Source organism: Sorghum bicolor, chromosome 6 (assembly GCF_000003195.3).
Source record: "Sorghum bicolor cultivar BTx623 chromosome 6, Sorghum_bicolor_NCBIv3, whole genome shotgun sequence".
NCBI lineage: Eukaryota > Viridiplantae > Streptophyta > Magnoliopsida > Poales > Poaceae > Sorghum > Sorghum bicolor.
This window is the reverse complement of record NC_012875.2, coordinates 43,377,910-43,448,047: the sequence shown is the minus strand read 5'-3', so window position 1 is coordinate 43,448,047 and position 70,138 is coordinate 43,377,910. Positions and strand designations below refer to the sequence as shown.

The 70,138-nt window shown below is 43.4% G+C and overlaps 5 protein-coding genes, 1 non-coding gene and 2 pseudogenes across 6 annotated transcripts; 7 read left to right on the top strand and 1 right to left on the bottom strand.

The window, feature by feature from the left end:
• Window positions 16,541-17,983, bottom strand: LOC8075288. Its single transcript, XM_002446387.2, has one exon. It carries the CDS (start codon window positions 17,736-17,738, stop codon window positions 16,980-16,982), a length of 759 nt encoding a protein of 252 aa, XP_002446432.2. The 5' UTR covers window positions 17,739-17,983; the 3' UTR covers window positions 16,541-16,979.
• Window positions 24,517-25,871, top strand: LOC110436474 (annotated as a pseudogene).
• Window positions 26,034-27,036, top strand: LOC8075287. The gene is made up of 2 exons (XM_002447756.2): window positions 26,034-26,363; window positions 26,458-27,036. Exons 1-2 carry the CDS (start codon window positions 26,034-26,036, stop codon window positions 27,034-27,036), a joined length of 909 nt encoding a protein of 302 aa, XP_002447801.2.
• On the top strand, window positions 30,314-30,393 carry TRNAL-UAG. The gene has a single exon. It is a non-coding gene; the product is annotated as a tRNA-Leu (tRNA).
• Window positions 36,548-40,530, top strand: LOC8075286 (annotated as a pseudogene).
• LOC110436661 lies at window positions 52,205-54,586 on the top strand. The gene is made up of 3 exons (XM_021464106.1): window positions 52,205-52,533; window positions 53,272-53,549; window positions 53,674-54,586. Exons 1-3 carry the CDS (start codon window positions 52,500-52,502, stop codon window positions 54,208-54,210), a joined length of 849 nt encoding a protein of 282 aa, XP_021319781.1. The 5' UTR covers window positions 52,205-52,499; the 3' UTR covers window positions 54,211-54,586.
• Window positions 56,721-57,320, top strand: LOC110436473. Its single transcript, XM_021463574.1, has one exon. The coding sequence runs from the start codon at window positions 56,721-56,723 to the stop codon at window positions 57,318-57,320; it is 600 nt and encodes a 199-aa protein (XP_021319249.1).
• On the top strand, window positions 61,732-65,361 carry LOC8075285 (putative hydrolase C777.06c). The gene is made up of 9 exons (XM_021463996.1): window positions 61,732-62,111; window positions 62,956-63,088; window positions 63,182-63,309; window positions 63,426-63,573; window positions 63,654-63,759; window positions 64,319-64,386; window positions 64,507-64,542; window positions 64,664-64,773; window positions 64,899-65,361. Exons 1-9 carry the CDS (start codon window positions 61,855-61,857, stop codon window positions 64,954-64,956), a joined length of 1,044 nt encoding a protein of 347 aa, XP_021319671.1. The 5' UTR covers window positions 61,732-61,854; the 3' UTR covers window positions 64,957-65,361.

Genomic DNA, 70,138 nt, shown 5'->3' with positions numbered 1-70,138 from the left:
CCCCGCCCTGCTTGCTATTCTAGAGGGGATGAGGGCAGATCAGCGCCGTGCAGCTGAGGAGCAGGCGAGGCGCGACAGGGATCAGGCTGCCATCAATGCAGCCATGCAGGCCAGGCAGGATGAGCTCCAGCGTCAGCTTCTCACCTTTTAGGAGCAGCAGCTTGCTTTCCAGGCCCAGCAGACAGCGATGATGGCCGCTCTCATGGCCGCCTCCGGGATTCAGCTACCGCAGATACAGCTCCCAGGCACGTCGTCCGTCAGGCCCCCTACTCCTGCGCCCCAGACTCAGAGCCCGTCACAGCAGCCGCTCCAGCTACCAGCTCAGAGTCAGCCGTTTTCGACGCCACAGCACCAGGTCTCTCAGGGTGCTATCTCTTCAGGCTTTGAGCAGGTACCGCAGTTTACCCCTCTCCGCTCAGGCTTCACCCCTCAGTCAGCTTCAGCGTCACAGTTTGTGTGGGACTCGCAGACAGATCCGCACCTCAGCTTCACCTACAGTGCTCTGACTGGTGACCCTACGCCTCCTCCTCTGCAGGCTCCTGCAGTCTTTACGGCGCCAGTTACCACTACAGAGCTTCTGTCGTCGTCTGTAGCGTCGTCCGAGCAGCTTGCACCGTCTACTACCGTACCAGAGACGACAGCTACAGCGACCGAGTCCGTGCCAGCTTCGTCAGCCGGACTTGAGCAGCCAGCACAGCCTGTGACAGCGCCAGAGTAGACCCGGACCGCTTCTCCAGCACCTGCAGCTTCAGAGGGTCACTCCACCTCCTCCGCCTCGACGGCCGACAGTTCACATGATACAGCTCGCTTCGTAGCCGTGCCGAGGGACTCTACTGCTCCGCCTCCTCCACCGTCTTCTTAGGTTTTTGGCGCTTGATGCCAAAGGGGGAGAGAGTGCGTATTAGAGAGTTAGGGAGTTAGGGGGAGCTAGAGAGGGAGTTTATTCTTTTGAGATACTTTCGATGTGTGCTATGTGTGCTACTTCATCATGCATCATGTTTACTTTTATGCATTACACTTGTGTGAGATACTATGGTTATGAGACATGATTTGTGCTTTATGTGATATCTTAATGTAATGTGTTTGGCTCATATTATCTTTGCTTCCGCGTTTCTACTCCGATGTAACTATGAGCCTTATGTTTATATCCTGTCGTATATCACTCACATATTTGGATGCAGGGTATTGGATTTGGTTGATATAAGCATGACTAATTCCTTTGTTCTTATTGTATCATGCTTATTGAAACCAAGTCTCTTTAAAAACCTCAACTCTTTTCATACTCGAGGTTGTCATCAATCACCAAAAAGGGGGAGATTGAAAGAGCATCTAGGCCCCTAGTGGTTTCGGTGATTAATGACATTGTTGATTACTATGACTAACGTGTGTTTTGCAGAGGCAAAGTCATAGGTAAGGTCATGGTAAATAGGTACTCGATGAACAGGGACGTACATGCCTACTTAATAGTGGAAATCATTTTTGGTTTTCAAAGGACGGATGGACATCGTCAAGACTAGACTAGGTCTAAGTGCCATATGGTGAAGAAGGGCACTTAGAGTAGTTCAGAACTTTGTTTTCCTTTGACCGTACTATTAAGAGGGGCTTTGATCTAGTAGCTTGACTTAGGCAAGGCTTTAGGTTTAGGTGTGGTGCACACTTGGTAAACCTAGCACTAGGCAGCTCAGAGATAGTCCTTAGATCGAGAGGAACCAACTTCGTTTTGGAGCGATCGCGTTTCGACGAAGTTTGGGTGCCCAAAGGGGCACCGGACGCTGCACCGGACGCTCTGTGAGTGCGTCCGGTGAGGTCCTTAGCCGTTGGAACAGTGTGGTGCTTAGGGTTAGGCACCGGACGCACCGGGCAGCGTCCGGTCTCATACCCAGGGAGCTTGCAAAGTTCCCCTGAGCACCGGACGCTAGCACCGGACGCGCCGGGTAGCGTCCGGTCTCATACCCAGGGAGCTTGCAAAGTTCCCCTGAGCACCGGACGCGCCGGGTAGCGTCCGGTCCCATGCGCAGGGAGCATGTAAAGTTTTCCCGAGCACCGGACGGTGCACCGGACGCTGAGAGTTAGCGTCCGGTGACCTGTCAGAGAAAAGAGCAGGTAGCCGTTATGAAGCACCGGACGCTCGGTGCAGTGCGTCCGGTGCAACATAATGTGCGTCCGGTGACCCCGTTTTCAGTGGAAAATGGTTGGCCGACCTTTGGACTTCGTGGATAGTGTTTATACTCCTCCACCTCATCCATGAAACCTCTCTTGCCCATTTGAACATCAGAGAAACTTGTTGTGGAGCAAGAGAGTTGCAAGAGCCTAGAGAGGATTGAGTTTTGAATGAATTCTTGAGAGAATCCTCCTCTAGTGAGTTCCAAGAGTCAAGTGTGCATCCACCACTCTCTAGTGCCTTGTTTGGGTCAAGTGAGAGTTCTTTGCTTGTTACTCTTGGTGATCGCCATCACCTAGACGGTTCGGTGGTAATTGGAGGCACGAAGATCACCCGGAGTTCTTGTGGGCGGCTCGTGTCAAGCTTGTGAGCGGTTTTGGGCGATTCAGCGCGACGGAGTGTCGAAGAATCAGCCCGTAGAGAGCACTTGCTCCTTGCGCGGACCAAGGGGGAGCAAGACCCTTGCGCGGGTGCTCCAACGAGGACTAGTGGAGAGTGGCGACTCTCCGATACCTCGGCAAAACATCGCCGAGCACTTTCTTTCACTACTCCTTTACTTTCTAGCATTTACTTTGTGCTTTTACATTCTTAGAATTGCCATGCTAGAATAGGATTGGAACTAGGTTGCAAAACTTTTATCCGGTAGCTCTCTAAGTCACACTAGGCACAAGGGGTTGAATTGGAGCTTATAGGTTGCTTAAATTTTTAGAGAAGCCCAATTCACCCCCCCTCTTGGGCATCTTGATCCTTTCAATTGGTATTGGAGCCTAGTGCTCATTTTTAGGCTTCACCGCCTAGAGAAAGATGTCTAACGGGGATGGACCGCCACCGATGTTCGATGGGGAAGACTTCCCGTATTGGAAAATACGGATGGAGTCATACCTTGAGGCATGCGATGTAAAGTGCCTAAAAGCCGCTACCGAAGGGTTTGCCCCTCCGGAAAGAGCCACCGCTCTTACTCCACAAGAGCAAGAAAACGAGAAGTGGAATGCGAAGGCCAAAAACCACATCTTTAGAGGCCTTTGCAAAGAGGTGTTCAACCGCGTTCGGAGCCACAAAACCGCCAATGAACATTGGAAGGAACTTTGTGCGCTCCACGAGGGAACAAAGAGTGAACGCGAGGAACGCTATCACCTAGTGATGAACAAGCTTAATACATTTGAGATGCTTCCTAAAGAAAATGCTAATGAAATGTATTCTCGCTTGAATGTCATTGTAGAGGAGCTAAATGGACTTGGGCTTACACAAATGAGTACGGCGGATGTAGCAAGGAAGATACTATGTGTGCTTCCCATTGAGAAATATGGGCACATAGTAATCGTGCTTCATCAAGGCGATCTTTCCACCGCTACACCAACCACCATATTGGGGAAGATCAATGCTCATGAGATGTACATGCACATGAACCCTCAAGATGGCTCCTCGTCGGCCAAGAAAGAAAAGAAGGACTTGGCTCTCAAGGCTTCTCACAAGGGCAAGGCCAAGAAGATTGAAGTTGAATCATCAACTTCAAGTGATGATGATGCATCCATTGCCCTCTTGGTGAGAAGAACCACAAAAATGTTGAAGAAGCTCAACAAGAATGGAGTCAACTTTGACTCCAAGAAGAAGAAATTCTTCACAAGTAGCAAGAGGAAGCCCATCTCCGAGATGGATTGCTACAATTGTGGTGAACTTGGGCATCTTGCTCATCAATGTCCAAAGCCCAAGAAGGACAAGTACAAGAAGAAGAACAAAGAGCAAGATGATTCAAGTGATGATGAGAAGAATGACAAGAAGCAATACAAGAAGAAAGGTGGCAAGAAGAAGGAGCACTACAAGAAGAAAAATGGCAAGACTTACATTGTTGGTGATTGGCTCACCGACATTGAGAGCTCAAGTGGTGACTCCTCCGGCAATGAAAGTGATGATGAGAAGGTTGCCGCCATTGCCATCGATGCTCCATCACCATTATCTTCACCACCATCTACATCCTCTACACACCTATGCCTTATGGCTAAGGGTGACCGGAAGGTACAAAGTGAGGATGAAAGCAGTGAAAGTGATAGTGAATATGAATCACCTTCTTATGATGAACTTGTAAAATTGCTAAATAAGTACACTAAAGTCATAAGAAAATCTAGAAGTGAAAATGAAAAGCTTGAACTTGAAAATGAAACACTTCTAGCAAAGCTTAAGTCTAGTGATGAGCTTAGAGATCAAAATGAAATCATGACCACTAAGCTCAAGGAGCTCAAACTCTCTCTCAAAGAGCTCAAAGAAAAACATGATAAAATTGAGAGTGTTCATGATGAGCTTATCACTAGATATAGAGCAATGAAAGAAGAGCTAACAACTCTAAAAGCAAACTATGACAACCTTGAGATTGCTTATGAACTTGCAATTGATGAAACACATGTTGCTACTAACAATGTTGCTAAGCTTGATGTAGCCACATCTTGTGATGACTTACTTGTGGAGAGCACAAGCAAATGTGTTGATTGCAAGGGCAAGAAAGTGGTAGTGGCCGAGAGTTATGAGAACACTATCAAGCTCAAGGATGAGATTGTCATGCTCAAGAAAGAGTTGCAAGAACAAGCCAAGCACAAGAAAATTGTGATTGAGTCACTTGATCAAGACAAGAAGCTTGCATATGAGAACAAGTTACTTAAGGAAGAAAATCAATATCTCAAGCTTGGTTTGATGTATGACAAGCAAGAAGAAGATGAGACATTCATATTGGATGAGTTAGCTAGCAACAATGACCCAATCATCAAGAAGCTAACTCAAGAGAACAACAAGCTCAAGAAAGAGAAGGAACACCTAACCATGGGGTTAGCAAAATTCACAAAAGGGAAGGACCTTCAAAGTGAGCTTTTCATGAACACCGTCATGAAGATGGACAAGAGTGGGATTGGCTATAAGGCTCATCAAACAAAGCTCATCAAGTCTCTAGCCACTCATGATCAAGCAAGCAACCCAAAGCCAAAAAGATGTTTTGAGTGTGGTCAAGAAGGACACTTTGCTCATGAGTGTAAGGCACCACTACCACCACCCTTGCCCAAGCATGCAAGACCATTTGCCTTCAATGCTCATTACATTGTAAGGAAAGACAAGTGTGGCAAGGTCAAGGTTAGCTTCATGGGGCCACCAAACAAGCAAAGGCCAAAGAAGATTTGGGTGCCAAAGCAACTAGTAGAGAAGGTCAAGGGCCCTAAGCAAATGTGGGTCCCTAAATCTCAAGCTTGATCTCTTGTGTGTAGGTGAACTACAAGACCGGTGGATCACATTGGGTAATTGATAGTGGTTGCACTCAACATATGACCGGAGATCCCTGGATGTTCACCTCTCTTGATGAAGATGTTGACAACCAAGAGAAGATCACATTTGGTGACAATTCAAAAGGGAAAGTCAAGGGACTAGGAAAGGTTGCTATTTCAAATGACAACTCCATCACCAATGTGCTCTATGTGCAATCTTTGAGTTTCAACTTGCTCTCGGTTGGACAACTTTGTGATCTTGGATTTGAATGCCTATTCAAGAAGAAGGAAGTAATTGTGACCAAGGAAGATGACAATGAAGTGATTTTCAAAGGCTTCCGGAACAACAACTTATATGTAGTTGATTTCTCATCAAATGAAGTTGATGTCAAGACTTGCTTATTCACCAAGACTTCACTTGGGTGGTTGTGGCATAGAAGGTTAGCACATGTTGGAATGGGCACACTCAAGAAGTTGATGAAGAAAGAATTGATTAGAGGCTTGAAGGATGTGACATTTGAAAAGGACAAGCTTTGTAGTGCATGTCAAGCGGGCAAACAAGTTGCAAACACTCATCCAACCAAAGCCTATCTCTCTACTTCAAGAGTGCTTGAGCTACTTCACATGGATTTGTTTGGACCAACCACATATGCTAGTCTTGGAGGCAACAAATATTGCTTGGTTATAGTTGATGATTTTTCCCAGTACACTTGGACATTCTTCCTGCAAGACAAGGCCGAAGTTGCATCAATATTCAAGAAGTTTGCAAAGAATGCCCAAAATCAATTTGATGTGAAGATCAAGAAAATTAGAAGTGACAATGGCAAAGAGTTTGACAACACCAACATTGAAGAATATTGTGATGAAGTGGGAATCAAGCATGAGTTCTCCTCAACATACACACCACAACAAAATGGGGTTGTAGAAAGAAAGAACCAGACATTGATCACCTTGGCAAGAACAATGCTAGATGAGTATAACACTTCAGAGAAAATGTGGGCCGAGGCAATCAACACGGCATGCTATGCTTCAAACCGGCTCTTTCCTCACAAGTTCCTAGAGAAGACACCATATGAGTTGCTCAATGGGAAGAAGCCCGATGTCTCATTCTTTAGAGTGTTTGGGAGCAAGTGCTACATCTACAAGAAGCGCCAACACTTGGGAAAGTTCCAAAGAAGATGTGACATTGGCTACTTGGTTGTCTATTCATCAAAGTCCAAAGCATATAGGGTCTTTAACCATGCCACAAACATGGTTGAAGAAACATTTGATGTTGAATTTGATGAAACTAATGGCTCTCAAGGAGCAAGTGATAATCTTGATGATGTAGGTGGTGAACCATTGAGGGATGCCATGAAGAACATGCCAGTGGGAGACATCAAGCCCAAAGAAGAAGATGATGATGTGCAAGTCATTAAGCTACCAACCACCTCACATGTACCACAAGATGAAGACAAGGATGTGAGAGATGCTCATGAAGACACCCAAGTCACTCATGAGCAAGCGGTGGCACAAGCACAAGATGTTGATGCTCCCCAACCAACCCCTCAAGTAGCACCAAGAAGAACATCACATCTCCTCCAAGATCACTCTCAAGATCTCATCATCGGGAGTCCATCACGTGGTGTAACTACTCGTTCTAGACATGCTTTATTTATTGAACATCACGCTTTTGTGTCTCTTGAAGATGAACCAAAGACTATAGAGGAAGCTCTTCGTGATGTGGATTGGATCATGGCCATGCAAGAGGAGTTGAATAACTTCACTCGCAACCAAGTATGGACACTTGAAGAGCGACCCAAAGATGCAAGAGTGATTGGAACAAAGTGGGTCTTCCGGAACAAGAAGGATGATCAAGGCAAAGTGGTGCGCAACAAGGCAAGACTTGTGGCAAAAGGCTTTTCACAAGTGGAAGGTCTTGACTTCGGTGAAACCTTTGCACCGGTGGCAAGACTTGAAGCAATCCGTATCCTACTTGCATATGCATCTAGTCATGATATCAAGTTATTTCAAATGGATGTGAAAAGTGCTTTTTTAAATGGTTATATTAATGAGCTTGTCTATGTTGAGCAACCCCCCGGTTTTGAAGACCCTAGGTACCCCAAGCATGTCTACCGGTTGTCCAAGGCTCTCTATGGTCTCAAGCAAGCTCCTAGAGCTTGGTATGAGAGGCTTAGGGACTTCCTCATTGAGAAGGGCTTCAAGATTGGGAAAGTTGACACAACACTCTTCACCAAGAAAATGAATGGGGAAATCTTCATTTGCCAAGTTTATGTTGATGATATTATTTTTGGCTCTACTAATGAAGATTTTTGCAAGGAATTTGGTGATTTGATGTCCAAGGAGTTTGAGATGTCCATGATTGGCGAGCTATCCTTCTTCCTAGGATTTCAAGTCAAGCAAATGAAGGAAGGAGTTTGCATCTCTCAAGAGAAGTATACTCAAGATCTTCTTAAGAGGTTCAAGATGATTGATTGCAAACCAATCAAGACTCCCATGGCATCAAATGGGCATCTCGACTTGGATGAGGGAGGTAACCCTATTGACAAGACTCTCTATCGCTCCATGATAGGAAGTCTACTCTACCTCACCGCATCTAGGCCCGATATAATGTTTAGTGTGTGTATGTGTGCAAGATATCAAGCAATGCCTATGGAATCTCACTTGATTGCGGTCAAGAGAATTCTTAGGAATCTAAAATACACACCTTGCCTAGGCTTGTGGTATCCCAAAGGTGCAAGATTCCAACTTGTAGGCTATTCCGATTCGGATTATGCCGGGTGCCGGATTGATAGAAAAAGCACATCCGGAGGGTGCCATTTCCTAGGTAGATCACTTGTCTCTTGGATGTCAAAGAAACAAAATAGTGTTGCTTTGTCAACGGCCGAGGCGGAATACATAGCCGCCGGTGCTTGTTGTGCACAAATACTCTACATGAAACAAACTTTGCTAGACTATGAAGTAGTACTAGACAAAGTACCTTTGTTGTGTGACAACGAAAGTGCCGTAAAACTTGCAAACAACCCGGTTCAACACACCCGCACAAAACATATTGACATCCGTCACCACTTTCTTAGGGATCATGTTGCTAAAGGTGATATTTCCTTAGAGAATGTGGAAACGGAAAATCAATTGGCGGATATCTTCACAAAACCCCTAGATGAAGCTAGGTTTTGTAGTTTGAGAAATGAACTTAATGTGCTTGACCTATCCAACTTCACTAAAAAATAAAAGTTGTGTGTTGAATCTTGTAATTAAACTTTTGCTTTGCATATCATGCATACTAAAACTAAAAATACAACTGGCATGTAGAGCTTGTCTAACATGGTTAAGATAACCCCCTTGAGTGTGTGAAAAAGCTTAACCTTGGATCAAACTTGACAAGCATTAGTTTACTTTCAAGTATTGCATTACAACTCATTTCATATGCATGCTTGTTAGTTGACCATTTCTTTTCGGTTATTCGTTGAGCATCCGCTGTGTTCGTCCATAGATAGGGGGAGCATTCAAAGCTCATTGTGAGTCAAACCCCTAGCTTTATGGCCATACGATGCTCCTTGTGATTTTCTCGAACTACTTTCATAAAAACTACTAAGCCTATGGCTAAATATTTGTGAAAATTTGAGGGTTTGAGAGAAGTCACTCATACCAGTTCCATTTGGTGTTTATTTGTGTGCTTTTGGAAATGGAACTTGGTTGGATCAAAGTCGGGCGTGGTGCTTAGTTGAAAAAGTGCTCGCCTGGCGTGACCTGAAGCACCGGACGCTAAAGCCAGCGTCCGGTGCCCATCGTCCGGTGCAATGCCGAATTGCAGACCTCTCTGCGCATGAGTCCGGTGGTCACCGGACGCGTCCGGTGCCACATAAAGAGCGTCCGGTGACCCCGCGGAGGGCGCATAAAGCCCGCGCCCAGGGGCTTCGCGCGGCTGTTTCTTTCTCTTCCGCCGCCTTCGCCCAAGTCGCCCGTGCCCTAACCGCAGCCGCCGTCGTCCGTTCGCCGATTTCCCGGCGACCTCGGCCTCTTCGCCGCGCCAGATCCGCAGCAGGGGATCTCCTCTCCCTCCTTCTCTCGCGTGATCCAAGTTTCGCGAGATTTCTAGGTTTTGGGTGAGTCTTTTGATCCATGCCCTTGAGGTGTTTGAGGTTTCGTCTCATTGGATTAGAAAAGGGTTGTTTGACCTCGATCTTCTCCGTTTTCCCGCTGCAGCACCTCAAGGAAAGTTTTCGCGTTCTCCGGTGGCTGTCGATCGAGAGATTACATCCGGAACGCGTCTCGTCAGTGGATCGTAAGCCGTTCGCGCCCATATCTTATCACTTCTTGCGATCCATAGGTTGTCTCATCTCTAGTCGCTATGTTTTCTTATATATATCCTATCTTGTCGATTTCCTGCAGCGCGTTAATCTCCATTGTCAGTCGATTGCTTGTCAGACGCTTGCTTCGCAATGGCTCATACCAAGAACGTCAGTGGTCCGACAGCTGGCTCAGGAGGTTCCCCAGGAGGTGATGGTGGAGGTGATCCTCCCCGTCGCCTGTCAGCGGCAGAGAAAGGGAAAGGCAAGAAGCTGGCCACCAAGAAGCGGAAGGCCAGTGACAGAGATGCAGAGATCGCAGAGGCAGTTGCAGCAGCGGCTGAAGCAGCCGAGAGGGGTGGTCGTTCTGGTTCTCTGAGGATCGGTGATGATCTTACGCCGCGTCAGAGGCGTGCAGTTCTTGAGGCAGAGGCATTCCATGGATCCCCTCCAGGCACTGTGACAGTTGGAGGACAGAGGGTTAGGCTCGTGGTTAGGGATCCAGCTCAGGAGGATCCGGACAATGAGACAGAGACCCAGGCAGAGGGTCCAGCAGAGGGACAGGAGCAGGAGCAGCCACTGCGGAGGTCGACTCGTGCTCGTACTCAGGCCACTCCCCGGACTAGTTCGCAGGGACAGTCCACCTCCACAGCTCGTGCCACTCCGGCTAGAGGCACTCCAGCTTCCCGCCAGAGGCCAGTCAGGATCCACAGGGATCTCACTCTTGTGTCAGCCCGAGAGATCCAGCAGCTGCGGTTTGTTCCGTTCCCTACCTGGTTTCCAGCTACCAGGGATCCCAGAGCCGGTGCCCGCTTCTACACGGTCGTCCAGGAGGACATTCACGAGGCATTGGTTCGCTCTCAGTCTCAGTTCAGGGAGCACAGGGTGATTGACCTAGAGATTCTCGAGAACGTGGTCGGGGCAGATATTCGTCAGTATTTCACTTACCTCCACGGACTCCCAGAGCTGCTAGCGCTCCCTGGTACTTATTGTGAGCAGTGGGTCAGAGAGTTCTATGCGTCGGTGTGGATTTCTCCAGATCACAGCTATATCCACTACGCACTGGCAGGGACCGACTACAGAGTGACAGCACAGTTGGCCAGACAGGTGCTTGGACTGCGAGCCTCTCCCACCAGGATTCACCAGCTGTGCTACGGGAACGTGGATCCACCTCGTCGTCCTCACGGTGGTGAGATCCCACCGGTTGACTTCGTGGCTCCCTGTTTCCGTGCACCTTTTGGGGAGGGCTCCAGCAGGACAGTGGCAGATTTGACACGCCCAGCCAGGATCCTCGACTTTGTGTTGAGGAAGACTCTTCTCCCCAGGACAGGCTACAGAGACGGATTCACTCGTATGCAGCAGTGGCTCATCGCTCACCTTATCTCCCAGACGCAGTTTGATTTGTGGGATCTGATCGTCTCAGAGATAGAGGACACCATCTCAGAGAGCTTCAGGGGACGGCGTCAGTTGCCGTATGCACATTGGATCACTCTGCTTATACTTCGTGCTAGGCCACTGCCCCTGCCAGCTCACTTGCAGAGGGAGTTGACAGAGTCCGACACCGTCTTCCCCCACTACGACCCCCGGCAGATGTTGAGAGCGCACCACGACCTTCGCGGTGCCCCTCCTCCTCGTGCTCCACGTGGACCGGTGCCCCCACCTTCTCCTAGGGGCACCCGCAGTACAGCAGCTGTTGCAGAGACAGAGGAGCAGCAGGACTTAGCTATTGGGGCGTTCGCCGATGCAGAGGCAGAGGGCGAGTTTGACTTCGCCTCAGACAGTTCAGACGACGACTATCAGCCGCCAGTGACTGACCTTCCTCCCAGAGCTCACGACCACGAGGCAGGCGGTTCTTCGAGTGCTTAAGAACCCCGCCCTGCTTGCTATTCTAAAGGGGATGAGGGCAGATCAGCGCCGTGCAGCTGAGGAGCAGGCGAGGCGCGACAGGGACCAGGCTGCCATCAATGCAGCCATGCAGGCCAGGCAGGATGAGCTCCAGCGTCAGCTTCTCACCTTTCAGGAGCAGCAGCTTGCTTTCCAAGCCCAGCAGACAGCGATGATGGCCGCTCTCATGGCCGCCTCCGGGATTCGGCTACCGCAGATACAGCTCCCAGGTACGTCGTCCGTCAGGCCCCCTACTCCTGCGCCCCAGACTCAGAGCCCGTCACAGCAGCCGCTCCAGCTACCAGCTCAGAGTCAGCCGTTTTCGACGCCACAGCACCAGGTCTCTCAGGGTGCTATCTCTTCAGGCTTTAAGCAGGTACCGCAGTTTACCCCTCTCCGCTCAGGCTTCACCCCTCAGTCAGCTTCAGCGTCACAGCTTGTGTGGGACTCGCAGACAGATCCGCACCTCAGCTTCACCTACAGTGCTCTGACTGGTGACCCTACGCCTCCTCCTCTGCAGGCTCCTACAGTCTTTACGGCGCCAGTTACCACTACAGAGCTTCTGTCGTCGTCCGTAGCGTCGTCCGAGCAGCTTGCACCGTCTACTACCGTACCAGAGACGACAGCTACAGCGACCGAGTCCGTGCCAGCTTCGTCAGCCGGACTTGAGCAGCCAGCACAGCCTGTGACAGCGCCAGAGCAGACCCGGACCGCTTCTCCAGCACCTGCAGCTTCAGAGGGTCACTCCACCTCCTCCGCCTCGACGGCCGACAGTTCAGATGATGCAGCTCGTTTCGTGGCCGCGCCGAGGGACTCTACTGCTCCGCCTCCTCCACCGTCTTCTTAGGTTTTTGGCGCTTGATGCCAAAGGGGGAGAGAGTGCGTATGAGAGAGTTAGGGAGTTAGGGGGAGCTAGAGAGGGAGTTTATTCTTTTGAGATACTTTCGGTGTGTGCTATGTGTGCTACTTCATCATGCATCATGTTTACTTTTATGCATTACACTTGTGTGAGATACTATGGTTATGAGACATGATTTGTGCTTTATGTGATATCTTAATGTCATGTGTTTGGCTCATATTATCTTTGCTTCCGCGTTTCTACTCCGATGTAACTATGAGCCTTATGTTTCTATCCTGTCGTATATCACTCACATATTTGGATGCAGGGTATTGTATTTGGTTGATATAAGCATGACTAATTCCTTTGTTCTTATTGTATCATGCTTATTGAAATCAAGTCTCTTTAAAAACCTCAACTCTTTTCATACTCGAGGTTGTCATCAATCACCAAAAAGGGGGAGATTGAAAGAGCATCTAGGCCCCTAGTGGTTTCGGTGATTAATGACATTGTTGATTACTATGACTAACGTGTGTTTTGCAGAGGCAAAGTCATAGGTAAGGTCATGGTAAATAGGTACTCGATGAACAGGGACGTTCATGCCTACTTAATAGTGAAAATCGTTTTTGGTTTTCAAAGGACGGATGGACATCGTCAAGACTAGACTAGGTCTAAGTGCCATATGGTGAAGAAGGGCACTTAGAGTAGTTCAGGACTTTGTTTTCCTTTGACCGTACTATTAAGAGGGGCTTTGATCTAGTAGCTTGACTTAGGCAAGGCTTTAGGTTTAGGTGTGGTGCACACTTGGTAAACCTAGCACTAGGCAGCTCAGAGATAGTCCTTAGATCGAGAGGAACCAACTTCGTTTTGGAGCGATCGCGTTTCGACGAAGTTTGGGTGCCCAAAGGGGCACCGGACGCAGCACCGGACGCTCTGTGAGTGCGTCCGGTGAGGTCCTTAGCCGTTGGAACAGTGTGGTGCTTAGGGTTAGGCACCGGACGCTGGCACCGGACGCACCGGGCAGCGTCCGGTCTCATACCCAGGGAGCTTGCAAAGTTCCCCTGAGCACCGGACGCGCCGGGTAGCGTCTGGTCTCATACCCAGGGAGCTTGCAAAGTTCCCCTGAGCACCGGACGCTAGCACCGGACGCGCCGAGTAGCGTCCGGTCCCATGCGCAGGGAGCATGTAAAGTTTTCCCGAGCACCGGACGGTGCACCGGACGCTGAGAGTTAGCGTCCGGTGACCTGTCAGAGAAAAGAGCAGGTAGTCGTTATGAAGCACCGGACGCTCGGTGCAGTGCGTCCGGTGCAACATAATGTGCGTCCGGTGACCCCGTTTTCAGTGGAAAACGGTTGGCCGACCTTTGGACTTCGTGGATAGTATTTATACTCCTCCACCTCATCCATAAAACCTCTCTTGCCCATTTGAACATCAGAGAAACTTGTTGTGGAGAAAGAGAGTTGCAAGAGCCTAGAGAGGATTGAGTTTTGAGTGAATTCTTGAGAGAATCCTCCTCTAGTGAGTTCCAAGAGTCAAGTGTGCATCCACCACTCTCTAGTGCCTTGTTTGGGTCAAGTGAGAGTTCTTTGCTTGTTACTCTTGGTGATCGCCATCACCTAGACGGTTCGGTGGTAATTGGAGGCACGAAGATCACCCGGAGTTCTTGTGGGTGGCTCGTGTCAAGCTTGTGAGCGGTTTTGGGCGATTCACCGCGACGGAGTGTCGAAGAATCAGCCCGTAGAGAGCACTTGCTCCTTGCGCGGACCAAGGGGGAGCAAGACCCTTGCGCGGGTGCTCGAACGAGGACTAGTGGAGAGTGGCGACTCTCCGATACCTCGGCAAAACATCGCCGAGCACTTTCTTTCACTACTCATTTACTTTCTAGCATTTACTTTGTGCTTTTACATTCTTAGAATTGCCATGCTAGAATAGGATTGGAACTAGGTTGCAAAACTTTTATCCGGTAGCTCTCTAAGTCACACTAGGCACAAGGGGTTGAATTGGAGCTTATAGGTTGCTTAAATTTTTAGAGAAGCCCAATTCACCCCCCCCCCCTCTTGGGCATCTTGATCCTTTCACAAACCAGGCAACCAAACAACTTATTTTGTTAGCCAGGCTTCGACAATACAGGCAACCAAACAACTACCAATTGACTTACTGAGGATAGGCTAAAGCTGTCTAGGCTTAGATTCTAGCCAGGCTAAGAATAAACCAGGAAACCAAACACACTATATACCATTGTAGCTTCACCAAGAATAACCCGGTTTTAATATCGAACCAAAAAAACAATGAGTGAGAATAACTAAGTCTTAATTTAGACCAACTTCATAACAAAGTAAGGCCTTGTTTAGATGTGATTTTTTTTGGATTTTGCTACCGTAGCACTTTCGTTTGTTTGTGGCAAATATTGTCCAATCATGGACTAAATAGGATCAAAAGATTTGTCTTGCGATTTACAGATAAACTGTGTAATTAATTTTTGTTTCATATATATTCATACATGTGCCATAAGATTTGATGTGACGAGAAATCTTGAAAATTTTTTGATTTTTGGAGTGAACTAAACAAGGCCTAAAAAAAGGATATGAAAGAAACTACTGAGGCAAAAAAAAAGGGGGGGGTATAAAGGAGACTACTGAAGGCTGTATAGTTCTAATAGCTTTGTCTTTTATTGTTCTATCGTGGGAACAAATTCAGAGTTTCCTCCCTACAAGCGATAAAATACCCGCCGGTATGCGGTAAATCATGGCATATGCGATTCCATCGATCAGTTTTAGCATGGTTCGTTCTTCATTGTAATGATCCTTTGCATGCTGACTAGTGGTCCAGCAATCAACTAAAGCACTGTACCCACGATCTGAAATTGACAAGGGGAAAGAGGGGCCGAGGAGGCACAAACAGAGGAATAAAGCAAAATATTATCCAATCATAGACTAATTAGGATCAAAAGATTCGTCTCGTGATTTACAGCTAAACTGTGTAATTAGTTTTTATTTTCGTTTATATTTAATATTTCATGCATGTGCCACAAGATTCGATATGATGGGGAATCTTGAAAACTTTTTGGTTTTCAGGGTGAACTAAACAAGGCCTAAAAGGGCACCAAAACCCCACTTTCCCCAACAGAGAGGCACTAAAAGTGGGGCTAAGTGATTCACAGTCCAAACCTAACCAAATTGTCCCAGGAAATCACGATTGATAAAGATATAACAAAGTATTAGGCCTCCTCTATGGCCAAATCCATTGTGGTTCTTTTATAAACACCAACGGCAAAAACAAAGACTGCCCAACAGAACACAAAAGGCCAGCCAAGACTCATGATAAACATTATGTGAAGTATCAGCGATCTTCTGTAATTTTCATGTTTGCACAGAACGCCTAGCAGCAATTGCAAGCACCTTGTTTCAAAAGACCATATAAGTTCTGAACAATGATCATCTAGCTAGCATTCTACATTCTTTTCTAACAGCTCTAATAAACTACATTGTCCTGGCCTTCCAGATACCTAAAGTTCCCAACTTTCATAACTTTTTATTATTGCAGAGGATCTACCGCAGCCACAGACCCAAAGGCACTGAAATATAACACTATAGAACATACAAACTGCAAAAGGTGCAGGCAAAAGGTCATGAAACACTGAAGAAAGATTATGCGTTCTTCTAGTAGTACCAGTAGTACAACTAGCATCTTTCAGTGATGTGTGCTACAGCAAGGTAGTAGTAACATTGCATGTCAAATATGCTGCTGGTACTTATTCCATTTTTTCAACTGAACATGGAAAACAGTTTGTTATCAACACCGAATTTCTTACAAACTGTTACAAACGGGAGCATAGATAAATACTATCGTGAGTTTCAAAAAATAAGGTCTGATCCTACAGCTTTCATGCCTAAAGACAAGAGCTTTAGTAGCAATAGCAACTACCAGTCCTTCCCAGGAAATATATCATGAGCATGAATGAATCAGTACATATATATCTTCCATTTCATATGCCATCACACAAAACCACATACATCTCCAACATAAATCTGAAAGTATTATCAGGCCTACTGGTGATCATATTTCTGCAGCTCACCGAAATAGGAAGATTCAATCGAGAATGAGGACCAGACCTCGAGCAAGAAGCACAGAAAGAATGCATATTTCATCACCATAGGCAAATCAGTAACATTAAAAGAGTATGAAACAAAATTAACAAAATTTTCACTAGGAGCAGAAAGCATTAGTCTCGACTAACATCACGATAGTTGATATGTACCCCTAACAGACAACCTTGACAGAAATTTGTTCTCTCTCTCTTTCCTCCTGGATTACAGAGAGCTCGCACAGCAGACCCAGACACAGGACACCAGTTCTTATTACTGCTGAAGCTTACAGTAATATGACAAGCAGACATCCAAGGACACCAAAATTGCAAGCAGTTCTATGGAAAACTCAACCTTGTTATCTCACCTTCCCGCTTTGCTCACACAGTAGAACCCACTACACTAATACCTAATGCAACGCATCTACGACTCTGAGCACACGGTTGCTGAACAAAAGGCAAGAGCCACGTCACCTTGCCGGATTCAGTCGAGGAACCCGGTTTGCCTGAGCACGGCGTCGCGCACCCGCCGCAGGTCTCGGCCTTTGAGCGTGCGCCCGGCGCCCTCGAGCATGGAGAACGGAGCGGCGGGCCCAGCCCCACCGGCGGACGCGCGGGCGACCATCTCATGCGGGGGCAGCATGGCGGCGTCGCCGCTCCGGAAGTCGTCGTCGTCGTCATCGAATTCGTCCCACCGGCCCATATCTGGCTTCCGGGGCGGACGCACGGGCACCTTCACGGGCGCCGACTGGTGGAACGCCGGGGCGGGCCCGGCGTTCTTGGGCCTCGCGGTCGCCGGGATGGCCCACGCGGAGGAGGTCGGGGACGGGGACTGGGTGGGCGACAGCGCGCCCGCGCTCCCCGACGCCACCGAGGCCGAGGCGGATGCGGCGGCCGCCGCGATGGTCGCCTTGCGCCGGAGCAGCGTCCCCGCGCTGGCGGCGGCCGCGGCGGCGGCCACTCCCCCGCCGTGGCCGCCACGGACCAGGAGCCTCTTGTCCCCCTCGTGCAGCGCCAGCGCGGCCAGGAGGCCGAGGTGCCCCGGCGGCGCTCCACGGCCCGGGCTCCGGGCCGCGTCGGGCTGCGGCGCCGCGGCGTCGAAGAGGAAGTCGTCCTCGTGGAGCTCGTCCCCGGCGACGAACGAGGGCTCGGTCGGGGACGACGATGGCGTCGACGGCGACGAGAACATGCCGATGAACCGCTCGCCCGCCGGCGACCGGCGCGGCGTCCGGTACTCGTCCATGGCGGGCGCGGGCCGCACGCTCCGGCCCGGGGGTCCGAAGCTCAGGTGGCGACGGGCGGGCGCGGGCGCATGCGGATGCGGACCAGATCGGCTGGCCTCGTCGCGTATCGGCTCCGACCTCCGAGCGGTGGGCGGGAGAGGGGAAGGCAGGCGACTTGGTGGGGGATGGCAAGGCGTCGTGGGGACGTGGGGTTTGGTTTTTATGGGCGCCGGCGCGGCGCGGCGCGACCCACCGGGGTGACGGGAGGGGAGGGGGAGGGGAAAGACGCCGCACGGGACGGGACGGGAGGCTTCGCTTTGATCGGGTTTTTACTCGGCGCTGCCTGTGCGCACGTACGGGGAGATTGGCAGCATGCGGTTGAATTGGAATCTGTCAGCAGGTGTTCTCATCTGGGAAGATTGTTTGGATTTGGATCAGGTTTCTGCTTCTGCGCAACGCCAGATTCAAAATCGGGAAGTGGATCTAGAGCGGTCTGAGAAAGGTTTGTTTTCGGTGGGCCCACTAACGAGTTTCATAACTTTTTTACAGTCAGTCAAAATTTGGCCATAAATGTTTTACAAATTACAATCTATCAAAATTTTGTCCATAGACTGTCTTCCGCCTTCGTCTAATGTTAGGCCTTGTTTACTTCTAAAAAAAAATTTAAGTTTCAAAGCAAGATAGAGGAAGTAAAAATTTTGACTATATAGTATGCATATGTTTATATTAATAACTAGTATATTAGTTGTAATACCTAGAAAGCTAGCTACTAGTGCTAGAAAGTAGCAGTTGTGGTAATTCATTGTCAATTGGCCACTTGGCCCGGGAAGGATGCTTGTTTCTTGTGCCTTTCAAATTGTCTCGTTTCTTTTCTTTCCATTGCAACTAAAATATTCATATCAAATTTCGGTAGCGAGAAAAGGATAAAAATAAAATAAGTCGATGAAGTGATGCACTCATAGAGAGTATCCACTGATAAATTCTTTAGAAGTCATACAAACACATCAAGAAATCCATATGAATTAGATATAATTGCTACTCCATCCATCCCAAATTGTAAGTTATTCCAAAAATCTCGAAGAGTCAAACTTTTTTAAGTTTGACCAAATTCATATTATAAAATAATAATTATTATGATATTAACTAAGTATCATTAGATTCTTTATTAATTATATTTTCATAGTATACTCACTTTACGTTACAAATCTTAGTATTTTTCTCTATAATTTTGGTCAAACGTGAAAATGTTTTGACTCTCCAAGATTCTTGGAATGACTTACAATTTGGGATGGAGGGAGTATTAATTTAGATAATCAACTCGTAGAAGAAACACATCAAGTAATTTAATCTTATAATTTATTTGATATTAATATTGCATTTGATACTCTTTAGCTGTTTATAGGTAACACTCTATCTATGCTGGTGTTTAGTAATATTAACATATTGTTTTCATATTTATACTAAGGGCTCCTAAGATTTAATTTCGCTCCAGACCCTGGAAATCTCTCAGGACCGGAACTGTCTAGCATACAATAAGAGTGTCAGACACAAACATAGAACCGTTGCACATATTTCTTCAGCTCGCTGAAATTTAGTCGATGTTGCTACTAATACTGATTTATTATGAAAATAAAATATTGTTCCTTGAAAAGTTTTGCTAAAGTAGTGCTGAAAAACAGGGCAAAATGGTTGATGTTATTAACTCCCTTATAGGACTGACAACAAAATGTGTGGTCATCTTGCTAGTGGTTATGGTTTTTATACTCCCTCCATACCTGTAAAAGAAGTCGTTTAGGACAAGACACGGTCTTTAAAGTCTAACTTTGACTCCTTGTTTTTATAAAAAATATTTATCAAAAAAATAGTATATGTATATTTTTATGAAAGTATTTTTCAAGACAAATATATTCATATAGTTTTCATATTTCCAAACTCAACAACTTAAAAATTATTCATGATTTATATTCTTAATGTTTGACTCAAATCTTATTCAAAACGACTTTCTTTATGGGTATGGAGGGAACACGAGTAAACCAGCTTTTGAAGAAAGGAATATAATTTTTTATATATATTATGAAACGACAAAAAATATACTTCTGTGTTCCACTTTTGACTATTGTTCTGGCAGAGCAGTTGTCTACATTTATAGTTTCTTCAATGCAGTCAGACACACGCAACATCCCTATTCAAGCAATCTTTGCTACACCAGAGTGAAAGCTAAGGCCAGTCTCAGTGGGGTTTCACCAGGATGTCATGCACATTTATTAGAGCGTCATGTCAGCAAAACTGCACTTTTTGCATGAAACGAAGAGGAGAGAGAAGGAAGTAGTTTCACCATGGTGAAACTCCGCTGGCGTTGTTTTCCACGTGGTGAAACAGGATGAAATCCCCACTGAGGACTAAATCGTTTCACCATCTTGCATGTGATCCAATCATTTTGCAGTAATTAAATGCTTTACCCAGCCTAGGAAACATCAAGGTGAAACTCATGCATTGTGGAGGTTGTTTCATTGTTCGTTTCATTGATGCTCTGTCAGCAGATTTGTTTTGAAAACAGGGCATTGAAACGGGCCATTGAGACTGGCCTAAAGCGTCAGTCAAAGCAAGATAGAGGAAGTAAATTAATGCTACGGATTCTAGCATACAATAAGAATGTCGGACATGAGCATAGAATCGTTGCACACATTTCTTCGGCTCGCTGAAATTTGGTTAATTTTTTTAGAGTTCAACGGCAAAATCGCTCCGGCCTTTCGATTATCTCAAAAGACCAAGAGTTATTACAACACAGAGTTTCATCCATACGTCCACCAGAACTGAATCAAAGGACCAAGACTGAAAGTCCAGAAAAAAAACAAAAGACAGCTAGAGACATGACCTAAAACCACCAACCAGACTACTCAATAGAGAAGTTCAGCAAGTTCCACCAGGGTGTCCCCGTCTTCATGCCAACCTCCTCTTCCTCAGACAACTTGTGACACCAAGACCTTTCTTCATCATCTCCTTTCTGGAACTTCTGGTGGTTTAGTTGACATATGGCAGCCAAAGTATCCTGCTTGCCGCCAGCTTGATTTTGTCGATGAAATCTTTCAGCAAAGCTTTCTTGTCGATTGGGCAGATAACCATACAGTTCTGGAGTAACCTAGAAATCCTGAAAAGAAGCATTTCCATGCTTCTCCAGCCAATTCTCTGAAAACATAAATCATTTCTAAGTTTCCAGATCGACCAAATGACAGCTGAAGTAATCATATTAGTCACACAATGTTTCTTATCACTTAGCCAAAATTTACCAATGTCTAACATATTCCCTCCAACCTGGAAACCTAAAACATCAGACACAATATTCCAACAACTCTTAGCTACCTTGGGGAGCCGCCGCCATCGGGATTTGGGGGCTGCCGTCGCTGGGATTCAGGGCCGCTCCCGCGTGCGAGCTTGGGGAGCCGCCGCCGCCGTCGGGGTCCAAGGGGCGCGCGGAGGAGGAGGGGGAGGGGCCACCGGGTGCGAGCTCGGGGGGAGACGCGGCTGCCATCCGCCGCCGCCGGGATCTAGGTGAGCCGCCGCCGGGATCCAGGGGCCCGCTCCCGTGTGCGAGGTTGGGGAGCCGCCGCCGCCATCGGGGTCCAAGGGGCGCGCGGAGGAGGAGGAGGAGGAGGGGCCGAGGAGAAAAGAGCTCGCCGGAGGAGGCAGACCGGTGCAGAGGAGTGGAGGAGGCACGGGGCGTGCGGATGAGAGGTGGAAGAGAATGGCTCTTCTTTTTTTGCGTTGTGTTGTTGGAGAAGTGAATTTTTACATGTCTAACTTTTCTCCTGTGCATGAACCAAACTACGAAATAGGTCTCTGGGTTTGGATATGTATTGTTGGAGATAGCTAAGTGATCGGGTGGACGTAACTTAAGAGCAAGTATTATGGTGGGCTGTAAGCTGGCTAAATGCTGATGTGGAGGAGAGAAGGGAGGAGAGAGAGGAGAAGCAGGCTGTAAGCTTACAGCCAGTTTAGACACAAAAACCAAGAAACTTTGTGAGAGATAAGTGGACCATGTATTAATAGTGAATAGCTAACTATTGTATGAGTGGACTGCAAGAAGGCTGTAAGGAACCTTACAGCTAATAAGTGGACTGTATTATTAAACTTGCTCTAATAGTTCCGCGGATAAAATACTGGAGTACGCAGGATGAGTCATCTTTTGGACCGAACCCCTGTTCACCTGTCCCCGCACCTAGTGGCGTCACGCACCGCTGTTTCGCTGTCGGAGCGGTTCCTGCCTTCCCTGGAGTCCGGGAGCCCGGGACCGACCTGACCTCGGCCTTGTTTAGTTCCGAAAACTGAAAAGTTTTCGGAACTGTAGCATTTTTGTTTGTTTGTGGTAAATATTATCCAATCATAGACTAACTAGAGTCAAAAGATTCGTCTCGTGATTTACAGTCAAACTGTGTGATTAGTTTTTGTTTTCGTCTATATTTAATGCTTCATGCATGTACCGCAAGATTCGATGTGACAGGGAATCTTGAAAACTTTTTGGATTTCGGGGTGAACTAAACAAGGCCTAGCTTCTCGTAGGCCGCGGCCCAACAAAGACACCGGCCGCCGATCGATCATGCCACGGCCGCTGGCGTCGCAATCAGCCGCAGGCCGCAGCGGTGAGCCCGTGAGGACGTGGGAGACGGTCCCCTGCCTCCCTCTCTGCTGCCCACCCGGGTGATGGGCGTTCAGTCCAGCCTCTGACCCTTCTGAGCATGTGCACGTGTAGTGTAGGCCGCGCTCGCGAGGCATGTGAGCGAAGTCTCCCTGGGCAGTGACGTTCGCCTGACAGGGCCCCGTTCCATTTGTCGCGCAGCGCGGTTTACGATTCGATTTTTTAAGGCTTTCAATCAAAAACCAAAAAAATTTTAAAATTTTTTGTCGTATTAAATTTCATAACACATGCATGGAACATTAAATATTAATAAAAACAAAAACTAATTACACAGTTTATTTGTAATTTGTGAGACGAATCTTTTAAGCCTAGTTAGTTTATAGTTAGATAATAGTTGTCAAATAAGTACGAAAGTACTAAAATGTTAAAATCCAAATTTTTTTTGAATCTAAACAAGACCTAATTCTTTTTACAGAAGTTTAGGCCATATCACGTTTAAACCGTATCACAACACACACATGAATTATTAAATATAAACTAAAAAATAAATAATTATATATTATATGACTAGTTTGCGAGATAAATTTTTTAAATTTAATTAGTCTATAGTTTGACAATATATTTCTTATGCTTAGTAAATTTGTCTCGCGCTAAGGATTTTTATAGTTTATTTTATTATTATTATCTAAACATTTTTATGTGACACCCACATATGACACCGTAAACTTTATCCTTTAAATTTAAACATCCCTAAACTCTCTGCAGCAGCCACTGCTCTTGTTTAGGATCACAAATTCACCATCACGCCATCCTCGTGGGCCTCAACACTTGTGAGGGAACAAGATTAGTACTCCTCCATGTTGGAGTGATTTGTTATTATTACTAGGAGGATTCCCCGCGCGTTGCTGCGAGTATAAAGGGGAATATAAATATGGTCTCACTCTAGTCTATTGAGTCATCTATATATAGTTTTAGTAGTTAGTTTCAGAAGAGAAAGAGAGGAGATCATGTGAGAGAATAATTGCTAGTAGTATGCATGCATGGTCATGTGTAGGTATAGTTGCATCTACTACTGAAACCATTTGTGAGTGGTGAGTGGGCACTTAATTGTATGCAGTAGCAGGAGAAAGTGGATGATGATATGGCGCAAGGAGGTGCAAGAGAATTAGCTTAGTGGGGTTTGTCTTTATAGGATATATAGATAGGAATGAGATGCGCATTAGGTCTTGTTTAGATGTTGTCGGATTCACCTCAATCCACATGTGTTGGAGTGGATTGGGGTAGAATTTAGTTCAAGTTCCACTTCAATCCACTCCACACATGTGGATTGATGCGAATCTGACTACATTCGAACAAGGCCTTACCGTGTGTTTGGTTGGAAGGTTGGGACCAACCGGATGGGTTCGACCCGCTTTTGGGGTGTTTGGATGGAGGTTGGGGAAGGGATGGGTTGAACCCCAAAGGAATATTCGCTGATTATGCGGGTTGGACTCGTCCGCCGGATTTCGACGGACGGAGCCGCTCCCATCGGGTTGGCCTTGTTCACGTGTGTCTGTTCACCCCCGAGAACCACCTTATCCCTTCACCCCCAACCTTATCTCTTCAGGCGAGAGGAGCCCGACGCCGCCTTTCATCTCCGACGCCCGCCGAACGCCCGACGCCGCGCCGTCCTCTCCACCGCCCGCGGTGCGCCGGTCTCTGCGGGAGGCCGCGCCGGCCGCGTGCAGGTCGAGCGAGGCAGGTCCGCCCCGCGAAGGCCGCCGCCGGTCTGGCCCGACGGCGCCAGCTCCTCCACCGCCTGACGCTACCGGCTCCTCCACCGCTGGACGCCGCCAGCTCCAACGCACGGACGAGGTGCTCCCAGGTCCGCCACCCCAAGGTGCATCTCCGGCCCTCAGGTCCGCCGCTCCAAGGTCCGGCTCTCCTCCACTTTGCATCTCCCTTCTCTGAATCCCCAGTGATTTCATAACGACTTCATTGATGCGATTGATGAAATGCTGAGAGGTTTCAGGGCGCTGCCCTGAAACCGTTTGCGTACAACCCCTAGATGGTTAGGAGCACCCTTTTATATGGAATTGGATGGGGTCTGCTTCTAAATACTTGCTATTTACCTACCTGATCTATATTGATTGTGCTGCTGTGCTTTTCTGTGCTGCTATATGTAGATGAATAACAAGCTCAAGGCATTTGTTTTTGTTGCTGCTGCACATTGGTTGTTGTGTGCTATGGCAATTGTTGCTCGGTCTAGGAAAAGAAAATGAGTCACAAGAAGGGAAGGGATTACTTATGCACCAATATATGAAAGGGATAGGAAAAGAATGGAATACCTCGATGACAAAATCTGGAGGAATGACACAACTTGTGTAAACATGCTGAGAATGAACAAAGTACATTTCTTCAGGTTTTGTAAGTTGTTTACATATCGTGGTTTACTTGAAGATACCGTTCATATGTGTGTTGAGGAGCAAGTGACAATGTTTCTCCATACTGTGGGGCACAATGTTAGGAATAGAGTAATTGCAACCAATTTTGGTAGATCCGGAGAAACGGTCAGTCGTTATTTTAATAAAGTACTTCATGCTATTGGTGAGCTACGAGATGATTATATTAGGCCCCCTTCATTGGACACTCCATCTAAAATTGAAGGAGACACAAGGTGGTACCCATACTTTAAGGTGTGATTCTCAACCTTATGTCCTATTCTAAAGTTATTTTGTGCCAAACCTAATTGACCTAATCTTGACTTCTTTGAACATCACGTAGGATTGTATAGGAGCACTTGATGGTACACATATAAGAGCCACCATTCCGAAGGAAATGCAACATGCTTTTCGTGGTAGATACAAGCATTGTACTCAAAATGTATTGGCAGCCGTAGATTTTGACCAAAAGTTCACCTATGTGTTGGCCGGATGGGAGGGGACAGCACATGATACACTTGTTTTACGTGATGCTTTAGCACGTGAGGGTGGCCTTCGTGTCCCACAAGGTAATAGATTAACCTATGCCTTGTCCATAAATTTATTCATCAAAACTAATGCTTCATTGAGATGTAACCTTAACTGTGCATCATATGTTAGGTAAATATTACCTAGTTGATGCTGGATATGGAGCCAAACCTGGATTTTTACCCCCTTTTCGGGCTGTACGGTACCACTTGAATGAATGGAGGAGCAATCCGGTGCAAAATGAGAAGGAATTGTTCAACCGTAGGCACTGCTCATTGAGAATCATAGTAGAGCAAGCATTTGGAGCACTAAAAAGGAGATTCAAAGTACTTGATGATGCCTCTCCTTTTTTTCCTTATGCAACTCAAGTTGATATTGTTGTTGCTTGCTGCATCATTCATAATTGGGTGATAGAAGATGGGAGTGATGAATTTAATGTACCAAGTGACAGCGATGAGGACACCCAACACATCACATTTGCTGGGACAGCAAGTGAGAGTGCCATCATGTTAGAATTTAGGCAAGGCTTGGCTGACCAAATGTGGGCAGACCGTCTAAGCCATGGAAACTAGTATTGGTGTGTGTAATTTGTGTTGTATTTTATTTGATTGGACAATGTAATCATTGTATTATTGGCTGAAATTTTATTTGAGGACATATCCCTACACATTGATTCCTACTTTATTGGCATTATTATTTGAGGACATATATTGTATTGTCAATTTTGTAGGGGAATGGATGCAGAGGGTGTTTCAGGGACTGCTGGTCATGCTACTTGGGCTCCCACTTGGTCAGCCTACATGCTTGAATACCTTACAAATTTAGTGGTTAGTGGCACCAAGACTTCATCCACCTTCAAGATGGTTCACTACAATGGGTGTGCAAAGGCTCTCCAACAGAAATTTGGCATTGTGCGCAGTGGTGACCAGATTAAGAACCACCTTAAGACATGGCAAAAGAAGTTTCGTAAAGTATGTGACCTTCGTGGGTTGAGTGCTGCTGGTTGGGATGAAGATACCTACACTATAACTCTTGATGATGAGCACTACAACAATTATATTAAGGTATGTTGTTGCTGAATTATTAGTTCTCACATATATATAATTGCTGAATAATAATTGTTCAATTGTAGTGGCTAAAATTGTAGATATATTGTAGGATCACAAGGGTGATGCTGATTTTCTAAACAAGCCTATTCAACACTTTGTGGAGATGAACACAATATTTGGGAGCACCATGGCTACAGGCAGGTTTGCAAAGGACTCAAGTGTGCCTCTAGGTACACAAGAAGAAAGTACAGATGACTGGGATACCGAGGTGCAGAGGATGGAGGTACAGAGTGATAGGGGTGCAACTCAAGATGACAATGTGGCGACTTCATCAGCTAGCAAGGCCACGAATCCTAAGAAGAAGGACAAGGGAAAGAAGAGGGCTAGGACTGACCAAGATCCATTGGTGGCTGCAATTAAATGGGGAAGTGTCAAGTTAGCCAAGGCGATAAAGGAAGCGGGAAAATCTGACAATGATGTGCCGTCTGATTTGTATGACAACGTGATGGGTATGCCTGGTTTCAATTCCACTCACTTATCCTTCTACCATTCCTACTTGGTCCAAAATCCTCACATAGCAAGAGCTTTCAACTCCTTGCCTTTTGAACATAAACTCAATTGGGTTGCAAAGCACATTGCTGACAACTACCCTGATGCTCCTAACAACTTTCCTGATCCTGATCAGTAAGGTTGTAATCATGGGATGGTTCTTTTGTTAGTACCACATAGAACTTTATATTTGTGGTCTAAGTAAGCTTGTACCTTGCTATATATTCTCACAACCAAACAAGTGAAGAGTTGGAGTCATCCCTAAAACGTGGGTTGGAGCCATTCCAACCCACTAGTCCCGCAACCAAACACACGGTTAGTGTTTTGTAAGGTGTACTACTCCTATAATATTATTACTACGCGATTGGATTGGATCACAACGACGTGTTGCGTAGCATTATTCTTTCGCCCGCAGGCTTTGTCGGGTATGATCCAGGTCACGTCGCGCCGAGTTGCATCACGCGGTGAATCACGCCACTACGCAAGGACGCAAGCAAAGGACAATCCCTGCATTATTGTTATACTATACGACTACGAGAGAGCCGAAAATGCAAGAGGAGCTGCATTGAGGCCTTGTTTAGTTTTCAAAATTCTTACTCACATCAAATCTTTAAACATATATACATGAAACATTAAATATAGATAAAAATAAAAACTAATTACATAATTTATTTATAATTTGCGAAACAGATCTTTTAAGTCTAGTTAGTCCATAATTAAATAATAATTATTAAATATAAACGAAAAGTGCTATAGTAGCTAAAGTTTAAAAAAAATCACGAACTAAACAAGGCCTGAAATACACAGCTCTAGTAGAAACCCCTATGGGAGTCGAATCCAAACTTGCGCCGAGTGGACATAATTAGCAAAGATCGAACCCAATTTCTGGAGAATAAGTTGAAATTTTCATATACTCTGAAGATAACAAATCAAAATTGGCGAAGTAGCCTACTAAGGCCTTGTTTAGTTCACTCCAAAAACAAAAAAATTTTCAAGATTTTCTGTCACATCGATTTTTGGGGCACATGCATGAAACATTAGATATAGACGAAAACAAAAACTAATTGCACAGTTTGCCTGTAAATCATGAGATGAATCTTTTGAGCCTAGTTAGTCCATGATTAGATAATATTTATCAAATAAAAACGAAAATGCTACAGTGCCGAAATTCGAAATCTTTTCGGAACTAAACAAAACCTAATAGTCTAATACATACTCTCTTTATCCAAAAGTCTGAAAACGTAAGGCTCGGATGACCAAAGAGGACTCCCGCTGTCTAAAAGTCTAAAACGTCTAAGCTACCGTTTGGTTCCTTAAGGATTTTAAGAGTCTGAATAAAAACAAATCTGATGTCTTTTTATTGGATTATGTGTATCTTAAAATCCCTTAGAATCTTAGTCCGTTTGGATGAGATTTTAGAATTCCGATATTTTTTTATCTAGATTCTAAGGCCTTGTTTAGTTCGCGAAAATTTTTAGGCTTCGCTACTATAGCACTTTTGGTTTTATTTGACAATTATTATTCAATTATAGACTAACTAGACTCAAAAGATCTGTCTCGTAAATTACAGGTAAACTGTGCAATTAGCTATCTTTTTTATCTATATTTAATACTTTATGCATGTGTCGCAAGATTCGATATAACCGGGAATCTTGAAAATTTTTGGGAACTAAACAAGGCCTAAACATCTGTAACCAAACGTGACCTAAGGCATTGTTTAGTTCACCCCAAAAACTAAAAACTTTTCAAGATTTTCCGTCACGTCGAATCTTGGGGCACATGCATGAAGCATTAGATATATACGAAAACAAAAACTAACTGTACAGTTTGCTTGAAAATCACAAGATGAATCTTTTGAACCTAGTTAGTCCATGATTGGATAATATTTGTCAAATAAAAACAAAATATTACAGTACCGAAATCCGAAATCTTTTGAGAACTAAACAAGGCCTAAGCCTCAAACACAAGAGTCACAAGTGTTGGAAATCGATAAACAACAAGAGACAACAGCTTAGACGATTTAGACTTATGAAAAACTTAAATTTTCTTAGACTTGTGAAGTCGGAGAGGAGTCGTTATAGGTGTGCACTTGGTCAACAAGAAAATTGCTTAATCAGCTAGGTGTTTTTGTCCAAGCACACGCTTTGGATTGAGATTATGCCTCTAATATAACAGAGAAGACAACACTCCAATCATTGTTTGCAGGTAGTTCATGCCAAAAACCCTACCTAATGCGATTTTGGGGTCCATCATGACATCACTTACTAATTAAATCTTCATCATTATCTTGTCGCGGTCGTGGAGGTGGCAAGCACTGAGTTAATGAACCAGCGTCGTCCCAGCTAATGCGGCATGCACGGAGGCAGCCGGTGGGGCTAGGGGGCTCCAACCCTTCCCCTACCGCTGCTAGGCTAGTGGAGGGCTAATGGAGCTCTTAATATTCACCTTCCAATTTTACACATAAATGTATAAAGTAGGATGAACTGAGGTTTTTATTTTTTATGATGTATTTTATAAAATTTCATAGTAGATTGATTTTTAATATAAGAATACTTTAAGCTATCTTTTTTATTACGATAAGTTATAATAGAGCTAAGTTAATATAGTACTTTTGTTCACTCCCTTCTTAATCTTTTTCTGGCTTCGTCGTGCTAGTGCCGCATGCATGTCCCCAGCAACATCAGGGTTCTGTGCCCCTCAACCTCAACCTCCTGCAGCTGCCCATTACCAAAAAAAAAAAAGAAAAAAAAATCGTGCGCTGCGCAAACATGGCCGGTGGTTAATGAGACAAATGCATTGCATGCGATGCATTTGCAGGTGGGTCATTGTCTGGAAATCATGCTCCTAAGCTCCTTCCACCTACCAACGAACACTAACAGATTCTTGTGATTCGATTGACGGCTAATTGTGCCAGTTTAGAAGATCTGGTTTAGACAATCATTGGAAGGAGCGGTTAGAACTGAATTATTGGATCAGATCATGTCTGCGGTTTGTCGAGCAGTGGGGTTCTCCTTGGCTCACCTGAAGTACAGTTATTTTAGGATTAGACCCTGTTTAGTTTCCCACCCAAAATTTTTTCATCCATCCCATCGAATCTTTGGACACATGCATAGAACATTAAATGTAGATAAAAAAATAAACTAATTACACAGTTTAGTTAAGAATCGCGAGACGAATCTTTTAAGCCTAGTTACTCCATGATTAGCCTTAAGTGCTACAGTAACCCACATATGCTAATGACAGATTAATTATGCTTAATAAATTTGTCTTGCAGTTTCCTGACGAGCTATGTAATTTGTTTTTTTATTAGTTTCTAAAAACCCCTCCCGACATCCTTCCGACACATCCGATGGGACACAAAAAAATTTTCGTTCCCAATCTAAACAGGCCCTTAATTTGCCAAATTAAACAAATACGACAGTTTGGCCGAGTGGTCTAAGGCGCCAGATTTAGGCTCTGGTCCGAAAGGGCGTGGGTTCAAATCCCATAGCTGTCAGTATTTCTTTTTCTATATTTGCTTTTTAACCATTTCTTTTTCTATATTTAGATACAATTATGATGTTATCTTGTTTTTTTTTTCATTTTATTTTTTTCTATATTTTCTAGATAATTATGATGCCATCTTATCCTATGTTTTCTAGATATTGTAAGGCCATATTATCTTCGATATCCTTTGGTTGTGCAAATAATCATCTTAACCTCTAGGCCTTGTTTAGTTCCAAGAAGAAATTGCAAAAATTTTTAAATTCCTCGTCATATCGAATCTTGCGACATATACATGGAGCATTAAATAGGGTTCAAATCCCACAGCTGTCAGTATTTTTCTTTTTCTATATTTGCTCTTTTCCCCTTTCTTTTTCTATATTTAGATACAATTATGATGTTATCTTCTTTTTTGCCTTTTCTTTTTTTCTATATTTTCTAGATAATTATGATGCCATCTTATCCTATGTTTTCTAGATATTGTAAGGCCATATTATCTTCGATATCCTTTGGTTGTGCAAATAATCATCTAAACCTGGGCCTTGTTTAGTTCCAAGAAGAAATTGCAAAATTTTTTAAATTCCCCGTCATATCGAATCTTGCGACATATGCATGGAGCATTAAATATAAATAAAAAATAAGTAATTATATAGTTTACCTGTAATTTGCGAGACGAATCGGAATAGAAACCTGCAAGGATTCCTAGCTGAAACGATTGTCTAGTTTTGTGTACCATTGGTCAGCGAAAATAATTCCTGATCTCATTCCACACTAACTGAACAGGCCCTAAAATAGTATTCTTTAGAGGGAACACATTTTGGGCAGAATATTCAATGCAAACCATCTATGAAAACCCCATTAAAACTATACTTAGAGCATCTCCAACAACTTGGTATTTCAACATGCTATCCTACCAAATTTGCTAAAAGCATAAAAATCCTCCTCCAACAACTCCTTATCTCAACTTGCTAAATTTCCCAAGTTGCTATCCAAAGGTTTCTACTGCCGAGATTTGTCAAGTTGCTATCCCAAGTTGCTATCCCGAGCGCAACTTGTTGGAGACACATATTCTTTTACCAAGTGAGCGGGTCCCATCTGTCATCCTCTATTTTTACCAAGTGAGAATAGCAACTTATTGGAGACACATCCTTTTTTCTTTTGCTAAACAAATTAGCAACTTGCTATAACTCAAGATTTGACAAGTGAATTTTGCCAAGTTGTTGGAGATGCTCTTAAGAGTTCTTACTAGGTAGCGGGCCCGTGCGTTGCTACGGGATAGTAAAATTTTTTTACTACAACACATAGATCGCACGATAAAATTATACAAAGCCGCTCGATATTGCCGGGAATGGGATGACCAGGTACACCAGCACTGCTGCTTTGCCGACACCTACAATGCACCAACTCACCACGACCACACCTCGCCACTATACCACCGTTTTAGCTACCTCAAGCCCACGGTGAGCCCCCACACCTACCTTGTTCGCCGGTATTGCACTCGCCATGGCCACCATCGTGGTCTCTCCACCTAAAAGGCCCAAGGCAGTACCCTTTCTCTGTCACGGTACATAGCACGCACACATGTGCACTCGCACTCAAAAAGCACGGCCTTGCCAATCCCACAACGCTCTAGAACACTGATGCCAATGAACCACCCTGAAGGCTCGCCTTGCTCAAAGAAGACCCCTAGGTTTCCTAGTCGCCTGCATGGTGGCGACATTAAAACCAAATACATATGATGTAGTAATGTCACCTACAAATAGATATTCAAACTGACAAGCTACTACATGTGTTCAAGAATTGAGTGATTTGATAGGTAATTGTTAGCGGAACATTTGATAACGCGACTATGACATTTGATAATGCAAATTAAACAACAAAAAATGATTTACCTAAAAAATACTTAGTTTGAAAAGATCTAGATCTAATATTATTACAAGAAAACCCACCTCTTTGCCAAAGAGAGCTTTATTATCATGGATTCAACAATATCATTACAAAACAAAATCAAGAATCTTGACACAAAACTAAAAAAATAATCAGCCTTAACATGACATTGGGAAAACATGCACATTCATGCACAACTTATTTCGCCCCACTCCAAACTTTTTTATTGTTAAGCGTGATTGTCTACAATATCATTTTTTTGACCATGAACACCTATTCATGAAAGTTTTTTAAAAAATAATCTTTTAAGGTTTAATTATGGAATAATGTCCCGAACATATATTTCCATGGAGATTTTTTCGCCTTCACGAATTTATTTCGGTGGTGCAAAGGAAAGGTAGCTCAAGTAGGATAGTATATACCGAGCATTTTTATAATTAAAGTTGGATCAAAATTAAGACAAATGCAGATAAGTTAGCCTAACAGATGCACTGTACGTAATCTATTCCCATTTATGTAGTAATGGTGCAAACTACAGAGGGAGATGCAAACCTGCATCTTTCTTTTGGCTGTAGGAAATGATACCAGCATGGAACCTTTCTAGAAATTAAACTTGCCATAGCTTACCCCAGGCTTGATATTGATGGTGTAAGAAGTTGAGTTGGGCAATCAGCAAATAGATTCCAAGCTCCTTGACCTGCAATGCACTTAAAAGTAGTGACACAAAGGTTAACCAAATTGCTTTGTCAGCACTATACTTCAAATGTAACATAATTTGTTTTTTGCCGGATATATATGGGTAAGGGATTTCCAATCATTGTTTGCTGACCCTATACACACATCCTTTTTATCGGATATCCAGACCTTTGCATGCACAATACCGGATCCCTACCAATTCTCAAAAATAACAGTTATATTCTCACCATTCCTTCGGCCAGTTCCGAGCAAATCTACAGTGTGTTGGACAATCCTGAGATGATACCAGTTGTTTAATAGATAAAATAAATCTCTTTGTTTGCTTTATCACTTCTTCGAGATTCAGTTGTGACACCAGGTTTCCCGTTGGCATATGGCTATGTCAATATTCCATATTTTTAGGATGGCATCCTCTACTCCTCCAATAATCCTATGATTAAGTAATGGCTAACATTACAGAAACTAATAATTCAATAATGCAGCACACTAGCAGCCGGCCGGCCATCTAGTAAACATTGAGCAACAATAGCATGCAATCAGCAGCCGGCCATCTAGTGGTAGCGGTAGCAGGTAGGCATGCATCAGCAGCTTGCAGCCGGCCATCAGTAGTAACAGTAGCACATAGCGACAAGCCACGGAGGCCAAAATTGCTATAGGGAAGGGATCAGAGGCAAAAATAGCAATGGGGATGGTAGTCCAGCAGGCCACGGCAAACCTAGCGGCCAGCGATGGCCAAGACAGTTCTATCGGCGGAGGCCAAGCCATCGATCGATTAGAGCAAGTATTATAGTGGGCTGTAAGCTGACTAAATGTTGAGGTGGAGGAGAGAAGAGAAAAGAGAGAGGAGAAGCGGGCTGTAGCTTTACAGCCAGCTTAGGCACAAGAACCAAGAAATTTTGTGAGAGAGACAAGTGGGCCATATATTAATAGTGAATAGCTCATTATTGTATGAGTGGGCTGTAAGAAGGCTACAAAAAACTTTACAGCCAGCAAGTAGGCTGTATTATTAAACTTGCTCTTAAGGTCACTCACAATGCAGACTCTATCATAGAGTCTGAAGTTATTTATTACCTTGAACAATGTAGACTTAGAGTCTAAATAGACTTGGGGTCTTATTTTTTCTACCTCTTTCTTCAATAAATATGCTGCCACATCAGCAAAATACCATAAATAATATGTAGTTAATTGTCTTGGACTCTGTGATAGAGTCTTGCACTGTGAGTGCCTGAGTACCTACATCGCCGCTACGTCCGCAGCGGCATCGATCGGCTACCCTGGACCGTGTGCGTTGGCGCCATCTAGAGGAAATTCACAATGACGATTACCTCCTCGCATCTAACTGAATCCACTCTCCCTTCCGAAACCAATTACTATACCATAGACAGATAGAAATAAAATTGAATTGTCGATTAATGAATAGTAGGCCAATTAGCAGCACCTGGAATAGGTGGCGGGCGTTCATAATGGGCTGTGATGCTCGATTGGTGGGTGTTCGTAGGTCCATGTCAGCTCCCTCTCCGGTGCTAGGGCTGCCTCAAGGTCAGGTGATGGGCAGGGATGCCTATTCGTCAAGCTGTTCTTGCCGGCGAGGGAGATTGTGGAGACCATTAAGGCTGGTAGAGGATGTCGGACCGCGGGTGCGTTGAAGCTGGGCATTATTGGAAGACGTCCCAAGATAGTGGTGAGATTAATTTTCTTTCCTTTAGATGAGGAGCGATTAATTTTCTTTCCTCAATGAGGGACCGAGATTTTTTGTCGTAGATGAAATTTTATATCAGGAATCCTTTATTTTTCCTTATTTCATTTCACACCCTTCCACATCCCTGATTATATACTATTCTCTATCGTAAATTTGCAACAGGAGTCCTTTCCTTTTTTATTTCAATTTTCACCCTTCCACCTCTTAGAGGTATTGTACTGGAGGGGGAGCCACCCCAAAAAAAAGTCGCACCATGTGGTGGTCTTACTTTTGTTCTTTTTAGCTGTAGGAGAAAAATTCAAAACTATGCACATCAACAGTGCATCTACAATGCACTATCACAAATTTTAAGATTCAAACTCATTTTGTAAAAATTCATATGAAAATAACAAATTTCATTTGCATATGCACTAGAGAAGAAAATTCATATGAAAATAACAAATTTTGTCCTCTAGTGCATATGCAAATGTTTTTTTATTTTAATATGACTTTTTACAAAATGAGTTTGAATCTCAAAAATTGTTCAATGCATATCTACAGATGAACTATTGATATGCATTGCATTTTTTTTTTGAAAACTCCTAAACATGATTTTGCAAACAGTTTTCACGGTTGTACTGAAAATGTAGTTTGCACTTAATATTTTGCCGGTGGCTATGCATGGATTTTTCTTTTTTGTTGGGGGCTATCCATGCATATTGAAAGTAGACCAAGTAGTCTATAATCTTCTGAAAAGAAAAGAATAAGATTCAAATAGCTGAATAGGCCGAGCATAACCACTAACGAGAGCCCAGAGAGGCGTGAGCGAGCTGAAATTGAACGTGTAGTTTTTTTTTCCTTTTTTCAACGTGCAGCCATGCGTCATTGATCCAATTATTATATTCAACTAGAAAACATGTCCATGCAACCTGCATTACAATGAGATGCATAATTTGTTGTACGATCGTATTAATGGTAATGACTAATGAGTTAGCTACTTTTGTTGGATTTAGGTCTTGTGTTAAATTTGGGACGTAAATTTTTAAGGTGTCACTGTAGTACCACCACATTATCAAATTATAGACTAATTAGACTTAAAAGATTTGTCTAGCAAAATAGTTACAATATATGCAATTAGTTATTTTTTATTATATATTTAATATTAACTGAACTCGCATAATTTTAAATTTATATACTCTTAGAGCATCTCTAAAAGATTAATTAGCCAAATTATTTTTGCAAAGGTAAATTTGGCTATTATCAAAGAAAAAACGTCTCCAACAGACTGTAATGTCTCTCTAAATTTAGTAGCTCTCTATCCTATTTTGTTCATTTTCCACTTTTGTTTTGGATAGCCTACCTCCGTCACGCATACAGAGTCTGTTGGAGTACTCTAATAATTTTTTTATCAAATTTATTTTAGAAAGTAGTTAAATCAGTAAATTTAGCCAATTTTTTCGCTAATCTATTAGAGATGCTCTTACAGAGCTAAATCCCACTAGATGTTTTATATGTTCCTACAAGGTGTTCACATCGTTCTCCACTAAGTGTTTCACTAGTTACAAATCCTTTTATGCAAGCTATTCACGTCATTCTCTTATTAATTACAAAAGTATCTATATCATCTCTATGATATAAAATACTTTTAATCTTTATTCTATTATACCATAAAGTCATCTACATATGTTATTTTGTTTTTTATCCGCTTTAATATTAGATATAGATGTAGATTATCTACGATATAATTTATTATGCGCACAATAATAAAAATTAGAGAAAGAGAAGGCTTCTCAAGTGGATGTAACACGGAGGGTGGCCAAGTCTTGTCGAGGTCAATAACAAGTGGCAGGAAAACAAAACTTTCCCGCCGCCGCCCGGCGGCGCCATTAAACAACCCCTGAAAAGGTGAGGACCGTGCCGGAAGAGAACGAGAGCAAAACCAGATTATCCCCTCGTGATCGTGAGGCATGAATCCAGTGTCCCAAGCTCCCAACGAAACAAACAAGGTCCAATCCGTCCAGGGATCGATGGAGCCCGATCCGCTCGAGTCGCCTACCAGGGGCGCGGCGGCGCCGCAGTCCTCATCCTCGTCGCTGATCTTCCTCGGCACGGGCTGCTCCGGCGCGCTGCCCGACACATGGTGCCTCCTCAAGCCGTCGACGCCGCCCTGCGACGTCTGCTCCATGGGCGTCTCCCTCCCTCCGGAGCGGAACCCCAACTACAGGTGCACACTGTACTTCTACGGGCAACGAGTTTCTGCTTGAACTAACATGAGTTAATCCATTTGGCAATGATATTCCTCTTTCTAATTTTATACTTAACCACCGTTTCTAAATGATTTAACACTCTGGAGCGCTTTATTTGATGCTTCATGCTTCACTTTCCTAGAAACCCGATTTTAAATCTAGTTAAAGTCTATTTTCCAACCTCTAATTATGAAAACCGCAATTTGGTATGTTTCCCAGGTACTTTGCTATTTTCTGAAAATAATATAAAAAATCATAAGTAGTTTATTTTAAATCAGATAAATATGAAACTAGTTCCATTTTTCCTTTTAAAGATGTTATCTATTCGTTAGTTACTGAACAAATAAGTTTCAAATAACTCCAAATAGAACACCAATGATAGATAACATTTTTTGAAAAAAAAAACTTTGTATTGGTTTCACTTTTTTCTTATTTCGGATTAAGATAACTTATGAATTTTAAGAGATTAAACCAGTTTTTTTTAGAGAAAATATAAAGCTAGTATTGAAACTAGTTAGAGGACTAAATTTGTCCGGTTTTAACAATTGGAGGGTTTTCGGTACCCAATTTTTGTAGTTCAACATTCAAAATAGAGCTAACGTGGAAGTTAAAGGGTGAAAAACCAAGTCAACCTACCGAGCTTTCTTCTATGGTTAAGTGACACTTGAGCCTGTTGACGTTTATGGAAGTCATGGGCCCTTGGAAAATGTAAATTTTTTATTTGGCTCGTCATTATAAACCGATGTTGGATACCAGATCGGCTTGCTCACCGAGGATTGTCACATCCTGAAAGATGCCCACTATGTGACTAGGAGGAGGAGACTATTCAACATCTACTCACTAATTGTGTGTTCTCACGACAAATATGGTGCGACATCCTTTCGCCTATGGAAATGGAGGAAGCAGTACCACAACAGAATGATCATAGCTTTGCTGATTGGTGGGCCAAGCTCATTCGTAGAGTCAAGAAGGAGTACAAAAAATGGGTTAATTCGCTGATCATTCGGACAACTTGGCTGATATGGAAGCATCGCAATTCTTGTGTATTTGATGGAGCTACTCCATCTGTTAATGAGGTCTTGAGGCAGTTTAGAGATGAGTACCCAATTATGGTGCTTGGCTGGAGCTATGAAGCTCCAAGCACTTCGGTTAGATGGGGTAGGGACCTCTGTTTAGGTGCCAGGTGGTTGGTCGTCAGATGTATCATAGGTGATTATGTTGTAAGTGTCCCAACCTTCTCATGTATGGTTCCGGCATGAGATGGTATTGTACTCGGACCTTTTTTTCCTTTATAATACAATGATACACAGCTCTCCTGCGTATCCGAGAAAAAAAGGGTGAAAAATATACTTTTCCCTTAAAATTTTGCTCCCAGAAGATATATCTTTTTTTCTCACATTAATGTTCTATATATATAGGAGTGTTTATATAACTTTGTGAGAGCACTTTGTTGATTCTATAGTAGGAAAGTAGAGAACCTTGGTACACGTGCATTGGTCATAGAACATCCTACACTCCTAGTGCTTAGTAGTGACAAATGCATATGCCCGTTTGCTTTCAGGCTGAACACCTCCCTCCAAGAGGGTTCTCCGTTGGTTTGTCCACCACAAAGTTCCTTCCGTTGATTCACAGTGAGATTTTTGACAGTGCATTCTTTTCTAAAAACAACTGATGTTCACCCTCTCAATTCTCATGACAGCAGCACTAAGAGGGTTCTCTGCACTGCAGATCATTCTGACTCATGAGCACGCAGATGCTGTCTTAGGCCTTGATGAAGTCTGGGTGGTACAACCAAGGAATGGCAGAAATGACATTGAACAAATTCCTATTTTTCTCACACAATTCACCATGGACAGGTTCACCTTCACCTCGAGCTTTTTCTTAGTGCACTGCACTGAATGACATTTGAATAACTGCACTGCATTAGTCACGAACACAATGTGTCATGTAATACCAACCACCGAATTTACAGTATCTCAAGAAGATTCCCCTACTTGATCGAGCAAAAGCCAGAGGATGGCGATGAAGATGCCCAAGCAGCGAAAATTGACTGGAAGATAATTGAGGATGATGTCGACAAACCGTTTGTAGCATCAGGGCTAGAGTTTATGCCATTGCCGGTAACAACAACCAGCATTGTTATCTTGTTACATGTTTGCCTTCTAGAGTGTTGTTACTTAGCTTGTTATTCTATGTTCAGGTAATGCACGGAGAGGGGTATATTTGCTTAGGCTTTTTATTTGGGAGGAGATCCAAAGTTGCATATTTATCTGATGTTTCGAGATTTCTACCTAAAACTGAGCATGGTAAAAAAAATAATTCTTGGTCCGTTTCTCCAGATAATTAGAATATTTGTTCTTATGGATTATAGATAGGAGAACTTTTAATCAATACAACATGGCGTTTTTCACTGACATGTTAAAGGCATGGTTTATAATGAAAGAGAAGACGGTACTAATTTATTCAGTTGCATCCAAAATTTTTTACACTATTTATGAATGTGGTTGATAATGCAGCAGGTTAATTTTATATGTTGTTGCTAGGTGGGGTATCGAACCCCCAAAAAAAATCTACACACCAGTTCCAGTGATTTCATCTGATCAAATTCAATGGTACCACTTTCAGTATGCTTCCTGGAGACCATAGTCTTAGTATATGTATATGTATATGTATATGTATATGTATATGTATATGTATATGTATATGTATATGTATATGTATATGTATATGTATATGTATATGTATATGTATATGTATATGTATATGTATATGTATATGTATATGTATATGTATATGTATATGTATATGTATATGTATATGTCAGCTATCTAATAGTTTTGACAAGGTTGCAAAACATAATTTCACATGCCAAACATCTAGCTTTTTTTAGTTGGCTTCTCTTGTTTCCTGCATATTTTACTGCTCCATGTCACTGAGTGGAATGTAATGTTGAATTGCTGATGCTGTCTGCCTCTAGTTATTTCAAAGTCTGGTGCTGGACAACTTGACCTTCTTATACTAGAAGCAAACACTTTGCATGGAGTGGTAAGTGTTCCATATTTCGTTTCATTGATGAATACAAAATTTCTGATTATCTGATACAGTTAAAGCCCAAATGCTGTCAAATATGTTGATGGTCTGACATGGGCTTCATATTCTGAACAGGGAGATTCTTTCAGCGCCCATTTAACTCTGAGTGAGGTTAATTTTCATGGACTTCTAATATTTCCCTTGAAGTTCGTTTAATCAGATTCTCTTAACAAACTGTCAAGTATTCCTTGTGGAGGGAAGTAATTTGTTCTCCACCATAAAACCGATGTTCTATTTTGCAGAGTCTTGATGCTATCAAGAGAATCCGTCCTAAAGGAGCTCTGTTGATTGGAATGGGACACTTTTTTGAGCATCAGAGAGAAAACCAGATGTTGGCGGAATGGTCTATCAGGTATGAAATTTACAAAAGTTTAACTGGAAATAATTATTATACTGGTGGTCAAATTATCAATAGTGTGATTGGAAGGGAGTGTATACTTATTTATTTTCTGTAACGGCCTTGTTTGATGTGTAAGCCTGTATGTATGATTCCAGAGAAGGAATACCCGTACAGCTAGCTCATGACGGCTTGCGCATCTTCATTGACTTGTAATACAATCTGTTCCGTATGTCCGTTGCTCATTTCAAACAGGAACAAAGTTCAGACTGGATTGTGCAATATTTCGGTGATTATTTTATTTGTCTGTAATTTTTCTATGGAAAAGGCATTTTTTATTATTACTCAGGAAAATAAAAGTGTTAAATTCACCATGCTGTTAAATGTCTAGTCATCTTCGCTAGTTGTACAAACTCCAATGTTTATTTAAACACTAAACAGGCTGTTAAATGCCAGTGAGTTGATTGTTTAGGAGCACTTAAGCTTTTATGACCAGTAGCAAGGTGACTAATTCCATGTAATGTAAACGGGAGTTTCATTCATCTCTTACTTTGTTGTTTATGTTTGAATACAATATGATTATGAAGTTTTTTAATATAAAAACCCCGCTTTTGGGGACATTTTCTACAAGCCCCCGTGTCGCTCTCCATACAGGGCGACACGGGAGGCGACTCTTCCACCTCTGTCACACACCACTGCTCCCCCCTCCCCGCCGCCGCTGTTCTGCTAGTGGCGACGACAGCCAGCTGTGACATCCAAAATAGCATTCCACAACACCTTTCTCTTCCCTCTTCTCTCTCTTTCTCTCTCCCTCTCCTCTTCCTTTGACCAAGGGCGGCTAGCGTTCATGGCCGGTGGCGCGGCCGAAGTCAGATCTAGACCCCCTTGGACTAGATCTAGCACACCTTGCCCCGGGTATGGTGTGGCGACCAGCGTGCGGCGATCGGCCGCGCACCTACCAGTGTTATCGTGGCTGACTTGGGGTCTATCACGGATTCAGAGGGTGAAAGCCCTAGTTTGGTTTTGAATAATTGATGAAACCCTAGTACTAACCTCTATACTAAGTGTGTAGACTTAATGAGGTTGGTACATGCCAAGTGATGGAGCAAGTGATGATGGTGACGACCATAAGGTGATCAAGTGCTCAACTTGTTAAAGAAGAAAGAGAAAAACAAAACCCTATGGAGTTCAAGGCAAAGGTATTGCTTAGGGTTTTGGTTTTGGTGATCAAGACACCATAGAGGGTGTGATCACATTTAGAATAGATAGCCATACTATAAAGAGGGGAATTCTTTGGCTAAGCGGTTATCAAGTGCCACTAGGTGTCATTGTTCTTGTGCATGCATTTAGAACCTAGTGAGCTAACATAACTCCTTTAAAGAAAATAGTTGTGAAAATGCTAACACACGTGCACATGTTGGTTCACACATTGTGGTGTTGGCACACTTTGAGAAGGAGGTGGAGTTTGAAGGGTAGAGAGAGGATGGGTTCCTCTCTTCCTCCCGCCGAGCTTGCGAGGCGGGATTCAGCGCTTTTTGAGAAAATAAAGTGCATATTTTCTATTGCGCCGGTGGGAAATTTGAGGAAGTCGCTGGTGGCACCGGACGTTGAGCCTGTGCGTCCGGTGTACTGTCAGTGCCTGGCCCTGTTAGGGTTAGGCACCGGACGCCAAGCACCAGACACAGGATAGACTTTGTTGGCGCGTCTGGTGTGACTTGACTACAGCTGGTGTGTTTGACTGACTGCATCGGACGCTCAGTGTGTGTCCGGTGAAGAGAGTTCGGTGCCCTGCGCTTTTTGCGAACCTCCTTGCGTATGAGACTGGTGAGCACCGGACGGTCCAGTGCTCAGCGTCCGGTGATCGAGCATCTCTGCAGACCTCTCTGCGCACGAGACCGGTGTGCACCGAACGCGTCCGGTGCTAACTTGACCGCGTCCAGTGCTCTGCAGGTGACCGTTAGAGATCGACGCGCGAAAGAGGATAGGGCAACACGTGGCTGTTTCTAGAGCACCGGACGCAGGAGTTGAGCGTCCGGTGCCTCCTGTTTGAGCGTCCGGTGGCCCCGGTTTTAGCCTAGTGAAAGAGCCAACGGCTCTATTTGTTTGAGGGGCTTATAAATACGTGTTGGCCGGCTTGGGGCTCACCCTCTTGGCATTCTAGCATACTTGACATCCTTGTGAGCCTAAGCAAACACCTCCCACTCATCTCCTTCATAGATTATTCATCTATGTGAGATTGGGAGTGATTCCAAGTGCATTTGCTTGAGTGATTGCATCTAGTGGCACTTGGGGATCGATTTGGCTGCGGTTTTCTTGTTACTCTTGGTGGTTGCCACCACCTAGACGGCTTGGAGCAGCGGAGGAGGATTGGCACGAGTTGGTGATTGTTCGTGGCCATCTCCCGGTGATTGTGAGAGGTCTTGTACCTTCCCCGGCGGAGAGCCGAAAGATAACTCTAGTGGATTGCTTGTGTCATTGAGTTACCTCACTTGTGGGTAGGTTCTTGCGGTGTCCTAGTGAGGATGAGGTTCGTGCTACACCTCTTAGCCGCTGAACCACCAAGTATTGGTCGACACAACGGGGACGTAGCGTGCCGGCAAGCACGTGAACCTTAGGAGAAAAATCGGTGTCTCAATTGTATTTGATTGGCATTCTCCCCGTGCTTGATTGTCTATATTGATGATTGGTTCATCCCCTACACGGCGGTATAAATATCTCATCCTATCCTTTATTTTCCGCAAAGTAGTGTAATTAGTTTAGTTGCTCACTTTGCCTTGTGTGGTATAGCTCACTAGTGTAGCTTGTAGTGACATAGCTCTTGTGTGCCTAGTGATCATATCAACTAGAATTGTTGAATAGGTGGCTTGCAAACACCCCATTAGAGCTAGAGCAAAAATTTTCACTTTGTTATTTACTAACCTCTTGCTCTAGTAAGTTTGTAGATTTTTAAATAGGCTATTCACCCCCCTCTAGCCATATTAGGACCTTTCAGAGGGCCGCATCGGTGCCCACCTTCCCAGATCCACCTCCTACTAGCGGGCAGGCGCGTAGATCAGGACGCCGAGCGGATGTGTAGTTGTGCTCCTGCTTGCCCTTCTCTGGCAGTGTGGCCCTCGAGCAGCCATGGCTCCCTGCTTGCCTATGGTGGCCCCACCTACTGGTCGGGGTTGTGGGCATGGCCTTCTAGCCGGGCCACGGAGGCGGCAGCCTTGCTGCACCCGTAGTGGTCATCTTGTGAAAGGTCCTAATATGGCTAGAGGGGGGTTTAAAATATCCTATTTAAAAATTCTATAAGGCACTAAAGCAAATGATTAGTATAACAAAAAGTGTAAGCCAATTTGCTTTAGCTTTACAAGAGATGCAAGCCACCTATCCAACAATTCTAGTTGCTATAAACTTTAAGTTCAATCAATAGCTAAGTCACTACTTACACTAGAGAGCTAACTAAAGTTTCTATACAAGAAATTAAGCTACTCTAATTTGCAGGAATGTAAAGGAGTATGAGTGAACTTTTGTACCGACGTGTAGAGGCAAATGAACCAACCAATATAATAAAGACCAATCATCGGGAGAAATCCAATCAATCACAAGAGATGGACACAATGATTTTTCTCCCGAGGTTCATGTGCTTGCTGACATGCTAGCTCCTGTTGTGTCGACCATCACTTAGTGGTTCGGTGGCTAAGAGATGTTGCACGAACCTCATCCTCAATAGGACACCGCAAGAACCTACCCACAAGTGAGGTAACTCAATGACACGAGCAATTTACTAGAGTTACGTTTTGGCTCTCCACTGGGAAAGGTACAAGACCCTTCACAATCACCGGGAGATGACCACGAACAATCACCAACTCATATCAATGCTCCTCCGTTGCTCCAAGCCGTCTAGGTAGCAGCAACCACCAAGAGTAACAAGAAATCCACAGCCACAACGATCCATAAGTGCCACTAGATGCAATCACTCATGCAAATGCACTTGGAATCACTCCTAATCTCACTATGATGATGAATCAATGATGGAGACAAGTGAGAGGTGTTTGCTTAGGCTCACAAGGATGTCAAGTTTGTCAAAAATATCAAGAGAGTGAGCCCCAAGCCAGCCAACACATATTTATAAGCCCCCTCCAAATAGATCCGTTAGGCCTTGGGGGCTGCCTCTATCAGGGGCGTCGGACGCTGCCTAGTGTTTGATGATCCCTTGACAGCCGCTCTGAATCGCTGCCATGTGTCCTCAGTCAAACATGACACGGTGATTTCCAATGATTACTTAAACATTAAAGCGCAAAGTTAATATGCGTCGAACGCATCAGGTGTTACGCACCGGACGCTGCACCTAGACACCGGATGCTACTTAGAGAGGTCTGAAAACGCTCAGGGTGCATCAAACGCGTCCAATGGTAGGTCACTGGACACAGCAAGCGTACAATGCTGAAACCCTAGCTCGTGGCCCTGCTAATGTCACTATGCACCAGATGCTCGAACAGTGTTTGGCCAGCGTCTAACGTGAACTCGTCGGACGCTTTGATGCACTGCTCAGAAGAGCATCCCTCGTCCACAACGTACCGGACGTTGGGCCAACATCTGATGCCTGAGTGTGTCTCAGTCCCATAACTTCGCCTTCTCTTCAACTTGGCCTCCGACACTATAGAAAGTATACATTTGATTCTCAAAAGCGCCAAATCCTGCCTCGCAAGCTCGGAGGAGGGAGAGAAGAACCCAAACCCTCTCCACCTATTCAACCCTTGCTCAAATGTGCTAACCATCAAGTGATCCACCTTGTGCACGTGTGTTAGCATATTTTTGCAAATATTTTTAAGGGTTAAGTTAGCACACTAGGTTCTAAATGCATGTACATGAACAATGTCACCTAGTGACACTCGATAACCACTTAGCCAAAGATTTCCTCTCTTTATAGTACGACTATCTATCCTAAATGTGATCACACCCTCTGTAGTGCCTTGACCACCAAAACTAAAACCCTAAGCAATACCTTTGCTATGATCTCCATAGGGTTTTGTTTTTCTCTTTCTTTTTTTCCAAGTTGAGCACTTGATCATCTTGAGGTCATCACCATGATCATCTCTTGCTCTATCACTTGACATGTACCAACCTTATCTAATTCAAACACTTAGCATAAAGGTTAGTACTTGGATTTTATCAATTATCCAAAACCAAACTAGGGCTTTCATCTTGCCTCAGGGTGGCTCACCGAACGCTAGTGGCCGAGGATGATGGTATCCGGTGACCTTCTTGCGGTGGTGGTGTCGAGGTTGTTGTGGTCATGGTGCCCTTGCTGGCAGTTTCAACCTTCTACCATTGATGTCACTGTTGCGGATGTTATGGGTGCCTGCTCCGGAGGTCGTACAACAACTGGGTGAAAACCTAGTCCGACTTGCTCGGGCAACCGTCGGCGGTGCAGCATGCACCATGTTCCTTCTTGGAGGTGTTGTCAAAGCTACTGTGCTTCTACTAGCGTTGTTGGTGTCTACAGATGTCAAGGTCCTTCATAAAGGCTTTGCTAGAGCACTACTACAAGTCTACAAATGGTTTGTTCGGTGCTTGGTGTTGCCATCGTTGTTCCTCTTCGCAGCAACTATCTGGTCTGTCGGTGAAATATGATCGGCAGTCTACCTAGGGGTATGTCCAAAGTAGTAGATTAGGTGGAGGTGCGCGAGGCAACGAACTAGATGTTGACACAAGATGAACACAAGAGTTTTTATCTAGGTTTGGCCGCTGTGAAGGTGTAATACCTACATTCTGCATCTGGTTTGTATTGTTGTATGATATGAGATCTGATAAGAGGTCTATATGACCTGTCCTCTAAGAGAACTCTACCCCTGCTTATATACTATGAAGGGACAAAGTTACAAGTAAAATATCCTATTTGGTATGATATCTTCTTATAGCCTACGGTGTACGCCGACCAGTGCCGTGCGTCGCACATCTTCATCTTATGGGCGGAGCCACCTCCGATGGTGCGGCCCTTGTCGAGCCATGAGGGTATAGGGGTTTATACCCCTACATGGTCGTCGACGGACACAATTGTTTCTACTGTGGCGTGGAGCCTAGGGACATGTATGATTGCCAGCCTCGCTAGAGAGCTACTGCTGACCACTCAAAACACAGAGGGTGGATCTCGTGCACGTGTAGGGAGAAGTCGGAGATAGTGCTGGCTCTACGAAACTTAAGTAGAAGATAGAAATGGTCGGCTAACCATTAAGCAAAAAAATGTTTGGAGATGGTATACGTGGATAAAAGTTGTTTAGAGAATAATCATATCGAGGACATTATGGAGAATATCATGACGAAAAATTATATAAAATATTAGAAGTGTACTTATCTTTGGACAGAAATCTAGTCGGTGGCGATAAAATTATCTAACCCTCAAGCTTTTTCACCTATCACTATGATGATGGTCGTGGTTGTTATAGTATCGTTCTTCGTGGTGATTATCATTGCGATGTGGTAGGTGATCAGAGTAAGTAGGCCGAGCAGGTCAGAGGATCCGCTTGGGACCTCGGACGGAGCTCGGATGTATTGCTCAGACGCACGAAGTCGTACTCATGGCCTTATTTACTTCCACCCAAAAACCCAAAAATTTTCAAGATTCTCCGTCACATCGAATCTTTAGACGCATGTATAGAGTATTAAATATATATATAAATAAAAACTAATTACACAGTTTGGTCGAAATTGACGAGACGAATCTTTTGAGTCTAGTTAGTCCATGGTTGGACAATAATTACCACAAACAAACGAAAGTGCTACAATATCACAACTAAACAAGGTCATAGTCGAGGGCAAGGATTGATGAGTTATGATGGATGAGGACGATTGCCGCCCGGCCGTACATGCAAGCCAATTAATGCATAGCACTGGAGATCATGCGTCCTCCTTTGCTGCTTTGTAACACATAGGCCGTGTTTAGTTCTGAACAAAATTTTTTTTACCACACTGTAATATTTTTGTTTATTTGTGGTAATTATTGTCGACTAACTAGGCTCAAAAGATTCGTCTCGTAAATTCTAACCAAACTGTATAATTAGTTTTTATTTTTGTCTATATTTAATACTCTATCATACGTCTAAAAATTCGATATGATGAAGAATCTTGAAAAATTTTAGGTCTTGAAGTGGAAGTAAACAAGGCCATACATGATCATGACCACGGTCCGCCGCTCGTCGTGACGGAGTCCTGTCGCGGACCAGCTTGATGTGCTGTCATAAGGGAAATCGTCCATATGGCAAGGGTGCCATATCGGTTCCTGCCCATAGTAGACGGGGAAAGTAGATGTAGTCGGAAATATGGTAAATAAAAGTATGTATTTTGCTAAATAAAAAAATCTTTTTTTGACAACTAAATAAAAAATCTTGACTTAGCTTTATCGATGCTGAGTAGAGTAGAGGAGCCGGCGAGTCATGATATCCGAGTATATAGATGTGATTTAGATGGCTCGCTTGACAGTTCTGTGGTGAGTAGATGACTTGCTTCCGTGCACAGCACGAGCACTACATGTACTTAGCCTTGACGTTCCTATATGCCTCTTGGAGTCCAATTAGGGAGTCGGAATAGGGCGTGACCAGCTTTGCCTCCGACTCCAAAATCCATCAGTTTGTCATGCTGCCGTCGGGGGCCGAGTTGTTGTGGCCCTTCCTTGCATAGATCATCCTGCGTTGCTTCGAATTTGCCTCGGGATGTGTTGGATCTGGTCGCATGGTGATGACTTCGCCATGAGATTACATCATGGTTCTCGCCACGAAACGTGTCGACGTTGAGGCTCGTGAGCTTGTTGATGGACGCTACGTACACCACCAGTGTGATTCAGCAACGTTGTGCGTTGCGGCTGAATCACCCGTCGTGCATGAGGATGCCGATGTGAAGATTGTTGGTGAAGAAATTCCCATCTTGCTCGTCTGGAGCCCACACGCACATCTCCTATCTAGCGTGCCACTATCGACGAAATAAGGTTGACAATCTACTTAAGGATATGTCCAAAGTAGTAGATTAGATGGAGGTGAGCGAGATAACGAACTAAATGGCGATGCAAGATGAACACAAGTTTTTATCTAGGTTCGGCTTCCGTGAGGGCGTAATACCTACGCTCTGCGTTTGATCTGTTTTGTTATATGATATGAGATCCGATAAGATATCTATGTGACCTGTCCTCTAGGGGACCTCTGCGTCTTCTTATATACTGTCAAGGAACAAAATTACAAGTAAAATATCCTATTTTATGCAATATCTTTGTAGCCTTGTCGTACACACCAACCAGTGTCTTGCGCCATACGTCTTCATCTTGTGGGCTGGACCATCTCTAATGGTGCAACCATGTCGAGTCATAAGGGTATAAGGGTTAATACCTCTACATGGTTGCCGACGGACACAGTTGTTTCTACTCTGCAATGGCTACCTGATTCTCTTTTGTGCAGCAGCTACCTGGTCGCTAGTGCTGTACCCGCAACGGCTACCTAGTCATTGGCAGTTTTCGTCATCTTCTGCTTCACAGTGACTACCTTGTTTTATCTATTCATAAAAATTAGCTAAATTAATAAATTGACTAATTTTTTAGAGATGATCTTGTAAAGCTAAATCCTACTAAATGTTTTATCTGCTCATATAAGATGTTCATATTATTTCTCACTAAATGTTCTACTAGCTACAAATCCTCTTATACAAGCTATTCACGTCATTATCTTATTAATTACCAAAAAGTTATCTATATCAACTCTATTATGTGAAATATTTTTAATCTTTATTTTATTACTATAAAGTCATCTACATATGCTATTTGTTTTATCACCTATTTTTTTCTATATTATGATTAAATATTATATTAGTTTTTCTTAGCTTACCGTTTTTTACCCGATCCGATACCGTAAAGTCATCTACAGCTACATGTGCTATTTAGTTTTTTACCCGCTTTAATATTAGATATGGTTGTAGATTATCTACGATACGGTATAATGATTTTATTATGCACACACTAAAAACTAGAGAAATATAATGATTTTATTATGCGCACACTAAAAACTAGAGAAAGAGAAGGCTTTTCAAGTGGTTGTAAGGCCTTGTTTAGTTGGTGAAAAAAATAGGTTTGGTTATTGTAATACTTTTATTTGTATTTGATTAATTATTGTTCAATTATGGACTAATTAGACTTAAAAAATTTATCTCATAAATTACAGATAAATTGTGAAATTACTTATTATTTATATCTAATGCTTAATGTATGTGCATCAAGATTTGATGTAACGGAAAATATTGAAAAAAATTTAGGTTTTAGGGTGAACTAGACAAGGCCTAACACTAAGGCTGTCTCCAACAACCACTACCCAAACACAACACGCAATCTCTGATATAGGTCGGGTACAGTGTATAGGTTCCCCATCCAAATCGCTCCTCCAACAGAGTGCGCCCCAAATCCTGCTGCCTACCCCCATGATGGCTCACCTCTGCTGCACCGCCTCCTCCGCGGGTCGGCTGTCCCTCGCCGCGCCGACCACGCCCTACCGCGGCCGCTCCTCGTCATGCCCCGCTCCTCGTCTTCTCATCTCCTTCGCAGGGACAGGCGGGTGTAGGGCCCCGCCGCCAACCCCCGCCGTAGAAGACGCCGCCGCCGGTGCTCCCTCCGTCCATGCGGGCTTGCCATCTCCTCGCCATGCCCCACTCCTCGTCTTCTCCATCTCCTTTGCAGGGACAAGCGAGTGTAGGGCCCCGCCGCCAACCCCGTCGTAGAAGACGCCGCCGTCGGTGCTCCTTCCATCCACGCAGGCCTACCATCTCCTCGCCCCTTCCTGCGGGAGATGCCTGAGCTAGGAGGTCGTCGGCTGCTTCATTTTCTGCTGCCGGAGAAGATGGTGAGCAGCTCCACCGTCGGCGCTGCCGCCGTGGACGCGGCCCCCACTCCTTGCCCCTCGCAGATGACTGCTGCGTGCTGGCTTGTCCTCCCTTTGCGCCTCGCCGTGGGCCACCATGCACCAGGGATTTGCGTCTTTGCAAGCGCGCGATGTTTTTTTGCGTTTCCATTCGGCCTCTACCCAAAATGGGTCATGCGTTTGAGTCTTATTGGAGGCTGATTTTGGTATGCAAAGTATTGTGCAGGACCTATTTTTGCATTTGGGTCTCTTTGTTGGAGACAGTCTAAGGACGTCCGTTAGGGCACTCCTAATGCTAGTTTCTATACCTATTAAATTTTATAGACACTATATATAGAAACTATGGTCCCAATAGATAGTTTTTTTAGAATATTTTTTTATCTAATCACATTCATTCTCTCTTTATTCTTAGCTAATCATATCACTTATGTCTTGGATTTCGGGTAGACATGGTTTCTAACTTAGACCTAGTTTTTATTATTTTTTAATCTCTCTCTTTAATAACTATCTTGTCACATCAGCAAAATGTTTAGATGATACTATAATTAATGTCTATAGAAACCATGATAGTTTTCGTATGGGGAGTGCCGGTGAAGTTGCCAGCCCAAGTGCACATGGAAGACAGGGCGAGGTGGGAGGTAAGCAGCCAGCGAGTGCACGTGGAAGACGGGGCGAGGTGGGAGGTAAGCAGCCAGCGACGAGTATATCGCTTGACGATTTCACATGTTCCAAGGAACTGTGAGGAAGACAGGTAAGACCAGCTGAAAAAAAATTAAAATATAATGTTTTTGTTGAAAATCAAAGTCAAGAAACCGTATGAGAATATGGACTTTGAATGGTGGCCAAATTAATGAAGGAGGAGAGAAATTTCAAGAGATTCAAACACTGTACAAACTTGTATTCATTCTCTTTGTCCCTCTATAAATAGAGAGTCTCTTTCAGCTGATGAGATGTACAAGTGAAAAGTGAAAGTGAACTACAAAGCCTCTCATTCTCCTCATCTCTCTGTCTGTGTTCGCGAGTGAGTGAAATTTGTGAGCATCCAGTGAACGATTTCTAACACGTTATCAGCACGAGCCCTACCGAGCTAAAAGGTAAATAGGTAAGAAATCGATTCATTTGATGCTCGAATTTCTTGTTCATGAACAAGCACGCACACTAAAGCACGAACACTAGTACCTCGCCGCCATTCTGAAGATGAGCGTACGGACCGAGCCACCGACGTCTCGAAGACGTACGGATGAGAACGCAGACGTGTGGGCACCTCTAGCCCCACCTTCGCGCGAGACCCCGCCCCCTGCAGGAGCGTAACCGCTGGAGTCGCAGCCGCGCACCCCGGCCGAGACGTTCGCGCGCCCCTGGCCACCGAGCTGAGGCTGCGCCCCACGCGCCATGGCCGCGACAGCCATTGCAGGGAACGATGCCTGGCCAGCAGCTGCGAGCCGCGTAGGAGCTGCGAGGCCGGCCGCGCCTGGTACCCAGCGCTGGCCGGTTGAGGCCGCGCCTCGGACCCGGGCGCCGCGAGCCGCGCGCGTGCACGCCATAGGCCATGGGGTGGCCACGTCTGAGCCCACTGCACCATGGCTGGGCAAGTGCTCCTCGCGTCCTCCTCTCTACCTGCTTTCTGAGAAAGAAGGGATAAGGATGAGAGAGGGGAAATGATAGAAATGAGTCTGGTCAAACCACAGGACCTAGAGGGCAGCAGCTAGTGCCCATGCACTGATAAGATGGCATTTTTTCTAAGGGGCTATTGCGTTTCTACCCTTATTTTGAAGCTCAATTGTGATTTTACTCTCGCTTTTCGCACCATTGCAATTTTACCCTCGCTTAGTAAAAATGAAACCTCAGTTTACCCCTATTTATAACTCCGTTAGTCATTTCTGTAAATAAAAAAATAAAAAAAAACAAGAACAGCCAAGCTAACAAAAAGGTAGGACAAAATTGCCCCTTATCCACTCACCCTTCCCCCTCACCCGCACGAATCTCTCTCTCTCTCGTATTTGCGTCTCTCTCTCGTATTTGCGTCCGTCTCTCTCCTCCCGACGGAACTCGACGACGCAGGAAGCCGGCCATCCCTCCTAGCCAGGGGCAGCGCGGTCGGGCGGTGCGGTGCGGCATCGCGGGCGCGCGCGGCGCGGCATCGCAAGCGGCACAGCTGACCGGGCGGCGCAGCCTAGCGCGACTGGGCCGCGCGGCTAGGGCTTGGAGGCGCGCGGCACTGGTGCAGGGCAGGGGCGCGGCAGGAGCGTTGCGCGGCCGCGACGTACAGCAGGGGCACAGCACGCACGCCGGCAGCCATGGAGCCGGAGGATGGCGGTTCCGGAGACGACGACTTGGTGTGTAGGTATAAATTTTGACCTCTAAGTGTATTGGTCAGTTACGGGTCGAGTTAATCTTAGGCTCTAGGCAATTGCGCTAATTTGGTTTTAATTTCTCTGATTTGTAGGCAAAATCATATGAATTTGAATCTGGTTGTTAGGGTTCTGTCATTTTTCAGTTTGCCTGATGGGGGACCAAAATCATGGCAGCAGGGTAGAATCTTGCCTACTCAAGTTGTTGACATGCATAGCTTCAACGTGCTGCAACTAGTTAATTTCATAGCCGAGCACTTCATGTGGGGTTCAAAACAGTATATAACTTTATGGCGTGCATTGGAGGATACATTTAGTGGAGATTCTATTGAGATTAAAACTGATGAGCAGTTACTTGAGTGGTTTGAACTGAACAAAGACAAGAAAAATGTCTACATTAATGCCCAAATTAATGATTTTGAGGGTCCTTTGCAGTTTTCACCAACAAAACGTAGATGCCACCCTTGTTTGAGGAATAGAGTGCCCACCAACGAGACAAACACCGCTGAGAGACCCACATCCACAAACAAAAAAGAGAGAGCCACCAGAAAAAAGAGAGCCATAAAAAAAGAGATCCACCAAATCAAAAGAAAAGGGTGATGATAATGAGGAGGGTGTAGGAGTTGAGTGCATACATTCTGACAATGATTCACTTATGGCAGCAAGTGATAGCAGCTATGATAGTGACTTGGCTGCATCCTCTGATTCTTGTGATGATTGCTCTGACCTAGATTTTAATCCTGATGGTGAAGTTGTTGATGATGAAGATGAATATGACCCTCCACCCTTCTCATATGATGTTGATAACCCGAACATTGATGTAAATGTGGTGTTCCCAGATGTGGATCAGTGCAAGGCTGCAGTTACACATCATGCCATTTTGAATAATCATGCTTTCAAGATTAAGCAAAAGGACCAGACTAGATTTAGAGCCATATGCAAGAGAGCAAATGAGGGTTGCAAGTGGCGGTTTTTTGCATCTACAAGCAAAAAGTACATTGGCTGTAAGGTAATTTCCTTGTTATTTTTCATAGTAAGATGGTTTTTTCCTTGCTGTTTTTTGCAACCAGCAACTAAAATTTGCATGTATTAGTGTGCAGCAATTTACTAATAAAATGGTTCTTTCCTTGTAGGTTAAGACTAGTGGTCCAAAGCATTCTTGTGGTTCATTCAACAATTGTGGTGAAACCATGGCCAACAATAAATGGGTAGCTGAAAGAGTTGTTGATTTGTTGCGAGAAGACCCTGAAATGAGACCAAAGGAGTTGCAAGGTAGGCTCAATAAGAAGTACTCGATAGAAATTCCATATTATAGAGTTTTAAGAGGCAAGGAAAGGGCAATGGACATGATATATGGCAAGTGGGATGATAGTTATAACTTGTTGCCAACTTATCAAGCTGAGCTTCTAAGAGTAGTACCCGGCAGCATAGTTGACATAGACACTGAAGAAGATGACAATGGTGATTTGTGTTTCAGTAGGTTCTTTGTCACTCTTAAACCATGCATTGATGGGTTCTTGGAAGGATGTAGGCCCTACATCGCCATGGATGCCACACACTTGACTGGAAGGGGGAGGGGTCAGTTAGCAGCAGCTGTTGCAGTGGATGGTCAGAACAACCTATTTCCAGTGGCTTATGGTGTCATTGAGACCGAGTCTAAGGAAAGCTAGACTTGGTTTGTGAATAACTTAAAGAAGGCTATTGGTACTCCTACAGGCTTGGTCATTAGTACAGATGCGGGCAAAGGAATTGAGAAGGTTGTAGATGATGTGTACCCAGGAGTGGAACATAGAGAATGCATGAGGCACTTGTGGAAGAACATGAAGAAGAATGGGTACGGTGATGAGCTTTATGGTAAGAATATGTGGGCAGCTGCCAAGAGCTTCACACAAGACAAGTTCAAGTACTTCATGCGAAACATAGAGGAGAAGGATCCTAGTGCACTATCCTGGTTAGATGAAAATCATCCATATGTGTGGAGTAGAAGCCTATTTGGGGAAGAATGCAAGGTAGATTACATCAACAACAACCTCTCTGAAAGCTTCAACAATTGGGTGTCCCAAACTAAGGATTTTCAAATTGTGGATATGCATGACAAGATAAGACAAATGATCATTGAGAAATTTGTTTTGAGAGCCAAGATTGCTAGAAAAATGTCAGGCACAATCATTCCAAGTGTGATCCATGCTCTAAATGCTAAAGCCAAGAGTATCAAGGACCATGAGGTATTGATATGTGGGGCTGGAAATGTTGAAGTAACTGTGAACAGATTCAGGTACGCAGTCAACTTAGGCCAAAAAACATGTACTTGTAGGGCATGGCAAGTAACTGGAAAGCCATGCACACATGCTTTAGCTTTCATTTCAAAGATTAGTATAGAGGTACGAATGGATGACTTTGTGCATGAATACTTCTCTATTGATCGGTTCAAAAAGGCATATGCATGTTCTTTCAATCCAATGGCATCCAAAGATAATTGGCCACGTGTTGATTTGGGCTATAAAATCAAGAAGCCAAAACTAAGAAGAAAACCAGGAAGACCAAGAAATTCTAGGATCAAGTCCTTTGATGAGGCCACCACTAGCAAGAAAAGGAAACCATGTTCAGAATGTGGAGAACTAGGACATATAGCCAAGTATTGTCAAGGAGGTCTAACTGCTAGTCAAAAGAGGAATCGACCATCTTCTCAAAATGAGTCATCTTCACAAGCATCAATGTGAGTCATGCTGATTTTTGTTCCTTTACTCTGATTATTTAGTCAATTTGTTTACTAAACCATTTTCTCCATTCATGTGAAGTGCAAGTGCAAGTGGAAGTGGAAGTGGGAGAGGGAGGGGGAGGGGAAGAGGAAGGGGGAGAGGAAGAGGGAGAGGAAGTGGAAGAGGAAGTGCAGGACCTGGAATTGAAGGAAGAGCTGGAACAGGAAGAAGAGGAAGAGGAGGGAGATTGGCTGCAATGTTAGGAATAGTGTGATGTATGACAATGAATATGTAATATCTCACTATTACCTACTACTTTTGTTAGACTTGTATGTTGGATAATGGTTGGAGTTGTATGCATACTTTTGCTATATTTTCTTTTGATCTGATATTATCTATCTATATTTGCATGCTGTGTGGAAATATATGTAACAAGTTGTCTAATGTTGCTGTCAATTTTTTTCTGAAAACTGGGGTAAAACCGCAATGTATTCAGAAAAGTAGGGGTATTTTTACAAGGGCAAAGTTGTCCTTGCCAAGCCAATTTAACACTGTTACTGGCTGTTCACGGAGTAGGGGTAAAATAAAGCTTCGTTTTGACAAAGTAAGGGTAAAATCGCAACGGTGACAAAAGCGAGAGTAAAATCACAATTCGACTTTGAAACAAGGGTAAGAACGCAATAGCCCCTTTTTCTAAAGAGGATAAGGAAGGTTGAGCCATTAAGGCTTGCACAGTTGAGCTATTATGGCATGCAGATGTCCTGCAGATACTAGCGCCCGAAGCCGCTATACAACTACACGGCTCGAAGTCCGTGAATCATGTGTAGCCAGAAGTCCGCCATATTCTTATTTATTATTGCTATTATTTATTTTCTGCAATTATATATTATATTTAAATTCTATACATTTATTTTATTGCAATTCTTAATATTTAATTACAAAGTAATCCTGAAGATTACACCTGGGAAATTTATATATAGTCCTGAAGACTATATTAAGTCGTAATCCTGAAGATTACGCACCAACATCTACTAATCCTACGTATTAATTGTGCAGGCATGTCGGACTTCGCAAAGAGGGATTTCGAGATGCTCGCCGTGGATGGCAGCAACTACCTCACTTGGGCAACCGACATCGAGATCAAACTCGATGGCATGGGCCTCGATCATACCATTGTCCAGCCTGAAGCTGGCAAGGATGAGCGCACAAAGCAGGACAAGGCAAAGGCGTTGCATTACCTGCGACACCACCTTTATCCTGACTTGAATTGCGAGTACATGACGGAGAAGGATCCGCTAGTCTTATGGCAGTCCCTGAAGAACCGCTTCAGCCAGCAACTGACTATTGTGCTCCCTAGAGCACAACAAGACTGAATCAACCTACGCTTCCAAGACTTCAAGTCTGTGGCAGCATACAACTCCGCCTTGCATAGGATTGTGACCAAACTGTGTCTATGTGGCCAGAAGATCACTGACGCTGATATGATCAAGAAGACTTTGTCCACCTTCCACCCCGGCAACATTGTACTTCAACAGCAGTATAGAAACTCAAGGTACACCAAGTACTCTGAGTTGAGTGAAGTACTATCTGTTGTCGAGCAACAAAATGAGGTTCTCATGAACAATCATTCTGCCCAACCTACTGGTTCCATAGTTGTGCCTGAAGCACATGCTAATGTTGCTGAGAGTTCTCGCAACCACAAGAGGGGCCGTGGAAAGGGAAAGTGGAAGGGGAAGAGGGGTGTCATGTTCAAAGTCAAAGGAAAGGGAAAGCCCAAAGGTAGATTCAACCCCAAGAAGGAAAGAGGTGACCACAGTGGGGAAGAGCAAGACGATTGCTATAGATGCGGAGCAAAGGGGCATTGGTCCCATAATTGCCGCACCCCCAAACACCTCGTTGACCTTTACCAGCAGAGCAAAAACAAAAGTAAAGGTCAACATGAGTCCTACTTCCTCACTGAGCCTGAAGCTCGGTCTGAGAAGCACGACGACGGGGTCGTCGGTGCAAGTGGAGGCGTCCGAATGGATGAGAGTGAGGACAACCTTCTTGATGACTTTGATATATTTGGAGACCTACAGTAATGTCCAAAGAGTCATGTTAGCGATGCCCACATGTACTAGTTTGGTCATGTATGCTCCTGAAGAGCATTTGCAATGTAGTAGATGGTCCAAACTGTTGTAATATTTCCCAGGAATTATATAATATTATCTTTATGATAATGCATGCTTTATGTTAAATTCTATTTTTTATGGTATTTAACAGAGTCTGTGGGGACCCGATGGCGGAAGCGGAACTCTGTCTTGTAGACACTGGTACCACCAACACGATACTAAGGGATACTAGATATTTCCAAACATTAACAAAGAAAAGTGGAAATATTATGACCATTGCCGGAAGCAATGCTCATATTGTGGGCACCGAAAGTGCCACACTAGTTCTCCCAATGGGTACTCAAATCTTTGTAAAGGATGCACTATTGTATCCCGACTCAAAGCGCACGCTTTTGAGCTTCAAAGATGTCCGTGCGAATGGTTTCCATGTAGAAACCGAGATTGAGCAAGGTGCTGAATACCTGCTGATCACTAAATTCGACGGGTACCAAAAGCGAGTGGTGGAAAGGTTCCCTTCATCGCCAATGGGTTTGTACTACACGTACATAAAGCCCACAGATGAGTATGTTGCGATGAAGACCATATTCAGAAACACAGAATCATTTCGAATATGGTATGACCGCTTGGGTCATCCTGGGTTGGGTATGATGAGAAGAATCATCAACAATTCTGCTGGCCATAATGTCAAAGGCTCCTCCAATCCTGAATATTTTATTTGCACCGCATGTGCAAAAGGAAAGCTGATCACTAGACCATCCCTCCTGAAGATTAGGGATGAGTCACTTGTGTTCCTACAAAGGATACAAGGTGACATATGTGGACCTATCCAGCCCTTGTCGGGCCCATTTAGGTACTTTATGGTACTGATTGATGCATCTATCAGATGGAGCCATGTGGACCTGTTGTCCACTAGAAACCATGCTTTCTCCAAGCTCATTGCCCAGATAATCAGGCTGAAAGCAAGTTTCCCTGATAACCGCATCTAGTCCATTCGGATGGATAATGCTGGTGAGTTCAGGTCGAAAGCTTTTGATGATTATTGCTTAGCCCTCGGCATTAAGGTAGAACACTCAGTACCACATGTCCACACATAAAATGGTCTAGCTGAGTCCTTGATCAAGAGGATCAAGTGGATTGCCAGGCCGTTGCTGTAGAATTGTAAGCTGCCAACCAGTTGTTGGGGCCATGCGGTGTTGCATGCTGCAGCACTGATCCAACTCAGGTCAACTGCATACCATGATACATCCCCCTTGCAGTTAGTGCATGGGAAAGAACCAAGTATTTCCCACCTACGAATATTTGGCTGCGCAGTGTACGTGCCAATACCACCACCCCAGCGTACCACGATGGGACCCCACCGGAAGTTGGGGATATATGTTGGTTATGTGACTCCGTCCGTAATCAAATATTTAGAGCCTACGACTGGGGATCTTCATACGGCTCGGTACGCTGATTGTGTCTTCGATGAAGACCATTTCCCAGCGTTAGGGGGAGATAGGCATCTAGAAGAATGCCGGGAAATTTAATGGAATGCATCGGGGATGCAATCCTTAGACCCACGCACTAACGAATTTGAACTAGAAGTTCAGAGAATTATTCATTTGCAAGGTCTTGCAAATGAGCTGCCAGATGCCTTCGCTGATCACAAAAGGTTGACAAGGTCGCATATACCTGCAGTAAATGCGCCGGAGAGAGTTCAGGTACCCCTGAAGGCTACCAACTCTATAGTCTCCCCTAATCCTAGGAAGAGGGGGAGACCTCCGGGTGCTCAGGACAAGGTCCCGCAGAGACGTCCACAGATGCGACGGTCTGAGACACTTGCACCACTCGAAGAATCAGTTGAAGAAGCTCGACCCGAAGTCGAGAATGTCCCAGAAGTGGCAACTCAACCTGAAGTTGAGGAGGTCCCTGAAGGACACCATTCTGAAGATGGAAATCCCAATGCGTCGCGCGCACATCATCGCATTGGAAGATCGGAACGCCCCAACTCAATCGTTACGGGAAATCACGATGAGTGGGAGGACGAAAATGAAGAGATCGCCACTAACTATGTGGAATCAGGAGAGTCATTTCATAGAAAGACCACTATTGTCGACATATATTTTGCCTCAAAAACTGCTGACTCAATGGATCTGGATCCAGAACCAAAGTCCATGATAGAGTGCCGGAAGCACTCGGACTGGGATAAATGGAAAGCAACAATTGAGGCTGAGTTGCGCTCGCTTTGCCAAAGAGAGGTTTTTGGGCCTGCAGTCCCAACACCTCCAAAGGTCATCCCTGTAGGATGCAAATGGGTCTTCCTCCGGAAGAGGAATGAACATGGCGAGGTAGTAAGATACAAAGCGAGGCTAGTGGCACAAGGGTTCACGCAGAGACCCGACATTGATTACGATGAAACATACTCTCCTGTCATGAGTGGCATAACGTTTCGATACCTTATATCTATGGCAGCTAACTTGAATTTGAAAATGCAGTTGATGGATGTTGTGACCGCATACTTGTACGGGTCACTTGATTTGGAAATATACATGAGAGTCCCTGAAGGACTCAAGATCCCTAGACCGAATCAAAACCGTAACATGTTCAGCGTCCGCCTGCAACGGTCATTGTATGGGTTGAAACAATCTAGAAGGATGTGGTTCAACCAATTGAGTAACTTTCTCCTGCAGAGAGGTTACATCAATAATGATGATTGTCCCTGTGTTTTCATAAAGAAATCCAATGATGGATTTTGCATAATCTCCATTTATGTCGATGATTTGAACATCTTCGGGACTACAAGGAACATTGAGGAAGCAATGACTTACCTCAAGGCGGAGTTTTGTTTGGGCCTACAGCTCGAAAACCTCCCTGAAGGAGTGTTTGTACACCAGTCCACTTATACTAAGAGGGTACTTGAAAAATTCAATATGAGCAAGTGCCACCCTCTTAAGACCCCCATGGTGGTCCGATCTCTAGAAGCGGATAAGGACCCATTTAGACCAAAGGGCGATGATGAGGAAGTATTGGGACCCGAAGTTCCATACTTAAGCGCCATCGGAGCATTGATGTACCTTGCAAACTGCACTAGACCTGACATTGCGTTTGTAGTAAATCTGTTGGCAAGGTACAGTGCTGCCCCAACCAGGAGATATTGGGTTGGTGTCAAAACCATCTTGAGGTACCTACAAGGTACACAAGACCTTGGTCTATGGTTCCCAAAGAACCAAGCTCCAACCATGGTGGGATATGTGGATGCTGGCTATATGTCTGACCCGCATAATGCCAGATCACAAACTGGTTTTGTCTTTCTCTGTGGTGGTGCAGCCATTTCCTGGCGGTCTATAAAGCAGACCCTAGTTGCCACATCGACCAACCACTCAGAGATAATCGCTCTGTATGAGGCTGCACGAGCGTGTGTTTGGTTGCGACGAATGATTAATCACATCCAGAAGTCATGTGGTATGAACATCGCTGACACCCCCACCATTATCTATGATGATAATACGGCTTATGTTGCATAGATGCACATGGGTTATGTCAATAGCAATCTCACAAAGTATATTGCTCCAAAGTTCTTTTATCCCCATGAGCTCCAAAAGAGCGGGGAGATAAATATCCTGCAAGCAAGATCGTGCGATAACCTCGCCGATCTTTTCACAAAATCTCTACCCGCCTCTAGTTTCTATAAGTGCGTCCATGGAATTGGTATGAGGCGACTTAGAGAGTTGCAGGGTCTAGGGGGAGACCAGCCCCAAAGACACAACCCATGACCGTGGTCCTGAAGATCACGAGTCGGTCCTGAAGACCGACCTAAACATCAAATGTTGTACTCTTTTTTCCTTGATGAGTTTTTTCCCACTGGGTTTTCTCATGCAAGGTTTTTAACAAGGCAACAGGTGCAGCATAAGCGATGTGTGTGATGTACTCTTTTCTCCTACCTTTTTTCCCACAGGGTTTTTGGGGAGAGTTTTTAACGAGGCATACACATAGCATAAATTTGGCCAAGGGAGAGTGTTGAAAATCAAAGTCAAGAAACAGTATATGAATATGGACTTTGAATGATGGCCAAATTAATGAAGGAGGAGAGGAATTTCAAGGGATTCAAACACTGTACAAACTTGTATTCATTGTCTTTGTCCCTCTATAAATATAAATAGGGAGTCCCTTTCAGCTGATGAGATATACAAGTGAAAAGTGAAAGTGAACTACAAAGCCTCTCATTCTTCTCATCTCTCTGTTTGTGTTCGCGAGTGAGTGAAATTTATGAGCATCCAGTGAACGATTTCTAACGGTTTTACTTTCTTTCTTGTCTAGCTCAATATTAAACAACACTTTCCCTAATGTATTTCGTGTGTCCCACTGCGGATGGCCAAGTCTTGTCGAGGTCAATAACAAATGGCAGGAAAACAAAACTTTCCCGCCGCCGGCCGGCGCCACCATTAAACAACCGCAGAAAGGTGAGGAGGACCGTGCCGGAAGAGATCGAGAGCAAAAAATCAGACCATATTTTCCCCCGTGAGGCATGAATCCAGTGTCCCAAGCTCCCAACGAAACAAACAAGGACCAATCCGTCCAGGAATCGATGGAGCCCGTTCCGCTCGAGTCGCCTACCAGGGGCGCGGCGGCGCCGCAGTCCTCATCCTCGTCGCTGATCTTCCTCGGCACGGGCTGCTCCGGTGCGCTGCCCGACACACGGTGCCTCCTCAAGCCGTCGACGCCGCCCTGCGACGTCTGTTCCATGGGCGTCTCCCTCCCTCCGGAGCGGAACCCCAACTACAGGTGCACACTGTACTTCTACGGGCAACGAGTTTCAGCTTCAGTTAACATGAGTTATTCCATTTGGCATCAATATTCCTTTTTCTAATTTTATACTTAACCACCGTTTCTAAATGCTTTAACACTTTGGAGCGCTTTATTTGTTTTTGAATAATTGATGCTTCACTTTCCTGGAAGCACAATTTTAAATTTAGTTAAAGTCTATTTTCCAACCTTCAAATTACACAACAGTCTAATTTTCGGCCTCTAATTACGAAAACCTGGCAATTTGGTCCTTTAGCTAGTTTCCCAAGTAGTTCTCTATTTTCTGAAAATAATATAAAAATCATAACTAATTTGTTTTAAATCAGATAAATATGAAACTAGTTCCATTTTTCCTTTTAAAGATGTTATCTATTCGTTGGTTACTGAACAAATAAGTTTCAAATAACTCCAAATAGAACACCAATGATAGATAACATTTTTAGATATTGGTTTCACTTTTTTATTATTTAAGATTAAGATAACTTATGAATTTTAGAGATTAAACCAGTTTTTTCAGAGAATATAAAGGTAGCATTGAAACTAGTTAGAGGACTAAATTTGTCGGTTTTAACAATTGGAGGGTTTTTGGTACCCGATTTTTGTAGTCCAACATTCAAAATAGAGCTAACGTGGAAGTTAAAGGGTGAAAAATGTCCTTTTTTTGCTTACATTAATGTTCTATAGATATAGGAGTGTTTAGATAACTTTGTGAGGGCACTTTATTGATTTTATAGGAGGAAATATAGAACCTTGATACACGTGCATTGGTCATAGGACATTAGTGCTTAGTACTGACAAAATGCATATGCCTGTTTGCTTTCAGGCTGAACACCTCCCTCTTGATAGACTATTGCCATGACGAAACCCACAAGTACATCCTAATCGACATTGGCAAGACCTTCAGAGAACAAGTTCTCCGGTGGTTTGTCCACCACAAAGTTCCTTCCGTTGATTCAGTGAGATTTTTGACAGTGCATTCTTTTTCTAAAATGATGCTTACCCTCTCAATTCTCATGGCAGCAGCACTAAGAGGGTTCTCTGCACTGCAGATCATTCTGACTCATGAGCACGCAGATGCTGTCTTAGGCCTTGATGAAGTCTGGGTGGTACAACCAAGGAATGGAAGAAATGACATTGAACAAATTCCTATTTTTCTCACACAATTCACCATGGACAGGTTCACCTTCACCTCGTGCTTTTTCTTAGTGCACTGCACTGAATGACCTTTGAATAACTGCACTGCAATAGTCACCAACACAATGTGTCATGTAATACCAACCACCGAATTTACAGTATCTCGAGAAGATTCCCCTACTTGATTGAGCAAAAGCCAGAGGATGGCGATGAAGATGCCCAAGCAGCGAAAATTGACTGGAAGATAATTGAGGATGATGTCGACAAACCGTTTGTAGCATCAGGGCTAGAGTTTATGCCATTGCCGGTAACAACAACCAGCATTGTTATCTTGTTACATGTTTGCCTTCTGGAGTGGTGTTACTTAGCTTGCTATTCTATGTTCAGGTAATGCACGGAGAGGGGTATCTTTGCTTAGGCTTTTTATTTGGGAGGAGATCCAGAGTTGCATATTTATCTGATGTTTCAAGATTTCTACCTAAAACTGAGCATGGTAAAAAAAATAATTCTTGGTCCATAATCCTTTCTCCAGATAGTTAGAATATTTGTTCTTATGGATTATAGATAGGAGAACTTTTAATCAATACGACATGGCGTTTTTCACTGACATGTTAAAGGCATGGTTTATAATGAAAGAGAAGACGATACTAGTTTATTCAGTTGCATCCAAAATTTTTTACACTATTTATGAATGTGGTTGATAATGCAGCAGGTTATTTTTATATGTTGTTGCTGAAACTTGTATGCCCAATGCTATAGGTGGGGTATTGAACCAAAAATAAATAAATAAAAAATCTACACACCAGCTCCACTGATTTCATCTGATCAAATTCAATGGTACCACTTTTCAGTATGTTTCTCTGAGACCAGAGTCTTAGTATATGTATATGTCAGCTATCAAATAGTTTTGACAAGGTTGCAAAACATAATTTCACGTGGCAAAAAAATCTAGCTTTTTTTTGTAGTTGGCTTCTCTTGTTTCCTGCATATTTTACTGCTCCATGTCACTGAGTGGAATGTAATGCTGAATTGCTGATGCTGTCTGCCTCTAGTTATTTCAAAGTCTGGTGCTGGACAACTTGACCTTCTTATACTAGAAGCAAACGCTTTGCATGGAGTGGTAAGTGTTCCATATTTCGTTTCATTGATGAATACAAAATTGCTGATTATCTGATACAATTAAAGCCCAAATGCTGTCAAATATGTTGATGGTCTGACATGGGCTTCATATTCTGAACAGGGAGATTCTTTCAGCACCCATTTAACTCTGAGTGAGGTTATTTTCATGAACTTCTAATATTTCTTATTAATTAGATTGTCTTAACAAACTGTCAAGTGTTCCTTGTGGGGGGAAGCAATTTTTTCTCCACCATGAAACGAATGTTCTATTTTTGCAGAGTCTTGATGCTATCAAGAGAATCCGTCCTAAACGAGCTCTGTTGATTGGAATGAGACACTTTTTTGAGCATCAGAGAGAAAACCAGATGTTGGCGGAATGGTCTATCAGGTATGAAATTTACAAAAGTTTAACTGGAAATAATTGTTATACTGGTAATCAAATTATCAATAGTGTGATGGGAAGGGAGTGTATACGGCCTTGTCTGATGTGTAAGCCTGTATGTATGATTGCAGAGAAGGAATACCCGTACAGCTAGCTCATGACGGCCTACGCATCTTCATTGACTTGTAATGCAGTTTGTTCCGTCTGTCCGTTGCTCATTTCAAACGGGAACAAAGTTCAGACCGGATTGTGCAACCGTTCGGCGATTACTTTATTTGTCTATAATTTTTCTATGGAAAAGGTATTTTTTATTATTACCCAGGGAAAAAAGTGTTGCACTCACCATGCTGTTAAATGTCTAGTCATCTTCGCTAGTTGTACAAGCTCCAATGTTTATATAACCACTAAACAGGCTGCTAAATGCCGGTGAGTTGATTGTTTAGGAGCACTTAAGCTTTTATGCCCAGTAGCAAGGTGGCTAATTCTATGTAATGTAATGGGAAATTTCATTCATCTCTTACTTTGATGTCAATGTTTGAATGTAATATAATTATGAACTTTTTCTAATATAATAATATATACTATGAACTTATAATTAAATAAACCCGCAAAGGTGAATGGATCGTGTTGGCAGTTTTTTTCTTCGATCGACTCGATTGTGTTTGCAGCTGAGGGAAAAACAAAAAACGCAGCGGAACTGGTCGAAATTAGGAAAATCTATTTTTCTTCCTCTAACTTTCACGAAAGTCTGCTTTCCTCTCTCAACTTCAAAACTGGACAATCCACCTTCCCAACTTTTCAAACCGTGTATTTTACTTTCCTGGTGCGGTTTCGAAGGTGGTTTTGCTACAGTGAATAGTGGGTTGCTACAGTGACCGTGGTTTTGTCTTTTTCTTTTTACATTATTTCGGTTGAATCTTTGAAAAATCATATTAAATCATAAAAAATCATAAAATGGAAAATCTAATTTTGTTGAACTCCACATAAGTAAATCTACACAATGAACATATTACATATAATATGGTATGCTTTAGTATAAAGTTTTTGCTATAAAGGTTTTGTTTTTTCTTTTATTTATTTATTTCGGCTAAATATTTAAAAATCATAGTAAATTATGGAAAAATCATAAAATATAAAATATAATTTTGTTAGACTTCACATGAGCATATCTATACAGTAAATATATATTATTGTATGCTTTAGTATAATTTTTTGTTGTAGCTTTAGATTTATGCTTTTCTGTAATCTTTTTCCTTTTATTAAAAAGAGTCAAAGTAAATCATTCACACGACTCGCTCGCTCGCCGGTGCTAAAGGTCTGCTGCAGCTGCCTAGCACCTAGCGCACTTTGGTGCTTAGACCTGCTGTGTAGGCTAGAAACATGACGCATGTGACATTAGGCCTTGTCAAGTGTCATGCGTCTGGTAGGCCTTATTTACTCCAAAAAAATTTGTAAAATAGAAATAGTAGCACTTCTAGCGCACTTTGGTGCTTAGGCCTGCTGTGTAGACTAGAAACATGACGCATGTGACATTAGGCCTTGTCAAGTGTCATGCGTCTGGTAGGCCTTGTTTACTTCCAAAAATTTTTGCAAAATAGGAATAGTAGCACTTTCGTTTGTTTTTGAAAAATATTGTTCAATCATAGACTAACTAGGTACAAAAAATTATATTTAGTGCTCCATGTATGTGCCACAAGATTCGATGTAATGGAAAATGTGAAAAATTTTACAAAATATTTTAGAAACTAAACAAGGCCTAATATGTGCTGTATTCGGATGCTTTGAGCGCTGGAGTGTTGGTGGAGGCCACCACGAAATAGAAAAAAGGATTTTTTTTTAGTTCAAAATTTTTTTACAAAATGATATTGTAGCACTTTTATTTGTATTTAACAAATATTATTCAATCAAAAACTAGATTTAAAAGATTCATCTCGCAAATTACAGGTAAACTGTTCAATTAGTTATTATTTTTATCTATATTTAATGTTACATGCATTCACAAGATCTTCAAAAGTTTTTGAATTTCGAGTAGAACTAAATTAGGCCAAATTTCATAAAACAGAATGCAAACGGATCAAACATGTACGCAGGTTCTTCGCACCCCTCATGCAGCTGATGGGCCCCACACACATGTTGTCCAGACATGAACCTATGACCCATCACGGGTTTAGTTTTGTGCCAAAACACATGCCCATTCGGGTCACGGGTACCCACGGGTCGCCCATAATATCAATAAAATTTGAACTTATTTCATAGATATTTATTAGATATAAATATCTCATGTAGTTCAACTTTTTTGTCTTTCTAATCTAAGAAGAGAAAAATATTATAGATTTTAACTGCTTACCTAGGTATCATCACTCTTTTATATCTAATAAATATCTATGAAATAAGTTCAAATTTTAGTCTCATATCGCCAACCAAAGGAGAGAGTGGTGATACCTAGTATAGATTCCACCACTCTCTCCTTTGGTTGGCGATATGAGACTAAAAACATCATGTTGTGAGTAATAACTAAAAACAAACATATGTGGGCTCGTTTTCCTTGTTAAGACCTAGGTAGACAACACCACCTCAAACAAATGTGTCATGTATGGATACTTGTATGGATACTTGTGTTTTGTTCTTTTCTCTACCTTTTCTAATACTAACTCAAAATTGTTTCCATACCTTATTATCTAAAATTTATTTATACAAAGTGCGTATGATATATAGATTAGGTGGGTAGATATAAACTACTTTGCTATTATAGATCGGGTTTACAAAACTCATGGGTTTACGGGTTTGGATACTATATTCCTAGACCCATGCCCATAAACCCATTGGGTCTAGCTTTTTACCCATTAACAAATCTGTGGTAGAGAAATTGATCCAAACCCATGCCTAATAGGATATAAAAACCCATCGGGTTTCGGATCTCGGGTACTCGTTGCCATCTTTAATAATGGCAGAAGTGCTCAGGTCGAACAACGACACAACAACACGCAGCAAGGCAGCAACGCGCAGGGCCAGCAGGCTACCTAGGCCTTGTTCAGTTCTAAAATTTTTTACACTTTCGTTCGGATTTTGATAAATATTATCTAATTATAAATTAACTAGGCTAAAATATTTATGTCATAGATTAGGTAAACTGTGTAATTAGGCCTTGTTTAGCTTCAAAATTTTTCTGATTTGAATATTGTAGCACTTTCGTTTTTATTTGGTAATTATTGTCTAATCATGGACTAACTAGGCTCAAAAGATTCATCTTGCGATTTACATGTAAACTATGCAATTAGTTTTTGTTTTCGTCTATATTTAATACTTCATGCGTGTAAAGCAAGATTTGATATGACGAGTAATATTGAAAAGTTTTTGGTTTTTGGGGAAACTAAACAAGGCCTTAATTATTTTTTATCAATATTTAATGCTCCATATATGTGCCACAAGATTCGATGTGATGGAGAATCTGAAAAATTTTATAAAAAATTTTAGGAACTAAGCATCCTAGCAAGCTAGCTAGCATTAGCACAACAGCAACACGTGCGACAACTAGGCATTGTTTAGTTTTAAAAAAATTGCAAAACTTGCTTATTTGGATGATAAGACATGACAGAAAGTACTGTTGGTTGATTTATTGTGATAGAAAAATACTACTAAATGGCTGGCAGATTCGGCTGATAAGCTCAAGCGTTGTTACGCATCGGGGGAGGCTCAAGTTTAAGAGGAAGCTGTTTCTGATTAGACTCAGTTTTGCCATGACAATTAACAAGGCACAAGGGCAGACTATCCCCAATGCTGGTGTGTATTTGCCTAAGCCGGTGTTCTCCCATGGTCAGTTGTATGTTGCGCTATCTAAAGCCACTGTCAAATCAAATATTAAGATCCTTGCGTCCCACCCAGTGATAAGAAGGATAAGAAAAAGAAGACAAAAGTAAATGGTACATGCACAAAGAATATTGTCTACAAGAAGGTCCTCGCTTGATGACAAGATATTGTCTTATGTTTTGCACAACTTTTATATTTTTACATTTCTATCCTTTGGTATTGACATTTGGTGTATACATCTGAATGTTAGGTAATAATAAAGGAGGTTGCAAAGAAATAAGAGACAAGTAGTTATGACTTGCTAACATGTTACTGATTGGATGTACAAATTATATATAACTGTAACATGTTCTTAAAGACTTATGTAATATTATATTAATATTTAATGTTTAATTATCATGATTGCTATATTGGTTCTTACATTATAAATAACTGAAGTTGATGGTTTAGTTTCACATTTAAAGTTAGAGTTAACTATCTATCGTGGTATTTTGTGTTCCCGTTGCAACGCACGGGTATTTACCTAGTTAGTTGAAATAACTCATAGCTGCAACTTCTATAATTATTTTGTTGGACTAAAATATACATATATTATATGTTCATTATGTATATATACTCATTTAGAGTCTAATAAAATTAGATTTTCTATTTTATGACTTTTCTATAATTTAATATGATTTTTTAAAGATTCAACCAAATAAATAAAAAAAGAAAAGGACAAAACCTTCATAGCAAAAAATTTATACTAAAACATACTATATTATATGTTTATTATGTAGATCTATTTATGTGAAGTCCAAAAAATTGAATTTTCTATTTTATAATTTTTCTGTTATTTACTATGATTTTTCAAAGATTTAGCCGAAATAATTAAAAATGAAAAAAAAGACAAAACCACCGTCAATATAGCAAAACCACTATTCACTATAGTAAAATCACCTTTAAAACTGCTCTAGAAAGGTAAAATGCACGGTTTAAAAAGTTGAGATAGGTGATTTGAAAAGCGGACTTTCGCGAAAGTTTTGTGAGAAAAAATAGTCTTTTTCCTCGAAATTACAAGGTAGGCCCACTATGCGGTTCATATAGAAACCTTACAACAAACCAAGCCTGCAAAAGGCCCGCTAAGCTGAAGGCCCATTCCCATGTATCTATGTATACAAGTCTACTACAAGTACACGCACATTTCTCCATCCGCTCCTCGCCTCGTCCCTCCTCCGAACCCTACCCTTCTCTCCGCCGCCGCCGCCGCAGTGAGCATGTGGTCGTACCCATGGTAACACCTCCTCGCGCTCCTTCGTTGTCTCACCGTTGGTTCGTCACCTGTGCCGATCTCGTTCTGGTCTTGATTATGCAGTCCGGGAGGAAGAGGACGCAGGAGCTCATGGAGGTGACCATGATCCTCGGCCCGGCCGTCCGCGAGGGCGAGTAACGTCTTCGGCGTCGCGCACATCCTCGCCTCTTCAACGACACCTTCCTCGCGAGTCAGACATCCTATTTGCGCTACATCTGCTTGTTGTTCTAGGCGGGCGCGGTGCTTGGTGCTGAGTCTGAGATGCTGTTATCT

What these genes read in the sequence shown, in the direction of transcription:
- LOC8075288 (XM_002446387.2), bottom strand. Translation starts at nt 17,738, where the DNA reads ATGGACGAGTACCGGACGCCGCGCCGGTCGCCGGCGGGCGAGCGGTTC.
- LOC8075287 (XM_002447756.2), top strand. Translation starts at nt 26,034, where the DNA reads ATGGATGCAGAGGGTGTTTCAGGGACTGCTGGTCATGCTACTTGGGCT. An exon ending in ACTACAACAATTATATTAAG is followed by an intron (nt 26,364 to 26,457) that starts GTATGTTGTTGC and finishes GATATATTGTAG; the next exon opens with GATCACAAGGGTGATGCTGA.
- LOC110436661 (XM_021464106.1), top strand. Translation starts at nt 52,500, where the DNA reads ATGGCGGTTCCGGAGACGACGACTTGGTGTGTAG. An exon ending in GACGACGACTTGGTGTGTAG is followed by an intron (nt 52,534 to 53,271) that starts GTATAAATTTTG and finishes GCTCTGACCTAG; the next exon opens with ATTTTAATCCTGATGGTGAA. An exon ending in AAAAGTACATTGGCTGTAAG is followed by an intron (nt 53,550 to 53,673) that starts GTAATTTCCTTG and finishes CTTTCCTTGTAG; the next exon opens with GTTAAGACTAGTGGTCCAAA.
- LOC110436473 (XM_021463574.1), top strand. Translation starts at nt 56,721, where the DNA reads ATGATCAAGAAGACTTTGTCCACCTTCCACCCCGGCAACATTGTACTT.
- LOC8075285 (XM_021463996.1), top strand. Translation starts at nt 61,855, where the DNA reads ATGAATCCAGTGTCCCAAGCTCCCAACGAAACAAACAAGGACCAATCC. An exon ending in AAGTTCCTTCCGTTGATTCA is followed by an intron (nt 63,089 to 63,181) that starts GTGAGATTTTTG and finishes TCTGCACTGCAG; the next exon opens with ATCATTCTGACTCATGAGCA. An exon ending in CAAACGCTTTGCATGGAGTG is followed by an intron (nt 64,387 to 64,506) that starts GTAAGTGTTCCA and finishes TATTCTGAACAG; the next exon opens with GGAGATTCTTTCAGCACCCA.